Source organism: Centroberyx gerrardi, chromosome 1 (genome assembly GCF_048128805.1).
Source record: "Centroberyx gerrardi isolate f3 chromosome 1, fCenGer3.hap1.cur.20231027, whole genome shotgun sequence".
NCBI classification, from domain to species: Eukaryota; Metazoa; Chordata; class Actinopteri; order Beryciformes; family Berycidae; genus Centroberyx; species Centroberyx gerrardi.
Window position 1 is genome coordinate 12,867,438 of NC_135997.1, and position 72,089 is coordinate 12,939,526.

General features: G+C 42.3%; 3 protein-coding genes across 3 annotated transcripts; 1 reads left to right on the plus strand and 2 right to left on the minus strand.

The window, feature by feature from the left end:
* The first annotated feature begins 8,898 nt into the window (after nucleotides 1-8,898).
* On the plus strand, nucleotides 8,899-37,727 carry apba2b (amyloid beta (A4) precursor protein-binding, family A, member 2b). The gene is made up of 13 exons (XM_071905915.2): nucleotides 8,899-9,373; nucleotides 10,032-11,104; nucleotides 15,404-15,484; nucleotides 16,945-16,984; nucleotides 17,548-17,693; nucleotides 22,248-22,283; nucleotides 25,636-25,722; nucleotides 31,337-31,522; nucleotides 33,099-33,278; nucleotides 34,101-34,313; nucleotides 34,504-34,623; nucleotides 35,208-35,348; nucleotides 36,276-37,727. The coding sequence occupies exons 1-13, from the start codon at nucleotides 8,899-8,901 to the stop codon at nucleotides 36,345-36,347; spliced, it is 2,850 nt and encodes a 949-aa protein (XP_071762016.1). The 3' UTR covers nucleotides 36,348-37,727.
* Nucleotides 37,728-37,979: 252 nt separating this feature from the next.
* sord (sorbitol dehydrogenase) lies at nucleotides 37,980-42,396 on the minus strand. The gene is made up of 9 exons (XM_071905928.2): nucleotides 42,225-42,396; nucleotides 42,087-42,120; nucleotides 41,393-41,557; nucleotides 40,545-40,704; nucleotides 40,267-40,385; nucleotides 39,518-39,583; nucleotides 39,198-39,376; nucleotides 38,853-38,974; nucleotides 37,980-38,621 (listed from the first exon to the last, which is right to left on the minus strand). Exons 1-9 carry the CDS (start codon nucleotides 42,276-42,278, stop codon nucleotides 38,456-38,458), a joined length of 1,065 nt encoding a protein of 354 aa, XP_071762029.2. The 5' UTR covers nucleotides 42,279-42,396; the 3' UTR covers nucleotides 37,980-38,455.
* Nucleotides 42,397-43,600: 1,204 nt separating this feature from the next.
* On the minus strand, nucleotides 43,601-45,657 carry terb2 (telomere repeat binding bouquet formation protein 2). The gene is made up of 7 exons (XM_078285237.1): nucleotides 45,537-45,657; nucleotides 44,899-44,980; nucleotides 44,663-44,802; nucleotides 44,480-44,541; nucleotides 44,301-44,362; nucleotides 44,120-44,208; nucleotides 43,601-43,809 (listed from the first exon to the last, which is right to left on the minus strand). The coding sequence occupies exons 1-7, from the start codon at nucleotides 45,637-45,639 to the stop codon at nucleotides 43,658-43,660; spliced, it is 690 nt and encodes a 229-aa protein (XP_078141363.1). The 5' UTR covers nucleotides 45,640-45,657; the 3' UTR covers nucleotides 43,601-43,657.
* Between the last annotated feature and the right edge of the window lie 26,432 nt (nucleotides 45,658-72,089).

A 72,089-nucleotide genomic window follows, 5' to 3' on the forward strand; every position in this document is an offset into this window, starting at 1 on the left:
TACAACTACATTCAACTAATAGTGGAATTTATCAAGTTTGGGCAATAACTAAATTAGCTAAACATTTTGGCTAACAGGCTACTATGATACTGACAAACAGCAAACCTATATAGTATAGTAAAGTGGATCTATTCTTCTTGACAATACATTGGGTGAATGATGTGGTTATCCTGATTATTGCAGGACTGTAGTAACTTCAACTACAGCAGCAGCTGATGCTGCACACCTAGCTAGGCGCCGTGGGACTGTACAGCATCTGGACTTGTTTTCTTTAAAAGACATTGTGTAACTTAGATCAGTTTGATGCTAATACGATGTTTCCTATGAATTTATATCAGCCTAAAAAAGATGGGTAAACCGTAAAAATGTGGTTTAACTGAGTTTAGGTGAGTTTACCCTCCATTACCTCCCTGCAGATCCCCAAAGAGGAAAGAGGGACATCTGGTATGGGTGTGTGTTTATATGTGGGTGTTTGTGTGTATGATGGGGCTAAGAAGAAAAGAGGTTTTTAAGTGAAGAACAGTGAGTCCAGTGAAAGCCCAGATGGTGTACTCTGCAAGTGTGTGTGTGTGTGTGTGTGTGTGTGTGTGAGTGAGAGAGACAGAGAGAGACAGCTGAATTGAAACTTCAATTGAAACAGCAATTTCCTCTGTGCTGAGTAGCAGCAGGTAGCCAGGTCTCCATCTTTAAAAGAAATGAAATAGAGAAGATTCTTTCTCTCCATTGCACTTTGTTCTCTCTGGAAACTGTCTGTGGGCCCCTCCATATTTTGTCCCTGAAAAGATTATTTGCTTCTTTTCAAGACCAAAATTTAAATTCAGCAGAACTTAAACCAGGACTCTTTGCCTCTTTGGAGAGAAAATGAGATGCAGATAGAGATGAACCTTTACCCCAGACAAAGAGATAGTGTGGAAAATTTAAAATGTAATTATTCAGACCACAATGTGCGCACATATGCACACACATACAGAGCAGAACACACACACACACACACACACACACACACACACACACATACACACACACACACACACACACACACACACAAACACACACAGAGAAACAAGTTACTTACTTAATTGAAGTAGTAGTGTATTGATTGTATCTGAAATTCTACATGTAGGCTAGCTTCTATGTATATGATACTAATACCATGCGATAGGCTGACTACAATAGAATGACTTTAATTTAATCATGACTCGGCCATGCTTCACAAAGCAAGTCATTAAAAGGTGTTGGGAGGCACAAACGTCCTTGTGTTCATCAGAGAGAAAGAGGGAGAGTAATGTTTCTCCTAGGATTTTTTTCAGCAGCGGTGCAAGTGTGTTTTTCAGGGGTTCTCAGGCGTACCTGTGACCGGATTCTATGCGTGCACACAAACAAACAAACACACACACACACACACACACACACACACATACACACACACAAAGACCATGATTAAGATCCAAAACGTGAAGAAGCGACTACAAAAATGTTGTGCTGACAATCCAAATAAATAAATACATACATACATACATGCACTTCTTATGGAACAGAATATACTTCAATGAAATAGAATATAAAGAGTAAATGAGTCCCTTAGATCGGTGACAATAACCTAGCCAGACAATTAGAGAGCAGAGTTACCTCTGTCGTTGGCTGATCTCTTCCTCTCTAGCAGGTTGTTTGGGGCGAACTGCTTTGTAACATTACCTCAGCTGATGTCGCGCCCCAGCCAATTCCCTGCTGTTCACGTCAACCAAACAAGCTCCATCAAAGCGAGGAAACTAACAAACAGCTGAGATCAGAATCAGACGGGAGTAACAAACAATATAGCAAGAGATCCCGGCACCGCCCCCTGAAACATCTATTCAGTATATCCAAATCTGTATCCACCAAATGTTTGCTACGCCTTTGCAAAATTGATATGAAGCATAGAGATTGATGTGAACTCATTATCTCACCGCTGGTGCAGCGTAAGTTACAAGCGTATGTAGGCTGTGAACAACAGCACTGCGGTTTTCTCTGCTGTCCGATTATCCCTGATTGCATCAATTGAACACATAAAGCACAGTGCGCTATATTTGGCTGTATGCATCACAATAATCCTGTTGTTTGCTGTCTTTTTAAAACAAGAGAAATTGTTTCTTTTTTGTCTGCAGGAGTTGACGTTCAAAGAGAAAATAATGAAACTTGGGCAGCGTTAACTCAGCTGTCATTCAGTTTCATGTCCAGATATGAACAGTGGCTTTCAAAAGAACAATGTTCTGCTATTTCTAAGGTAGAGGAACTGTTTAAATGGGCCTACAAGTTAATGTGGGTTGGTAATAATGTAGGTTTCAAACAAACTTCTGTTAGCGATTAGGCCTTTTGCCTCTGAGTAGCTTATGTTTGCAAAACTCAGGGATCAAGCAAGGGGAAACATTGGAAAGAGTGTGTGTGATTGACTGTTGTTGCTACATGTTTTCACCACTCCATGTGCTTGAGTGTTGGAGACCTCCCAGCTAAATACCCCAGTGATTCTGACCATTACTTCCACACATCCTGAGAGGATTCATTCATATGGTAATGGATTCATTTGAGACTGGAATTGCAATGTTACAGGTTATTTTATAATCTTTTCTCTCTTGGTTTTCTTTCTCTTTCTCTCCTGATCTGTTCTGTCCTGCCTCCTCCCTCTTGAAGCCTGACTGTTTGCTTCACTGGTGTGAACAGCGGTCGTCACTTAGGATTCAAGGCCGAGGCATTAGTATTCCCGAGGCCCGCGCTCTAACCGAGCCATCTGCTGCTTTCGGACTGCTTCTCTGGCCCTCTGTCCTCTCCGCAGCCCCAGCCCTGCTTTCAGGCACACACACACACACACACACACACACACGCACACACGCACACACACACACACATTTGAGACATTTGTCAGCCAAACAAGGGGACTGTCTGAGAGTAATTTACAGCTGTAGCTCACTGTAGCTGTAGCTTACTCTAGCAGACATAAATAAGTCTGTCCATGGAGACCGCCTTGCAGAAGTGGTCCCCAGCTGCCGCTCAAAGCAGCCAATTGGGATGCTGCAGGCAGGGAGGCTGGTATGCTGCTGCTACTACTGCTGGTGTGTATGTGTGTGTATGTGTATGTGTGTTGACCCTGTTTAGCGATGAAGATAACTGCTTGAATCAGTACCTACATTTCAGCACTTTTATGTGAGAGACAGACTGTGTGTGTATATGTGTGTGTGTGTGTGTGTGCAGGTGGTACTGAGAGAAAGAGACATAGAAAGTAAAGTGATGTAGCCAGCAGGATTCAAATTTGTTTTTACACCATTCATTCATTCATTTTCTTTACCCACTTATTCTTATTCAGGGTCTTGCGGGGTTGGAGCCTATCCCAGCATACACTGGGCAGAAGGCAGGAAACAGTCCATCAGAGGGCTAACACAGATACACAGTCTCTCACACTCTGGATAATTTAGAGAAAATGTGGGAGGAAACCAGAAGAAACCCACATGAACACAGAAATAACCTATAAACTCCACACTGTCTCTGTTTTTGAGTACTAGAGCTGCCATGTGAAACGTGATCAGCTTGAGCTGGTGAGACGTAAGCGTGAAGGAATTATCCTCACAGAAACAGCAATGAGAATGACCTGCTCCTTTTTGACATTACATAATGAAATATTACTCCTCTACATTTTCCAGCGAGAGCACAAGAGAGCACGAACATTCAAATGCTACGAATAGGCTACAAATATAGCGTAAAGGCATTTTTAAAAATGGATTTTCTTAATAATGGCTTACTTTTACAATGTTGTTTTTGTTGTGGTACATCTTAATAATACAAAAAGCTCTATGCAGGTGTCTGTGTCATTGTTTCATCTCCACTTTAAGGTGGCAGTATAGAAGAAACAAAGTCTAGCTGCTGCCGAACACGCCGCTGTAAGCAAATGTATAATGCCTGTATACTTGCGAGCAAATGTCTGTATACTCGCTGCCACTTGCGGTCTGTTCATTTAATGACTCTCCACGCCAGATGGAGTCTTTATAGTCCCTGCTTGGTCATAGAAGTGCACATATCCTCTCACAACTTCAGCAAGTCTAGCCTCAGACTGTATCATCTTTCATCTATCATCTATCATCATCTATCATCATCAAGGAAATAAACCAGAAACACGCGGCCGAAAGGACACATGTACAAAATGCAACCAATCGTGTGACATTGTTGACCAATTGCGGGCGATGGCGTATTGGGGGTCAGCGAACGAAGCTGTGCAAATGTTTTGACTAGTTTGGCTGGCGAGCCTGTGCGAACACGCCAATTTTCGATTTTGTTTCTACTATACTGCCACCTTTACGGAGAGAAGTAAAGTTGCGAGAGGAAGTTTGCCGGTTTTAAAGGAGAATACCAGTGTCACATAGAGCCCATTTACTACTGTCTATGTCTAGTTTACATTTCCCCAGTCATTTTGCAGTGCATGCTGTGTTTAATTAGAATTTTTTACATTTACTTCTTTGTAAAACACAAACTTTATGGTGTCATAACCTAGCTTGTATTTACTGCTGTCCCGGCTAACAATGATGCCCCAAATACGAAGATGGATATAAGAAGAGGATGTGACAGTAAAGTTTGTAAGGGGAAATGTGAGGTGATTGACAGTAAGCAGAGTGTAATGTAACTCAACTCAACACTCAGGCACAATGAAATAACTAGAAAATAGAGAAACCTTGACAAAACCAAATTAAGGCTTCATGTTTCCCGTGATGGATTATCTAGCTCGGGCAATTTTCAAGTCTGTGGAAGTTGTTTTCATACTTTACAAGAATAAATGACAGCTATTGGCTTCTCCTGAAGGTAGGAAAACAAGCTCTGATATCTCCAGCTATGGTGACTGTGTGCAGACACCAGCAGGTATAATGTAAAGGAGAGGGGCGACCTCGACGATTGGCACAAACTTAAAAAAAAAACACCAGTGTTATCCCTCAATCTCCACATCTCCAAACCAACCGGGAAGATCTGGGTGTTGGAAGTAAAAGAGAAATCCCTCAACAACTGTCAAAGTGTCCTTGAGCAAGGCACTGAATTTCCAACCATTCCAGTTGCTCAAGTTGCTCAGTTGCCACCAACACATGACTGTGATTATACTAGGCAGCTCCCAGGTGTGGGTGGGATGTGTATAAACCTCCCTTCCCCTGCAACTAACTCCTACAGATAGTCGCTGTGAAAGGAATGTGCTTTCAATCAGCTGGCCGTTAAATGAAGGTTATTGTGTATATTGTGCAGTAAGGCTTACTTGTAACAATTCAGTTTCTGCATTTAGTGATAAATACAGTGGAGGCGTACATGTAGCCTGACAATGAAGTGTCACTCTTCTGACAGAATGCTCAACATAATAATGATAATGCTAATAGATAATACAGCCAACATTGTACGCTCCATTGTGTTAAAAGCCATGTACTAAAATTTCATTTCTCCTCACAATTTAATATCGCCCAGGCCTATCTCTATCAATTATTACAATTCCTACTTTTCTAAAGACCTAATGATTGATGGAGAGGGGATACAAGTTTGTGAAGGGAATGTATGAAGTGCAGAAAATAGAAAACATAATCAAAAAAATAACTTTGATATCAATATTCTTTTGAAAATGCTGAATGAATGATGAATGTTCACATTCTAAGCAAGAATAAAGTTAATCTAAATGTTATTTCAGCCTGCCTTTGAAATTAACCTATCACATAGAGACTTGGATTAGTTGTGGAGGGAAGCATTGTGCTCACGCAGCGGTAGTGCAGGTGAGATAAATAAGCAGACAAATAAATCAATGAATGCACAAATTCACAGACGGATGGATGGCTTGATGAATGGATAGATAGAAAAATAGATTGATAGATCGATGATAGACCTGGGCTTCTATTTCATGAAAGCATAGTCACAAACTAGTCCTAGGGATGTCTAGACACTAACACAATCCTCTGTGACAATTCATTCTAAATCAGTCAATACATCATGAAAGGAAATCCTAATGGCAATAAACAGGTGGGACAGACCCCCTGTGTGTTCTGTTGTGATAGTATTAACATTCATACACGACTGCATACAAATACAATAAACACTGTCAAATCTGAAAGAGGAACAAAACATTCCAGACAAAGCAGATTTGGAAAAAGCCACCTGGCTAGGGACTCATAGGATTTCCAAATTTACACTGCAGCTAGATTGGCGCTCAGGAAAGATAAAAAAAAAAACATGAAAAAAATCTACTGAAGTGAAATGAAATACAAATCCTGCAGCGTTCAGACAACACCGCATCGCAAAAGCAGGGCTCGTGAATCCAGGAGGCCAACAAAGAGGAGGTCAAAGGGTGTTGTTCCCCCCGGGGAAGCAGTTACCCATAGTTACCAATCCTTACCCTTGGTTACCTCTGGGGGATTGCACAAGGCGTGGCTGGGCCTCTGCTGGAGGATGCTGGGATATAATGATGGAGGAACAGGGAGGGTGGAGCGAGGGAGGTGCATGCTGTGTAGCAGCTGGTGGGGGAAGGGAGGAGCTAGGGGAGACAGGAGGGAGGATGGGACCGTTGTTGCACCAGATCCCAGTTCTATTTTACTCCTCATCACAGCTCAAGACTTGGACCTCAGGTAAGAGATTCTGTAGATAACACGGTCTCCTGGATCTGAATCTGAGTCAAATACTTATTGCATTGCCCGTTTTTAGCGATAAACAAAGCTGCTTGAGTGTAGTGTGCTTACATTTCATCAGGTGTACAGTATGTGTGTGTGTGTGTGTGTAGGTGTGTGTGTGTGGGTGCCTGTGTCTTTGTGTGTATCTGACTGTGCATATACAGTATATAAATATATATATATATGAGTCTCTTCAGTAACCTCTGTGCCAGTTCTGTTATGTAATCATGGCAGTTCTGTGCCATGCAGCAACAAGAGCCAGTCAGCCTGATAGATGTGCTGAAGACGGTGCTTTGTGCGCACCTTCAACTTATCCTAGTCCTCTCACTCTGTTACCTGAGGAACAACCAACTGTGTGTGATGTGTGTGTGTGTGTGTGTGTGTGTGTGCGTGTGTGTGTATCCATGTGTGTGGGAGGGGATGTGTTTTTGCCGGCTTGTGCAGGGGTAATTAACCATTGTAATCACTGGTGATGGAAAATGTAATTATGGGGAAGGAAACTGGGGGGAAGCAGCAGCAATACCCCTCTGAGGGCAGTTGTTCATGGCAACTGAAGAAGACGGCACAACAGAGTGGAGACAGTGACAAAATGGATGACAGGGCACAGAGGGATGAAAAAAAATACAGAACACATGCTCCAGTCTCTCAATCGATTGTTAAAATGCGGTACTTGCATCTAATAGTAATGCGCTCTCATGGCACTCATCCTGACATCTGTTTGTGTGTGTGTGTGTGTGTGTGTGTGTGTGTGTGGATGATTGCTTGCGTGTTTGTGTGTCTGAATGTGTGTATGTTTCCTTCTGCTGTCTGTAATGGGATTCTTTCATGATTTATAGCGCACCCCTCTCTTGTTTGGGTACCGTTTTAATGAGATCGTCATTTGTATCGGGGTTTGCATGCAGAGGCAATCCAAATACTTTCTATCTCTCTGCTCTCACTTCTCAGTCAAACTGCTGATGGTTGCTCCGTATGTGAATATTACTACTGCTGGAGTGCCTTCTTGTCTCTTAGAGAGGCCGTGAAATCATCTGTGACAGTTTAGTCACTGACATTTTAGAGCACCCGATGATTCTATTACACATAGTAAAATTAGGAATTTGTTTCCTCAAGTTCCCTGAGACGAATGCGTACAGTATTTGCATTTCGTCCGAGTGATCGGGCCACACCTGGAGCAGGTAGAGGTTCAGCCTCTCGAAGGTGAATGCTGGCTTTCACAGGGGATCAAACGTGTCCCTTGGGTTATGAAGGGTCTCATTCTTAGGCCACCCGGCTACTTTTTCATCTTAACAAGAAACATTCTGCTGTCTTCTCACTTTACTACTCAATCAGGTTTTGTATGGGAGTAGAGTTCACTCTCTCCCAGGTGGACCATTCTCTCCCAGCAAGCTACAGATAGATCAATACTAGTCTAGATTGACTGATCGCCTGCAAATCTATCCTGATGTTATCAGCGCATATGTGCAGCACCTATGTGTAGATGACCTTGATTTAGCTATCGATTCCTTGTCTGTCAATGTCTCATTAGCTATTTGTGAAGCCGGCGTGCTTAGAAACGCCCTACTCTTTGTGTCGTTTTTTTGTCAGAGTCTTTTGTGCCAGAAGCCTGAGCAATATATTGAGCCTGGTGTTGTGTAGTTGGAGCTGTAGTTGTGCTAAGTAAGCACATAAGTGCTGCCCTGGATGTGGGTAAAGTAAATGAGCGGCTGTCCTGCTCAATGGCTGCAATAGATCGGTCTGTCAGGCACCGAAAATATGTTGCAGCTGTATGCAAAGTGTAGAGAGAGAGAGCAAGAGAGAGTGTGTGTTTGTTTTTGTGTGTGTGTATGTGTGTGTTTCTGGGTTTGTGATTCATCAAGGGAATCTATGGGTAACAGCCATTTTAAAAAGTATGGATGGATTTGACAATGGATGTTAACCAGCAGTCTTTCTTGGCCTCACACACACACACACACACACACACACACACACACACACACACACACAGTTGTCTTTATATTCAAAGTAGCAAGCCTGCAGGCCTTAGGGTTGAACATTCTATTCTATTCTATTCTATTCTATTCTATTCTTATTTTTTTCCTTAGTGTGTGTCTTCCTTGCTTTACTATGCCTAAATGCCAAAATATTTCTGAATGTATGCACCTGTAAAGTTGGATTCACGACTATATTTGTTGTTTTTATGGTTGATTCTGTTCTAAAGCTGTGCCTCTGTGTCTCTGTTTGTCTTCCAGGATCAAACCAATAACAATGCATGGCCTGTAAGCAGCCAATCATGGCTCACAGGAAGAGGCCTGGGACCAGCGGGGGAAACAATATGGCCGCTCCAGTCCCCGCCCCCTGTCCCGCCCCTCATCCTACAGAACCACGTGACCTGAAAGCTCTCCCCCCTCGGTCACGCCCGGTCCGCTACCCCAAAGAGTCACATGATCAAAAACCCCTCCCCCGACCTTGTAAGGCACAATATTCTTCTCCCAAGTCCCAAGACTCGGGTCACAACCAACCAGAAGAGGATTTAGTGGCCGAGGTGGAAGAGACGCACTACTGCAGCCAACCAAACCCAGAGCTGGAAGACCAGCGGCCGGCAACACCCACTACGCCGGAACATGACCATGTCCAAGACGAGCACGAGCGGGCGGACTTCCACGGTGGAGCCGACAGCCTGGACGAAGACTCCAGCTCCGACTACATCAACAACACCTCAGAAGAGGAGGAAGACTACGATGATGGTGAGTGGGACGGTAAATTGTTTTGATTGTAACATACAGGAGTGGAAAGAGTACTAAAACATCCTGCTCAAGTAGAAGTACTGTTACCTTGCTGAAATTTTACTTAAGTAGAGGTAAAATTACCCGTGTAAAGTGTGAGTTCCTTTTTAGAAAAGACAGCATTGTTACATGTGATCTTGATTCTATTGTGATCTCAACTTTAATCGGATGAGAGGACAGAGTTCAAACTAGATTACAAAATAAAGTGCATAAACAAAGTAAAGCCAGATTTCTGTTCTCTTCTTTGCTGACTGTCACTGCGAATTTACGATGGTCCAGTTTCTGATGCTCATGGAGAGCCCACACACTTTATACTATGTAATGGATGTGATTTAAAATGTAGCTAAGTGCAATACTTAAGCAAAAACGTACTTAAATAAAAGTAAAATCACAGATTTAAAAAAAAAAGTACAAGTACACAAAAAAGCTACTCAATTACAGTAACAGGAGTAAATGTAACACAACTGTACACAGTGCAGTGGCAGATGAGCAGGAGCACAGAGTGACTCTCTAAATGAGCACCAGTGAGACACTGATAATTCTTTGCTTATTCGGATTTTGAATGAACAAACCTCAAATATTGAGCAATGTGTTTGTGTGTGATTATGAATCCCTCCAGGTCTGGCAGAGGAGGATGAGGGTGTGACTTACTACATCCGCTACTGTCCCGAGGACGACAGCTACCTGGAGGGGATGGACTGCAGCAGCCAGGGAGACTGCAACCACAGCCACAACCACAGCCACGGCCAGGGGGACTGCACCAGCACCACCCAGCCGGGTGGAGCCCACACCGACGAATGCCAGGAGGCCGTGGAGGAGTGGGTTGAGGAGGCAGAGGGAGACGTGGAGGCGAGGGAGGACGATTGGGTGGAAGACGAGGAGGGGGAAGGGGAGGTGAGGGAAGAGTGGAGAGAGGAGGAGGAGGTGAGGGAAGAGTGGAGAGAGGGAGAAGAGGAGACGAGGGAGGAGTGGAGAGAGGAGGGGCCAGTCAGAGAGGAGGAGTGGGCGGGGCGAGAGAGGCACAGGGTGGAGGAGTGGGGCGAGGGAGAAGGGGAGGTTCGCTGCGAGGTGGTGGAGCAAGATCCGGACGAACAGATATACAACGGACGGCCGGAACCCATCCTGGACCATCACCACCACCACCACCACCATCACCACCAGCCCAACCTACAGGACACTCTGCACCCCCGGCAGGTCGCTGGTGAGGAAGAGGAGGAGGCAGAGAGCGAGGAGTACTGCCCCAACGAGGAGGAAGATGAGGACGGCGAGGAGGAGGACCGACACGGAAGGGCCTACACTGGAGACTACTATGCCCCAGAGGACAATGGCAACTCAGTGCGGGTCTCTCCGTACCGCGGCCGCAAGGTGCTGGTGGTAGAGGGGGAGACGGGCGAGGAGGCGGAGGAGGACATTGACCAAATTGTTGCCGAGATCAAGATGAGTATGAGCATGGGAAGTCTAAGCAGCGGCACTGACCAGAGCCCAGAGGAGCTGGCACAGGACCCCGTGCCGGGAGACTACCCCCACACCAAGCCGGATGCGGCGCCCTACCCGCCGCCTCACCACCGCCACGACAGCAGGCCCAAGTCCCTCAACCTGCCCTCCACACGCCACAACAACCCCGACCTCCAGAGGGGCTTCAAGGTGCACCCACGCTCCCCCGAAGACAGGCAGAGATGGTCGCAGGAGCAGGTGAGCTATTTTTGGAAGAGGGAAAGGTTCAGTTGAGTTCAGCACTTTATTATCCCAGATGGGAAACTTGGCTTGCAGTCAGGAGTCAACACAAAATTTACAGTTCAACATCTACCAATACACCGCAGAGGGCATACAAAGAAATGAAACACAAAATCATCAGGTGTGATAACTGCTATAATAGTCACTTACTTTGTTTTTTCACTTGCTGTATTAGCATCCCTACTGGCTGTGACTTGCTCGGGTCAACAGAGAACATGAAACCAACACACTAAAAATCATTAAATGAGGAAACAAGAAAAAGATTTTACCCTGGTGTGTCTCAGAAAGACAGATTTGGTAGAATTTAAGATGGTGCATTCAATGCACAGAAAGGCCCGGATCTACCAAAGATTTGCGCCAGTGCAAATCGAATTGCGGGCGCACAAATCTTGTTATCTGTTATCTACTAAGACTTTGCACTTGAATCATTTGTGCTTGAAATCATCGGCTGATCTGGGTCTGCCGTTTTTTGCGCTTTGGACTAATTGCATAAGAATTTGTGGGTGTTCCAAGGCTGAGGCGCAAAATAAAGAGAGGGCTTTATGGAAACTGGCAGTGGACGTGATTTATCAAGAGCTGGTGGCCTTTATCATCTGATTGTGAATGGAATTTAAGACCTGGGAAAAGCATGTCGTATTACTTTGTGCACAGGATGGCTCCACAGAGGCTGGCTCTGACCCTGACTCTGTCTCTGGAACTGGCTCCCAAGATCAAAGGGGCACAGTCATCTACAAACATGCGATCATTAGATTGCATCACTATTACAATTCCCATTAGGTTTAAATGAGTATTTTGACTTACAAATGCACCATTTAAACCTCATTGTCAGAGTGGCAGAAAGCACACTCAATATGCAGACTACTACATAAATATACAAAGAGGAAAACTTGTGCGCTCTTCTCTCAATTTACCTGCATTATGAACCAGTGTCTCAGCGACATTGCCTTGATGAAAGCAATGCAGCTAAAACGTTTGTGTATAATAACTGTCATGACAATGGAGAGGTGTGTGCCGCTTCTCCAGCTATATTTAACCGTACACAAGGTATCCATCCCTCCCACACTGGCACCTACGTCTCAGTCAGGGTCTCCTGCAGTTGCTCCTCCAAGGGAGTTAGTGGCTCTTCTTCAGAGGAAACACCACTGGTAGCTCGCGTAGAGGCTTTATTGGTGGCAAGCGTTTTGGTTCACCTCCTCATACCATACCGGCACTACCTTTACCAAATTACACTTCTGGTGCCCAACTGTATTCACTTTATTTGTTATGCTGGTGATGAAACATAATTTCTTTGCAGCAGAGAACTCTTTGTATTCTCTGCCACCCACAATTCCAGAAATGTGCTCTTATTTTGCCCATCATTAAGTTGCCGCAAACGGGTGCAATGTTTGGCCCTTATATTCGCGTAGTCGCACTTCTACTTAATTATCTGCGCCTTCGCTCATTTGCATCCCCTACTTTAGTAAATACCTTGGTGGTACCAATTTCACCCACAATTACTTGCGCTGTGCCTGGAATTGCGACATGTTAGTAGATCTGGCCCAAAAACGTTTGGTCTTCCACATTAGACTGCTAGATCATGAGAAGGAGATCCAAGCATTTTTTCAGACTCTGATTCTCCCCTCCCTCCAAAAACGGCTCTCAATGATAAACATACTGCTGACTTTTAAAAGCCAAGATTGGTTGAATCCCCCACTTTAAGCCAGTGAATCAGGGAAGTACTGCACCGCTACTTTATATACAGAGAAAGGCACAAGGACGAAACGGAGGGAAAAGAAAAATGCTTAGGGACTTTAGGGAGTGAGCCTGCATGAAGAAAACAGTGCAGACAATACAGTCAGAGCCTATGCAGAAGATGTATAGCCAGAGTATTTTCAGGCTCCGGAGCAGACTCTTGCCATTGGACATGATTAAAGGGAGATTTGTGGCGAGGAGATAGAGATGAGTTACTGGTGACATGTTGCTTATTGCCATCCAGAGAATAGCTGGAGCCTTCCCCCTCCCCCATGCCACCTTGAGATCTCCCCCTCCTCATCTCTTCCTCTCACAGACCTAGAAACACACACACACACACACACAGACACACATACCCAGGTTCCCGATCTTCTAAAAGTCAGATGGTGAGAGGAGGAGAGAGAGTGTCTCCTGCGGGCAGCATGCTGACACACACCTGCTCCACAGTGTGCACATGTGCATGCACATTCTTTGTGTGTGGCACATTGGTAGCAGTGAAGTGGGTCAGACAACAAAATTAGATTAAACTGGAAGCACGTACAGTACGCCGTAGAGTCAGATGACTCACAGACTCAATCATTTAGTCCTCTGTTATCAGATGAAATGTTCTGTCGGGCTCTTAGTGCACCACTGTAACGTGACCCTTCAATGGACCAGGACAGCAGTGAATTTAATGAAAGCTTTACTGCTCAAAGATTGTCCTTACTTTGCTGCACACAGTGGACCTAAAAGATTGTTGATGTTAGAAGAGCTGCAAAATACAGGGAGCTCAGCACTGCACATGTCGTGTTGGTATGATGTGTTAGAGGAAAGCAGAGTACATTGCACTGTACACTGTACAAGTATTTTAAGTTTTAAAGGTGCTACGTGCAGCATTTTTACTCATCAGTTACATTCATTGTGATGCCTTGGTATAATCACTGTAAACAAATGAGCCCATGGCCACATTTCCCATAAACCCAATTTGGAGATGATTTATTGACGTAAAAATGTTATATGTAGCTAGGGCTCAGCGATACAGACAAAATTAATGTCAAGATAATTGAAAGAAATGATTTCAATATCTATTTATAACGATATCTTGCTAACATATACAAAATCATGCTAACTAATCAAATTGATGTTCATCGCATTGATTTGCATGGTATAAAGCTTGATAAAACTCTGCTTTTAAAATCATATTCTCTATTTGTATCTACTATTTGTTTCAGATGGAATTTTTTTGGCATTTGAGATTTTAATTAGTATTTGCTTTTTCTCATTCATTTAGAATTACAGAATTGTGTTTCACGATAACTCAATATCATTATTTCTTTATTGAAATATCATATATGATAATACTAAATTATTGGAGAAGAATAGATTCCAGCAACACTTGCAGTACTGGGAACAAACGTTTATTAATAAAATAAAAATAAATACTAAATTATTGCCCAGCCATTAAAAATGGCTTATTTGATAAAGGTGAAGGTGTGTGCAGAGGTTTAACTGGATTCACTGGAGAGACAAGGTCTTCCTCTACACGGATGCAGTTTTGTAGAGCGTAAAGGATTAGCATTCCATCCCGCCAAACAACAAAATGAATCTGATTAATTTAATGACTGTTTGCACAACTGAGTCAGGGAACATGCTGAATACTGATCCAGACTTTGGATTCAGCTCTCTATTTGGAAAGAGGGCCAATAATGTCATGTCTGTGGTAATTAATTTCAATTCCAGATGCACAACAGCATGGCCCATTTCTTTGAATTTCACCTTCGTACTACTCATTACTAACATGCCAAAGAGGAAGAAGTTTCATTACCAGGAGGATTTCATTTCAACTAGTAATACATTATACAATTTAATGTTGTAAGAGTTGTTACAAGAGGGGCTACAAGATGGCTGTCTAGGGGAATAACTCTAAATGCGTCCTCTCTAACAAAAGGTGTAGCCTTTGTGCTGCATGTGTATGGAGCCTACGTGTTTGTGATGAGAGACAAGAGAGAAAAGAAAGGGCTTGCTGGAGTATAAACGGCAGAGCTTACTACTTGTCGGCTTACGGCAGTACCAGCACAAGCACGCTCCACCATGAGCAACCAGCTCCTTCTGTTCTTCTAATGAACAATCCTCCGTTCAGAGTTTTGTTTTTTAGGTTAAGACATCAAACAAAACAAGTCTGGCATTCAACAAAACAGGCAGGCAGGGGCAATCAGTCCAGAAGATTTGCACATTTCAAGCACATATTCATAGCAGGCCAACTCACCTTTGAGTCACATGACTTTTCCACCAATTCAAACATCTACTACCCATTCCAATCAGCCAGCATCAGAAAAAGAAAGAAGAGAAATGTGCTGCTTGTGATTGACTTGTGTGCCTGTCAATCAATTTGTGCTGAATTACTCCTGTTCTATTGTATTTTATAGTATTGTATAGTATTCTGTTCTGTTCTGTTCTGTTCTGTTCTGTTCGGTCCTGTTCTGTTCTGTTCTGTTCTATTCTATTCTATTCTATTCTACTCACACCTGTCCTCTGTTGACTTCCCAGGTGAGCAACGGTGCAGAGCAACCCAGAAAACAGCAGCGCTCCGACCTCAACGTTCCCCTAGAGAACAACAATGTACCAGAGGTAAGATAATATTGGATTTTGTGTTGCAGTGTTCCTTCATTAGCCTTTAGATTTGCACAGCAAGGCCTAGATTTTACATTTTAGACAGATAATATTGTTTATTTGTGTGCGTGTGTGTGAGAGAGAGAAAGGGAGACTGTCTGAGTAAATGAGTAATTGTGTAATTACAACCTCAGCTCATGTCCTTCTGCTTACGGCGTGATAGCGTACTGGTAATTGAGCAGCGTGTCTCCTTACTGTTTTATGAGAGCCATTTTTCACCCAGATGTCTGCAGTGGATGTTTCCTGTTCAGGCTCCGCCCACACCTCCCTGCCCACAGGCGGAATAAACTCCGGCGAATGTGTCGACTGTGTAGTGAGAGGTCAGAGGATCCATTAGCAGAGAAGGCAGCAGGATGAGTGTTTGTATCTCAGCAGAACCCACTCAGCCTTCGCTTTCTCTGGTCACATGAGTCACTCCGACACGGCTGCAATTCACAGCTCTCTCTGCAGCCGTCTCCTCTAGCTTCCTCCTCCCTCCTCTGTATCCTTCCTCTTCATCAGTTCCACAGGAGTGCGATCTCTCTACACCTACTGTCGATGTGCCCTCGAGCAAGACACTTGAACCCAAGCGCTCCACTGAAGCTGCTCAGTGTGCGACAATAGAAGACGCGGGATGCTCATGAATGCCAAAATAAAATAAATTGTAAAAAATACAAATTTGAGGCAGCAGGGTTTAGGCCCCTTGAAGGCAAACATCCCCCCTGCTGAAGCATTCTGGAGCAAGACATTTAATCCCTACCAGCTTCAGGGTGGCTGTTCTGTTGCTGAACCTGCACTCTGACGTCTCTGGAGGGAGGGCCAGTGAAAAGAAGAACCCAATAAAGTGTCACATTATATGATTATTGATTTCTAATGGGGGATCACTTGTTTCCTGCCTTTTTTGTTCCTGACCACATCCCTGATTCTGCTCCCTTTCAAATTTACTCATCTCTGCCAGCGGTTCAGCCTTCCCTACATCCAGAGAGACATTAAAAGAAGATATGTAAATGTTAAAGTTATCTTGTGTATGGTGTCATTGATCTTCTAAGCCACGCGAAGGTGTTTGTTTTACATCTCAGCAGTCCAGAAGACTCACATTTTACCTGACAAACAAGCCCAAATTTCATTAGCTTGGATTAGTCGTGAAAACATAAAACCATGTTTCCGGTATCAGGGTGGTTTTCTGTCGAATATGTTAAGGAAAGCAGCAGTTCTTTGCCTAATGTCACAGCTTAAATTGACAATCATTGGAGTTTCAACTTTGACAAACCTCACAAGCAGAACGAAGCCTTGAGTTTCACCTGTGTCGTCATGTTTGTCATCTGTTGTATGTTCTTGATTGGTTTCTTTGTCAATGGGGAGTGTAGAGACATGCTGAGTTCACTGTAAGCCTGTTCTCAGAGCTTCATCCATCATCATAGCCTGTTTTTGTTTTCCAGCCAACAAAGAAGGCTGCGTCGTTCCCCAGCTTCGTTGATGGTAAGTTAATCCGTCTCTACACCTGTTTGGTGATGAAATCAAAACATCCTAATTGCATGGAATGATTCCAAGGATTTCTTTGCTCTCAGTCTGGCCCATTACAGCTTTGATATGAGTCTTCCAGCGCTTTCTCTCTCTCTGCCTGAGAGCTGTCTCTGGGCAGATGCTAGACCTAATGATGTGAGAGAACAGAGGCTTAGCTGCCTCTCTGTTCCTCAGATCATGACAGTGCATTGTGTCCCTGAGTGGGTGTCTTAGAGTCCACATCTACATATCACAGAAGCAGATTAATCTCAGCCCTCCCTCCCACCTGCACTGCACTTTCCTCAGCTCCCGGCTCTCACACACTACCAGCGGCCATCTTGCTGCTCAATCCCTCCCAACCTGTTCCCAGTGTCTTCCATGAAGCACGGTGTTCGGCTCTATTTATCCACACAGCACATTTACTGCGGTGATTACAATGCCCTCTCCACCCTGCACCCGTTCCCCTCAACCTAACAGCTCTCTGTTCTTCTCCCTTTCTCCCCATTAATCACCCTGTTTTCTTCCTCTCCCTGGCCCAGTCCCAGGCCCCTGTGAGCCGGAGGATCTGATTGATGGGATTATCTTTGCTGCTAACTACCTGGGCTCCACTCAGCTGCTGTCTGAGAGGAACCCCTCCAAGAACATACGCATGATGCAGGCCCAGGAGGCTGTCAGCAGGGTCAAGGTACTCAAAAACACTCCCACACGCAACTGCACTGACATACAGACACATACACACATGCCCACACACACATGTTGTGTGGTTTTTTTTTTGCCTGAAGATTTCTAAAGGAAGCCAGAATCATGCCTGGCAACGTACTGCTCTCTAGCTGTTCAAATTCGCAATGAAACTGCATTTTGAGAGCATCTTTTAATTTGATATATTTCCTGTTGAAACAGGATATCATGGTGGGACATAACGCAGGGAGGGATCATTCAAAAGTGTAAAGCAATGGGATATATAGGGATAGTTAGGGAGAGAGAGGCAGTTCTATTTGATGGGATGGGCAGAGGGGCGGGATTGTTCAAAAATCTGTGATGGTTTTATTGGTTGGAATTTCTATGTACACAAGTCACTGCTAAAGATTTTGCGTTTTCCAGGAAGTAAAAGTCATTAGATTTTGATATAACAATACAATAAAATATATATTTTTGTTATTTTTGGGGCATAAATTGTTAAATAGGCGTATCTGTGATAGTTAGTCTGTTAGTTAGAATTAGCTAAACAGGCAAAAAAGTCATTTTTCATATCAGTGTGACTAAAATGAATAAGCTGTCATTTTCCCATTCTGCTGTTATGTTTCTCTGGTAGAGTTACATACATTTAGATCAGGCTCTTTGGCAGCCCTTGGCGATATTCCCCTGTCTGATTCTCAGCTCGCCTTTAGAGGATTCTGAGTTCTTGTGCCACGTTGTGTTTGTTTACACCGCAGGAGACGGCGTCCAATCAGCACTGTCGGTTTGCTGTCCTGTTCTGTATGAATGCAAGAGCATTTTTATATGATGGCAGTTCCCTCTCTTCTCGCCAGAGGGCCAGTGTAATGCTACAGTCCCCTCGTTGTTGTTTAGGCCCCATTGGTAACGCTGTCATAACACATTGACACCCTGCAGAGGAAATATGTCCAGCAGCTTTACATGGCTAATATGTTTGATCGTTTTAGTCATACAGTATCTGAATACATTTCTCACATTACTGTACATATCCTGCAGGGAGAAATAGATGTCGCTGCCTTTAAGCCATTTGCACAGACTCAAGCGAACAAGTGAAACTGTAGAGAGTCTCTCTGTGATCACGAGGCGGTATGAAGCATCTGCTGTTTCACCAGACAGCAATACTGTCCCTATGATTACTGTTTTATCATTGCCGCTTAATAGTTATGAGGTATTTTTAGTTAAACTCAGGTCCAGATTGCTCCTTATTAAATGTTTATGGACATCAATGCTGTTTGTGTCTACAGCAAAGCAGTTACAGTTGTATATTAGGCATGAGTGGTCTGTCAGGACAGCTAAAGAACTTGGCCAGATGGGGCTGTGAGGCATGTGTTTGACACAGCCGGCTGGGTAATGGGACTGCTGGCATGCAGACCTTATATTTCCCTTGCTGACACTCGCTCCCTGCTGCTCACTAATACGGTTCTGACCATGATGTTCCAGCACGGTTTCAATGAAATCTCATGGATGGTACCAGTGCAGTGCAGTGGAGCTCAACACATATTACTTTTGATTAGCTTGATTGTTTTCGCTCATCACTGTTAACCACCTACAGCGCATGTGTTCAGCAGGGATATTCCAAACAGCCGTCCAGCATTTCCCTCTCTGCAGAAAAGCCAGGCTTTCAACTAGCTGGTGTCTGATTGCTTTTGACATTTGGCCATGGATACACCCAGTGTCCTCCTGCCAGCTAATCTTTTGTGATCACCAAACGTTATGCCATGTCATAAAATGTTGGACTTGTTGTGTGGTTGTGGTCATGAAAGTATATATCGCCACATGATGACATGATGAAATGGTGATGTGTTTTTTTTATCCAGACACAGTCTCTTTTATCTCCCTCTCATGTCAACACGAGCTTGGCTGCGTTTCTAAATATTAAATGACCTGCCCTGTAGTGGTCCACTGCTGCTCTAACACGAGTCTGCTTTTAGGAAGACACACGCTGTAATGAGGCTTGCTACTGAGGAGACGGATGCATGTGACTGTGGTCGCTCAGTGGGATAGGTCAGCAATTACAGAGATGCACAGAGAGAGTATGTATATGTGTAGCTCAAAACGCCAGGTCAGGTTCCTTTTCAGTTTTGTGCATTACACCGGCTCATAACAGTGTTGCAAATGAGCTGAAACAGCTGAAAAATTAAATAGCAGTCCATAGTTTCAGTGAATCAATCCACATTGACAGCCTGTGTCAGCAAATACTGTCGTTTTGGCCTCAAAAATTAGTTTTGTTGTCTTCAGTGACATTTGGCAGGTGCACCTCACCTCCAAACTGGACTAATACTTCCTGTATTCCTGTATTCCCTAACCCTACGATTAATAAACCTGTAGGCTAGCTACAGTTTGGTGGAGTGGTTAGTAGAATAACTTGCAGGTGGACCTATTCTACCAGATAATTTATGGTGTAAATTAAGTCAGAATTTATTAATAGTACTTTTTAGAGCATTACGCTGTATTATGATAAAGAATAAAGTCATAGTTTTTCTAATTATGATTTAGATACACATTTTCCTGAAAAAAGGGAAAAAGACTCAGGAAAAGATTGCTAAATCAAGTTAATGCCACACTGGAAGCTGACTGGTTTCTGTTTTGTACCTCAGTGACACAGTTCGGATCACGTCAAGACATTTTCCAGAGCGATGTCGTCAGCTGTTTCCTTGCACTATGTTAGGAGGCGGTGTTATGACACAGAGACACACTCCCTAGTCCCCTGTCCTTCTGTCTGCCTCAGCAGCCATAAGACTCAGGTGACTTGAAGTTGGCCTGTGGCCAGCCTTCACCCTCTGGCCTGCTGGCTTGTCTCAGTCTAAAAGCCCTCCTCCTCAGAATGTGGATGTTGGCTAGCACCGCTTCACACTTCTCCAATCTGTGTTTTTTCTCTCTCATGCACACTTTCCCTTCCTACAAAAAGTCTTATGAGTATGAAACCATGGCAACAGTTAGCTATCACCTTTTTGTGTTTTTTGTTCCTTGGTTTAGGTCCATGGAACAAGAAGTTGCTCATTCTGTCTTTGATTTGTCCCTCATGTGTGATTGAACAGATTGATCGTACGGCAATTGACATTTAATCTCTGACATTGAAATTGACACTTTAATCTTTGTCTGCACACAAAGCACACATGCAGTACTGTGCAATCGCGTCCTTATATTTGCTCCAAATCGACCCAGACAGACGCACACACACAGCCACGGGAAAGCAAAGATGTTGTCCTTGGCATTTAGACCCCGTAGTGCTGAACTGAGCGAAAGGGAACACAGTACGCCAGGTAAATCGTAACAAGCCTGTATGGTTTATTTATGCAGATCTTTTCGGCGTGATGCTCACTCCTATTGATGTAATATTTATGCAGCTTCATCGCCCACTCACTCTTTCCTCCTGTCTATCTCCCCTCTCGTCGGCTCCTCCTCGGCAGAGCACTAGATGCTGCTGAAAGGCTCAGATGTCTGCTGATCACGGAGGAGAAAACCCTCAAAAGACTCCTCGTCCCCTTGGGGCGTTTTTTCTCTGCTCTCCCACCCACATTGTCTCGCTGGTTACAACTCGGCACATCCAGTCTGACACTGGGAAATGTACCTTAGGTCAGGATCATTCTCCATAGAGACAGCTCAGTTTGAACCTGACACAGCGGGGCCACCCAGCCCAAGGTCTAAAGATTACCATTGTCAGTACAGAAGTTCAACAACTGTAGGACCCGCAACGAGACTGGAATTACTTATGAACTAAGCAAGCACGCTGCTTGTGTAAAACACCGCTCCCATCTTGATCCAGGTTGTTCAATTCTGAAAGTCGTGACTAGACCTTGTAATTTTTCGATGTTGCCCCAAGGACAAGCCCCGAGCGCACAGTCTAAATCCTCGCTCTGAGCTCCATCCCCTCCCCTGCCTCTCTGAGTTGTGTTGATTGTTTTCCACAGAAAGTCTTTTCTGGTAATAGCGTTTAGACTGTGACGCAAACATGGACGCTGATAAGAATAGTCTCCGATGGGACGTCTGTAATGCTTTTAGACGAGGGAGGCTTTTCATCTGTCCCCTTGTTAGTAAATGAAAACCTCTGCACATGTAACCAAAGACCCCTCAGATCAGGATGTTGAACTGATAAGAAGAAATAAACACCTACAGCTTTATTTAGATGTCAAGAACACAGGAACAATGTCAGTTCATCTTTGCACGCTTTTTGATTTGTTGTGTTTAAAGGAAAAAAGAGCAATTATTACCCTCTGTAATTGCTGTTTTGATTTGTATCTGACAACCAACACGGCTGTGCCATCGCTATCTCCGCAAACACACACACACACACACACCTGCTCTCTCACTCTCTCTCTTTCTGTCTCTCTCTTTCTCTCTCTTTCTGAGACCAACGATAGCACACCTGCTGTTTGGTTTGGGGTTTTACTGTCTTACTTTCTTTTCTTTACCTTCTTTATTTCCTCCTCCTCCTCTTCCTCCTCTACCTCCTGTTTTTGGTGCTCCTGTATCTGCTGACCCTGTCCCGTCCCAACGCCTGCCTGCCTGCCTGCCTGCCTGCCAGAGGGTTCAGAAGGCTGCCAAAATCAAGAAAAAGGCGGTGTGTAAAAATCAGATCGAAAGGAAGACCTATGGCCACCCGCACTCCACCCTCACTTTTCCTTTCTCATTTCACTTGTGTGTGTGTGTGTGTGTGTGTGTGTGTGTTTCTGTGTATCCCGTCCCGTCTTCCTCTCGCACACTAGTCACGTTCATACATCAGTTGAATGTGGAAATATAATTCTTGGTTGATTGACTTGGACAGTGTTTTAAGGCGTTGGCCGACTTTGAAGCCAAATTTATCTTAGTCCATACACAGAGCGCCATATCTTCACACTCAAAACCACATCGACATGAATTTATATGCGACCACTGTGACCATAAGGTGGCAGGAGAAGATTAGTCATCGGGACACCATGGGTGAATCTCTAGACTGTATTACAAAGCCTTGTAAAAGTATTCAGACCGCTTGACGTTTTGCACATTTTATTGTGCTATTAAGTTAATGCAAAAATGTATTTATTCAGGAGTTCCCTGTTCTATCAAAGTGAAAATAAATTGGTAGAAATGTATGTGAAAGTATAATTAAAATATCAGAGAAATCTATTTTTCATGAGTATTCCACCCCTTTGCTTTGTTTGGGAAAAACTGCCATACTAGCAAAAAAAATGCTCAGCATTTCAAATCATCAATTACTCAGATGTCATATTTACTGGTTGTGAACAATATTTTTCTTTCAAACATTTTTTAATTTGTCTTTCTTGCTAGCAAAGCTGAGGCCAGGTGCCTTCACTAGATCTTAATGGGACTGAATGGGATTTTAGGGTGCAGGGTGGACTCTCCATCAGAATTCTGAAGGACAGTATGGGATACATGGTTCATTTATGGATTACATTACAGTCCAGTCCTAATGATGTACTTATAAAGGTGTAACAACACAGTGTAAGTACAAAATGTAGAAAGGCTACGTACTAAAATAAGTAGTTCTAGTACATCAGTGTTGTGAGTGAGTGTAAAAGTGTTCTACTCTTTTCTCCTGTAATTGAGCGCTGGATTTATCTCTATTTGGAACAATCTTTTTCAAGAGAATATACTCACAAACCCACAAATACGCCATTTGTACGAGAGCCCATATTAACACTGTAAAGAAATGTTAATGTAAATTAAAAAGAGACACAACACTGTTTAAGTCAAGAACACAGCGGGAAATGTCAGCACATCACTCAACCCAATGCAAAATTTATGTCAGGTGCTAGAACTATTTTTGTAAACACTTATTTTTTGGACACTTTGCACTTATTGTTGCTACACCCTGGTGAGTTTAATTATGTATTGGGGAGATTTTCATTCAGTACAAGCACAGTATTTTTGGTTGATTACAACACTTCCATGGATTAATTTTTTTTTTTATTCCATCTTCGTATCTCACTTTTCTACACTCCACTGATGCTGAGATACAGTGTAGAGAAGGATCATCTGTAAAAAACTCAGCTCTGTCTGCATTTTGTGCTTGATAATATGAGTAAGGAGAGCTTAAAGAAAAAATCCACCCTAAACAGTTTAAAGAACAGATATTGGTGATGTAGCTTCCATTTCTGGTCCCATTTTGCTGTTTGGTGGTGTATTTTTCTTAGTCCTGTGGATAACTGGCCAAGTGTAGATAACGTGAAGTCGTGTTCGGATATTTCCAGCACAGCTACAGTGGAGTTTGGCAGGAAATATCAGTGGTGAACATCAGGTTTTGGTGTCAGTCCCTCAGAATTAAAGAGAAAGGGCTTCTTTCTAGACTCACCATTTTGCACCAATGTTCAACAATCATACAAGGAGAAATTCATCGTAGAAGAGGAAGAGATACTGATTTCTCCACTGACAGAAGCCTCAATAGACCAGAATGCAATGCAGCCATGACACATGTTGCATTTTGAGTAAGGGCCGTGGCCGCGATCATAGACAAGCCCCAGTGTTCACAAAATAGTTGGCTGGCTGGCTATATTTCTATGCCCATTTGCCCACATTTGATTAAAAACAAGTTCACATTCCTTCTTCGGGGGTTGTCGAAAGGCATTCTGGGAAACTTCTACTTCTGAAGTAGAAGTAGACTAGGCAAGTTGAGGGAAAGTGGGTCCACCAAAAAAGTAAATTACAACACTTCATCAGAAAATAACTCATGGAATGCTTTGAACATCATAAAAAGATAATATCTCGCAGTGTAAAAGTATCTGAGGGTGGATTTTTCCTTTAATGAGTTTCATCCCATGGCTGTCTACTCTGCAGCTCCTGTGTTGCGCTTGTAGAAACCCTCAGTGAAAAAAAACATGAAGACCATAGACTACACACAGGAGGGGAAAATGTTTTTATTTCTCACATCGTCATACGCTTCATAGGAGTAAAAAAGGAAGTACTAATGAATGTTATTAACCACATCCTAAAATAAACGGTGCACAATTCATTACATTAAATATTTCATTACAGCTATGCTTATGTGCTTTAATAATATTTTTAGGACTGCTGCCTCATTTTAAATGCATCAGGCATTTTTTAATTAAGCAAAATCAAACATAATTTCATTAGTCTGCAGTGCACAGCGATTAGAGGGAAATGTGTGCAGGCTTGTGCTGTGCTGAAGCTGCATGGCATTCGCTGGCGTAACAGCCAGCTGGTAAGGGTTTAGTGCTAAGCTGTTTCTTGTTGCAGCGCCAGCTCACCGTCCCCACGCCAGGCCAGCTGATGTGAACTAGCACCACTGCCAAACAACTGTCCCGCTCGCTTTTTATGCCTTTCCCTCCTCACCTTTAGGCTTAACCCTCTGTCCCATCCAACCTCCCAGCTATTACCTAACTGAACCCCAAATGCAATGTATGCATGCACCGTTGCGAACATGGCTGTTTTCATTTTGGATATTCTAAAATATCATTTACTTACACTACTAGTCAAATGTTTGGACACACCTGATTGAATGTACTATGTTTTTCATTCTCTTAAAGCCATTTTGATCCAAAGGCTTATGCTTAAATGCTTGAAATTTGTTTCTTAGACAAATATAAATAGTGAAGTTGATGCCTATGTATGAATTGTGGCTACTTTAAAGAATCTAAAATATAAGATAGTTTTGATTTGTTTAAAACTTTTTTGGTCACTGCATAATTCCATTTGTGTTATTTCATAGTTTTGATGTCTTTACTATTATTCTAAAATGTGGAAAATAGTCTAAATAAAGAAAAATGTGGTTCGTCCAAATTTTTGACTGGTAGTGTAGATCGAATAAAGACATTAGATAGTTGAGAATTGTTATATATCAGAAGGGGCAGCCTTGATACAAGGATCTTTGTACAGTCAAAGCACTTGAAGTCTATGTAGAGCAAGGAGGCGATCTGACCAACCCACTCTGCTGTTTGTGTCTCGGTTTACTGCAGAGCCCAGACGGAGATGCTCAGACGCTCACTGAGGTCGACCTGTTCATCTCCACCCAGAGGATCAAAGTTCTCAATGCAGACTCACAGGTGAGTGCCAGCAAGCACAGAAGACATTACATATTCTATTTGGTGGACGTGTTTATCCAAAGTGTCTTACATCACCTGTGGGAATCAAGCCCTTAAAGCAGTATTCCACTTAGTTTTAACATGGGGGTTATTTGGCACTTGACCGCCATGAAAACCAGAATATAAACTACTAACCAAGATGGGATGCAGCTGGGATGAGTTTGTAGCATTTGTAGTGTTTCAATGAGGCCACGAAAATAGCCTGAAAACTTACATTTAACATGTTTGTGAACAGATTCAACAACATATCCCGCTTTTAAGACAATAAAGCAGTAATTGTTCGGTCGTCATTTTGCATTTCTATTCTTGGTGTACACTAAAATTGGTATTCAAAAATAAAAGTAGATCTGGTCTCCCAAACAGGAACTATCTCTCCTAAATGGTATCCCTTCGCTATGTTCTCTTCTATCAATAAAAATGCTATTTGGCAAAATTATGTTCTAAAACGTTTGACCAACAGTCAATTGAAAATTACAGTAGCGGGATCTGTTGTTGAATATGTTCACAAACATATTAAATGTCAGTTTTCAGGCTATTTTTGTTATGCTAGGCTATTCAAATTAATGGGAAGTAAAAATCTGAACGCTACAAACTTCCAAACGTCCAGCTGCATCCGATCTTGGTGAGTAGTTTATATTCTGGTTTTCATGCCGGTCAAGTGCCAAATAACCTCCATGTTAAAACTAAATGGAATATCACTGTAACCGACAGTGTCAGTGCCATACTTTAACTATTGATCTACACAAGGCCCTATACAGAAGGAGAGTGGGTTTTCGAGTGTGTGTTGGTGTCTGCTGACTATCGACAAATGCTCCTGTCATGACTTCACCATTGACGCACATTCCTTCTCCTGACGTTCCATCACAGATTGTAGTATTTGTTTGTTTAATCTGATGATGTATTTATCAGAATTCCCTTTGAGCGAGGATAAGAATAGATTTTGTAAAGCCAAAAAGCTGCGTGAACATCTGTCCATGGAGGGTGACTCAGAGAGAATGTAGACTGCAAGCTGTTTGATCGCAGAGCTACAGTAAAGAAGCAGATATCTTGTGTTCAGTATGAGAGTATTTAATAGTTGAACATTTGTATGAATATCCCAACAATGACTACGGATGGGACGATATTAGGGCTGCAGCTATCGATTATTTTAATAATCGAGTATTCTATCGATTATTCCATCGATTAATCGAGTAATCGGATAAGAAATACTTTTGCTTTATTAAAGAGCAATAGTAAATATACAAAAGAGAAAAGCTGTCCGCACGAAGCTGTCCATACGACACTGTGATTTACTGAAAACGAGGTGAAATAATAATTATTATTGATATTTATTACTAGGCCTAAATATCATACAAGTTCATAAGACTGGCTAATGTACATTTATTTGCTATGTTGAAGGGTTGCCCTACACCTGCTGACCCTACTCACTGCAATCAAACTAAACTGAATATACCTGCTGTATTGGACTGGTGCATTTTAGGCTCCAATTGCTACTTACACCACCTGATATTTTGCTTTCTGGGGTATTTTATGCATCACTGTGAGGGGAGTAGGTGTGTGTGTGTGTGTGGGGTGTGTGTGTGTGTGTGTGTGTGTGTGTGTGTATGTGTGTGTGACTATCATAATAATAACATGAATGAAACTCAGGCTTTCACAAATTGACTGCAGCATTTTATTTTCTGTGGTTATTTTCTTCAGCAAAACTTAGCTAACTTAGGGACATCATAACTAGCCACCATATTGATTTACGTTCTTAACTAGCCATTACATATAGCCATAATTAACGTGCATTCTTTACTAGCCTCATCTCATCCCGTTTTAATATTAAGTGCTGACTCCGCCCACCCGGGCCAGTTTCGGCGTACGCCGGTAGCAATTACAAGTGGACCCTATCCTACAGTCCCTGCTCTCAGCGGAGGGAGGGAGCTACGCTGTGTGTGGGAAGCGCTGTGACCGTCAGACCTCTCTGGATTAGACAAGCAAGTAGAGAAAACCGGCATCAGCCGAACCAATTTATTGCCAAATGCTTTGGGATTCAACACATTAACATTGCTTCCCATGGTCAGAAAAAGTCGGCAGATTTGTCGCTAGTCGCTTTTGAGAAATAAAGTCGCCAGGGGGGTCTGAAAAGTCGCTAAGTCTAGCGACAAAGTCGCCAAGTTGGCAACACTGGATCCGAAACTTTGGACACTTTCTGTCGTTTTCTCTGGCCTGTCTCTTCTCTTCGCCCCTCGCTATTTTCTCTCTCTTTCTCCAGCGTGTTGTGCAACAGTAATAATCATCCGTGCGAAACACTGAGCGTGTATATAGTTATATGGATTAAACGAAGCTTCGATGCAAAGAATTTGCATCGATGATTTTTAGTAATCGAGTTACTCGAGGAATCGTTTCAGCCCTTGACGATATGCTTATTTCACGATGCGATTCGATACGCAATATGGGGTTTCATGGTTCGATACAACCACGATACGACGTAATATATAAAAGTTCAATGACAAAAAAGTGTGACTGTGCAAAATTATGTTTATTTTTGAGCCACAAACCTTTCTAGCAATGGCACTGGCTTACTAGAATGTAAATAACAATTTATACATGTCATTACAAAGTGCAAATAATATAATTTGGATGGAGAGCTTGTGAAATTGTGATGGTCAAGCCATCTCATTTGTGATTACTACAGCAGAATAAAATATTGCGATTCATTTTTCTGCCCCACAAAGCATATTGTCACTTTTTTGCAATGTATTGAATTTCTATATATTGTCCCATACCTAACAATGACACCACCTGCAATCAATTCCTCATTTGTTAAAAAAGCTGTACACATGGTTACCATAGACTACATAATGTTGTTCTCATTGATTTTAATAGGAAGTGTATTACAGTAACATGCCTGACACACCCTGGAACTCAAAAGACAGGCTGAACTTGTCCGGTTGAAGGTCTTATCTGATGGATTTTCTCTTATTCAAGTTTTTTAACAAACCCTCTCTCCACTCTTGGATCACAGTGTAACATATGATGAATCTCTCTTGCTTTAGTTCTATAACAACCAGCTGTGTGAAGTAGTGGTAAAAGTAGTCACACAGGTGGAGTCTTTGATTGAGGCACAAATGCTTCTGGGAGTGTTGAAGTTCTTGGGATCGTGAAAAGAGCTTTGTGCTCACAGTAACACTTAAATATATATGGGATAGGTGATTCATTTGCAGTCTTTCAATCTGAGCTGCTGTCTGGCTGACTGAGCAGCAGCAGAGTGTCAGGGCGAGTGTGTGTGTGTGTGTGTGTGTGTGTGTGTGTGTGCGTGAGTGTGTGTGTGTGTGTGTGTGTGTGTGAGTGGGCAGCCGCCTGGCAGAAACTAACGTGCTGCAATGCAGTGTCTCTCTTCTTCCCTCTTCCATCTGTTTGCCACTGGTACTGGCACCCTTGAGAGAGATTCAGAGTTTTGACAAGCCTTTATTGTGCAATTGAAAAGCATGCTACAGCTTGCATGGGGTTTTGGGCATTGATGCACAATAAGAACAACTCTAGGCAGGCTGTAATGTGAAATGAAATGAATCAAAGTTAAATTAAACTAAACATACTACCATAAAACATCAACAAATACAAATCCCCCTCAACAACCCCACAGATTACACCCTTAAAGATTTATATCATTTCCAAATCTTTGATAGTATTGATAGCTTGTATTGTAAATGTAGTTTGAGGCTTGCACTCAAAATGAAAACTTCCCCTATAAAAGCAAACAATGCTTCAAAAATAACAATTACTTAATATTAGTAATTGAAGATAGCGGCCTTTTACAACACAGAGAGAGAGGGAGAGGGAGAGACAGGGATGCAAGTAAATGTAGATCATATTTGTAGGTATAGGTAGATTTAAGTAAATATTCAAGTACGTATATATGAATATATACGTACTTAGCAAACATATCTGCTGTAAGTACAATAGCTTATATGTGTTGGCAGTTGGGGACATGGCAAAAATGCTGAAGTCTACTGAAAACAAAGTGATCAAAATACATGAAATTCCATCTAAGATGCATTGTTTTGTGTTGATATGGTAAAAGTTAGATTTTTCCTCATATTGATGCATCAATAACAAATGTGATGATACTCTATTTATTGTTTATCAAACCCAAAACTTATCATTTACATTTTAACACCTTGATAAAGGCCCTGGCATCCTCTCTGTGGCAGCATCCAGCGGTGTGACAGGACCTGGATATTAGGCTATAGCTCTGGACACTTTGAGTCAGTCACCACAATATTGCAAAACGTTGGTGGCCGTTTTACAAAAAGTTGGTTAGAAAGGCTAATATTACTACAGTTCCTAGTTCATGGTGCCTTAAGTTAAGCAGCTGGGCTAGGTAATTGCATATTTTCCATTGAACCTGCGTGTAAGTTACACACACCTGTGTTGTTTGTCATGTCTTTATTGTTGTTAAAAGGCAAACTCAAAAAAGCAAACAGTGAGTTTAACCTTTTATTACACTGAGCTAACCATTTATGGAGCCGCTGAAACAAATGGTAGGGACGATGTACTGCAGGTCTTCAAAAACATTCCTCAGAAAATCTACACCCATGACCTAAGATAATTATTAGTCTGGGTAAACAAACATCAAATCACATGCTGAAAATAACTGAAGCTACATGCAACCTTTTCTTTCATCAACAAAACCACCCTGATATCAAAACCCTTCTGAGTTTTCTATGCACCTGTTCATGTTATTTGGATGAACTTGTCATGCACTCAAGATCAACTTTACATTGGTGTTATTTGACTATAATCAAACTATAGTTGTATATGCAATCAAAAATTAGGCCTATATGCTTTCTACCAAGAACATTTGCATCTTACTCTGTTCCCTAACATTATCATGAAAGCAGGTACGACATTAAAAGGGACCCAATATGACTTCATTTCAGTACATTACTGATGAAAAGAAACTGACCAGTGGCACAACCTGGATAATTACCAGTCAGTTCAATTGAGCCAATTTTGTATTCACAGTGATCTCCAAAGATCAATATTCGAAAGCACATCTTTGATCTCACTTAAAACAGCATGACTTTTTCCACAAAGATAACCTTGGTCGTTTCATTTTTATGCTTTTCCCTAGAATGTTTTTCAGTGATGTAGTCTCTGAAGTTGCACCTGATTGATGGATTTAGCCACTGAAAATCTAAAATTTTCCCCTGGGGCAGTATATCCACCGGACCCCATGCGAGGGATATGTCACTGGGCTAAGTCCCTGATATTGTACAAAGCTAGGTAGGGCCCTGCAACAAAATGATCCTCAAAGACACGTAGCCATGTTAGTAGATGACATTGTATACAGCGGGACACAGATAAACATGTATGGAAGCTGGGTGTGATATAGCCAAGCTGAAATATGGTGTAGTATTATCGTATAATTTTATATGTTAAAATGTCTGATTCGGATGTAGTAATTTCTCTATTATATGGCTCCACGAATAGAGCCGCCAGCATGTTAGACTTTGGCTTGAATTTGAATTTGAATTTTTGTTGTTGTACATATGTTCATACAATGTGATTTTGGTTGGTGTGCCTACAGGAAACGATGATGGACAACGCGCTCCGCACTATATCCTACATTGCTGATATTGGGAACATTGTGGTTCTGATGGCAAGACGCCGGATGCCCCGCACAGCCTCCCAGGACTGTATTGAAACCACGCCTGGGGCGCCCGAGGCCAAGAAGCAGTACAAGATGATCTGCCATGTCTTCGAGTCTGAGGACGTAAGTGCTTCTTGATTTGTGATTTGTGTGTTTGCAGGCTCATGGACCAGCTGCGTCAGTTGTTTATGTGTTTATTTTAGTATCAGGTGAGAGGTTATATGGATGACAGGTTTCTAAAGGAAGTGAGATTGTTGTCTTTCTGTCATGCCCTGGACCCTGAGTCTGAAATAAAGTTTGAAGTTTGAATTGAATTGTCATAATGAATGGTGACTCATTTGGCGGATGAATCACTCCGACCTCACAACATGCAAACTAATGACAATCTTTAGAGACGAGATGGCAAAAGAAAGATGACACTCGTCATTGCCTTATCAATTAGCTAATTGTCAGATGTTATCCCAGCTTGCCAGTTATTCTTCATATTCATTCTTCCACTAGCCTACAAGGCATCATTTTACTTGTTTATCCTGAACAGTTTTCTACTGTTTGCTCCTTATTAAGCCTGAAAGTGCCAAGTTTTAAATCATTTTAAATTATGCCAATATATGTATAGGGAAATGATAAAAATAATTCAATAACTGATTAGAGAAACTTAGTGGAACAGTCTGAGAGCATGATGCAGGTGGGCGAGCCCAACCCACTGTTTAGTGAAATGATGTAAATTGGCAATATTGTTTTTTTTTTTTTTTACCACAGGGCCGCTGCTTTCTTGTTGAACCAGATTCAGCAAGACTTGGCTACATGAATAACAGTTCATGGAGTAGACAGTAATTCAGGGTCCGTGCCAGGCAGTATGAATCTCTGTCTAATTTTGCTGCAAGGTTTCAGAGGCCAGCCAGCTTCATAAAACAGACATTTAGACACTCATATATCAACTTCTAAAGTATTTCTATCCTGCTTCTGTTATTGTAGCTACAGTGGCGGTTTAAAGTGTTTATTATCATCTTTCCATCACTATAGGAAACACAGATTAACTTTTCTGTATTTTTTTTTCTTCATTGACTTCCATAGTGAAACTAGAGAAAATGTTCTGAAAGTGCACCTGTGTTTTCTAGTCTATTCTAGTCTATTCTATTCTGGGATTCCCATGTCTATGCCCAGTGATTTTGATGCCAGCAAACCAACCCTGTGTACACTCTGCCTTTGTAAGCCACACTGCTTCCTAATAAAAGAAGACAGAAACATAAAAGAAGACAGAAACATCACATATTGTCTGCCATTAGATTCTTTCTCTGCACATGCTGGCGATTGTCATGTACAAATTTCTACAAATTTCAAATTTCTATTTCAATGTAAGAATAGACCCAATCAGTAATTCACAACACAACACCGGTTTCATTATTCCTTGTTCTATTTGTCTTGGTTTATGGTTTACCTTTTGCGGCACTGGCAGGAGAGGTGCTAGCTGCCTGTAACTGGATGAAAACAAATAGCCTTTGACAATGAAAATCAATTTATATTGTCCTTTGATGCCACATAATCATTTCTACACTATCTTTATTTCTATGTATCTTCATTTCTCACTTTCTCAGTGAAGAGTAGCTTCTGTAGATCTAACACTTGACACAAGATCACAAACATACGTTAACTTCTGTTTTCCACTTCCTGTATCTCTCACCTTGTTTCCCGTCATCAGGCTCAGCTCATAGCTCAGTCCATCGGCCAGGCGTTCAGCGTAGCTTATCAGGAGTTCCTGAGAGCCAATGGCATTAACCCCGAGGACCTGAGCCAGAAAGAGTACAGTGACATCATCAACACCCAGGAGATGTACAACGATGACCTCATTCACTTCTCCAACTCTGAAAACTGCAAAGAGGTTGGTTCACATCTAGCGCCTTGTAATGTGTTTTTTTATTTAGGCTGGAGACTTGGAGACAGAAAAGATAAGACAAAACAAATAATACTGACGGATCATAGTGTACATCCGTGTGAGGACTGCATGTATTCCAACAGAATACAGACATGCATGCCTTGCAACTTCAAGGTAGTGTTTGTATTTGTTTTGCTGCAGATGTATGTTTGTGGGTGAGTGCATGAGAAGGAGAGACAGACACAGTGAGAGTTTGCATGTGTGTTTGTGGCAGAAATCAGACTCATATTGCAGTAGAGGAAGATACCACAAGCATACTGTAGCTGTTAACTAATTAGACAGATTATGAGGCAGATGGTACAGTAAAATCTACTCAAAGCATAGCAACTCTAGCTTTTCCTGCCGGGGCTTTTCCCCTTTAGCCAGAAGCTTTTGGAGAATCGTGAAACCATGAAACAGTTTCTGCTGTATGAACAGAGACGCGCTGCATGGGCACCAGGACACATGACTGCTATATTGGAGAAACATGACTAATTTGTAACAAGACAGATTTTCATACATTTTTCCCATCTGGGACCATCTGGGCAAAATGGATAGGGGTGGTATGGTGGTTAGAGAAACCACCATGAATCCAGCCTGCTGAAGCTTCCATGAGCAAGACACTGAATCCCTACCGGCTCCAGGAGAGAGAAAGAGAATTTCCCTCAGGAATCAATAAAGTATCACATTATTTGGCAAGCCAGTACATGACAAAATTGTAAAACCGACCAGTAAAACTGCTCCCTCTCTCTGCTCCCCCCCCACCCCTCCTTCACTTCCCGCCCACAGCTGCAGCTGGAGAAGAGTAAAGGTGAGATCCTGGGTGTGGTGATCGTGGAGTCCGGCTGGGGCTCCATCCTGCCCACAGTTATCTTAGCCAACATGATGAACGGTGGACCAGCGGCACGCTCCGGCAAGCTCAGCATCGGAGACCAGATCATGTCCATCAACAACACCAGCCTAGTGGGGCTGCCGCTCGCCACCTGTCAGGGAATCATCAAGGTATGAGGGACTGGAAGAGGCAGTTTGAACCACAGAACAGCCTAGATGAATATAAAACAGTATGCTTAAAAACTAAACCACAGCATTTCTTCCTCATCCACTGTTATAAGCATGGAGAAAGAAGCAGAAACGAAAGGAGAACTTTCTAACTTGTTAGCCTTGTGTGTGTGTGTGTGTGTGTGTGTTAAAGGGCTTGAAGAACCAGGTTCAGGTGAAACTGAACATTGTCAGCTGCCCTCCCGTCACCACTGTCCTCATCAAGAGACCAGATCTTAAGTATCAGCTGGGCTTCAGTGTCCAGAACGGCATTGTAAGTCCTTTCTCCCAACCTTCAGCATAAAGGTTCACTTTGAGATTCAGCACTTTGAGATTATTTAAATAACATAAGATCTGATTTTTCAAAATAGTGTCAAGTATACTGCCATGTTGTGCTTTTCCCATGGAAAAAATTGTTATGTATGTTATGTTTGTTACTGTATGTGTATGTTTTACATCCCTGTCTCAACCTAGATTCATCTATTCATTACTTTATTTTCAGTATATCTAATGCACTAAACAAACACTGTGCCAGCTGCAGTATTGTGATAAATTACTCTTGTTGACTCAGACAATATTTATACACCATATACAGGCCCTCCTAAGGAATCCCATTATCTTTAGCAAGGGTTTAATGTGATATCACTTTATCATTGTCTTTTTATGTAGTTATACGTCCTCCAGCATCCTCTGCTCTCCTTTATAGCCTCAGTTGCCTCCTCTCCGTTTCAAACGCCATCACCTTGCCATTGCAGAGATGACCTTTTCCAATGGTGTTCACTGAGCATATTACTGTCTTCTTGAGACATGCTAAGTACTTTTCTGTTTTGTTTTGTTTTTGTATGTGTTACCCCACAGATATGCAGTCTGATGCGGGGAGGCATCGCAGAGCGAGGCGGGGTCCGTGTCGGCCACAGGATCATAGAGATCAACGGGCAGAGTGTGGTGGCCACAGCACATGAGAAGATTGTCCAGGCCCTCTCTAACTCTGTTGGCGAGGTTAGACATACATACAAACACACATGTACACATAAATATGTGTCTGCATACTTCCGCACACACACGTACACATGCAGATGGACAAAGACACATAAAATACACACACTCGTGCAAATACCTTACTTGCCAACCCTCCTGATTTTTCCAGCCAATGGACCGACTTGTTAAAAATAGTAACACAAAAAATCTTGGCCTTATACTATCACTGCTGTTTCCAAATGCTCAACAAAAAGTTGCACCAAAAATGTAGTCTCTGTGGTTCTGCTATTAGTTCAGCGGAGGTTGGAGCCAAACACACGTATGCCGCAAAAAAGAAATAAAGAGTTTGAAGAAAAAGAAATACACCTGCAAGTTTCAGTTGTCACGCAAGGTCGAATTCACCTTTCTCACTGACAATTTTTAAGGGAAAGGGTTTGCCTTCTGCAAGGTTTGTCGAGTTGTTTTGTGTGTGGAGCAGACGGGAGTCAAAATGATGTCTGTCACCACAAAGAAACAGATAAGCATAAGAGGGCGGTGGCAGTGCATCAGAAGCAGCTCGGGCATGCTAGGATCTGTACTATATTTTCATTGTTATTTTATACATAAAAAGTCACCAGAATGGACTCTCAAAGTTGGCAACACATACTCACACACAAAACATACATGAACATGCTATTGTGTGTCTTGTGCTTTGTTCTGCTTCCTTGTTTGTGTTACATCTCTGTTCTACAATTGATTTTTGTTCAGTTAGATGTAGTCAGGCTCATGCTCTGTAAAATCCTTTGAGACGTGCTTGTGATAAAGGGCTATAGAACTAAATGAACCTGAACGAACCTGCACACACACACACACAATCTCTTACAGTATGAGTTTCCTCTTTTAGAGAAAAACAAATACTGAAGTTTGCCAGTTTTATTGAGATTCCGATGTCATTTCTTTCATTGGCAGATTCACATGAAGACGATGCCAGCAGCCATGTTCAGACTCCTAACAGGACAGGAGACACCTATGTACATATAAATGATGGACAGGGACCATTCCACCTGGATGAGCTGTCAGCTGGGATTCAGATCAGCATCTTGAAGGGCAAACCGAGCTGACCAATGACTGGGGGAGGACGGCTTCTCCCTGCGCTCAGACAGTCATTTATCTTTCTTTTTATTTTTTTTTTCCTGCTGATGATTCAAATGTTTATCATCTCCCCTCTTTCCTGTGCTTAACATGCAACGGCCATTTCATTGACACTTGAGATGCTTTTGCCCATCTGACCAGCTGAAGAGTCGGTGTGTGTGTGTGTGCGCGTGTGGATATTGTTTATGTTATTTATTTGTCTCGTCTGTGCTTTCGTGTGTCAGTTCAGTGAGACTGTATGGACTGATCGAGTGAATGCATCACAATTTATTTTTTATATTCATATAATGTAATATGGTACTTCTACTGTACTTCTTGTATACAGTTTCATTTTCTTCTCTGTTGTTTATTTATTTCTCATGTAAATACATATTTTGCTAATATTGTGACTGAAGGAGATGGGGAAAGGGCCACGGTCGCTTTGTATATATTTACTGAATCTCCCTGCTGATGCGATAGCAGACAGTGATAATGGCAAAGACACAATTTAATGCCAGTTGTCATAGTAATTGCCTGTGAAAAGGGAGTCTTGGGGAATGATTTTGGTGTTTAAAATGTTTGGTTTGAGTATGCTAAGTTGATGATGTGATGTACCTGTTAATCAAAGCAATGCTTGCAGCAGGGGTTTTAAGGGAGAAAATGCCATATCCTTCTGATTTATTTCATTTTAGGGCAATACAAAAGTTCAACCTCTGAATGGCAAGTCATTTCAAGAGATGTGCAACTCTTTTCTAAATCCCATGTACAAACATGCAACACTCTCACACACATTTGAATAACAAGCAACTCAACAGAACTATTAACATGCATTGATTATGCTTTTGAAATCAAAGTCATGTGTATGAAAAACGAAGTTGCATTTTCTTTTGTGTGCTATTCTACTGTATGTTCATCTTTAGTGTTCCTGACTGAAACTCATGCATACTATGAGTGGATTGTGAATGTACTGTGTTGTGTGAGCTGTTCCATTGCCATAAGCAGTATTAGAATGTCTGTACATAAAAAGAAACTTGTCTAGTATTGTGCTCATGTTAAAAAAAAAAAAAAAAAAAAATCACATGGTTTAGTCACTGCAAAAACATCTTCCCTCCTGTATGTCGGCTTTCAGCCTCGAGAGTGAAAGAGAGAACTGTGAATCACACACTGTGACAGAAAAAGCCTTACCACTGAGTAACGGTTTTACAATGCATTGTACTAAAAATCTAACCATATGAACATTATCTGTGTGCATGCCTCTTAAAATAGTATCAAGTCATTGTGGCAAGATAATAAAATCTAAGCTAAACCTGGCTGTTTTTTGTTTGACTGGATCAACCTACAAACTGTATGAGATCTAAAAAAGCTCAAATTGCAGTGTGAAAGGACGGCCTGACCACTGACTGAAGGCTTTCTGTACTACAAATGAACTTGTATGATAAGACTTCTCTGCCATGTACTTCCATTCTGAGCCTCTGGTTCCCCCTGATGCCTGAAACTGGCTAGTGCGGGTTATGTCAAAAAAAATTAAGAACTGCATTATACTGTATTTCGTACCACTTTATTTTAGTGATTCAGTTTCAGCATTTCAGTATTTTTGTATTAAAACATTTCTGTACCGTTAAAAGTATTTGACATTTTTGAGCCTTTAAAAATTACAAATTCTATAAAAATGATACACATAAAATAATTAAACCTGTTGGTGACAGAATGAAGTTTTTCATGGTACAACATAAAATGTGGGCAAAATAACCTGCATGCCAGCTCAAAATGCGACATTGACACAATGACTTACAGCAGAACTGATGGCCTAAAACTTGGATGGAAATGCTGCATCTGATGCTTAACTTCGTCTCTGATCTGAAGGCATTAAGGCAGTTGTTTGTCTAACTCATTCACACCGTTGTTGTTAGTCTGGCTCTTTGTACTAGCGTCGTTATCTTTCTTAAGGTCAATGTCCTATTTGTGAATGTCTGCCTGTCACGCTGTGCCGCAGTTTTGCTTCACTGCAGCGGGTCAGATCAAGGGTTCTGGTCGTTCTGGTCACACTTTAACATGACCTTTATCCCCTGGCCCTGACGCGTAGTCTCAAAGGCCTGGGCCGCCTGCTCCAGAGGGAAGCGGTGGGTCACCAGCGGCTTCACATTCACTTTCTTCGACGCCAACATGGCTATGGCCATCGGCCAGCTGCAACACAGTCAGACAAGTATTTTACTGATGGGTCCTTTTTCTCTGACATCTACTACTTATTTTACAAATAGGGCTTGTGCTAAGGCGGTAGCTGATGTCAAGATGGCGCACTTGACTATAAGACAAACTTTTGACTGTGAAATGTGAAGGAACTGCAGTACAACTGGCTCTAACTTGATTCTAAAGATCTACTTGGAATAAGAAAGGCAAAACAGGATATTTACTTACGTATTGCAATAGCGGAAAACCCCTCTGATGTCCACCTCTCTGACGGCAGCGTTGAGCAGAGGAACAGTGGCCATCTCCGAGCCGAGACCCACCAGCACCACCACGCCTCCAGAGCGTGTTGCCTGGTAGGGAACAACTCAGAAATCACTTGGTTTATTTGACTGAATGAGATTGTTTTATGACAGAAAGCAAGGGTCTGTGGTAACACATATTGAGGCACACCGTCCAGTAATAACAGTACTTGGACAAAGTTATCTTAATTCTTATGTCTACAGTTTGTACAGAGTTACTTGGGATACTCTGCATACAAATTTCAACGGTCTTTAATGGTAGGTAGTCACGTACATAGATGGCAGTTTGGATGCTGCTCTCAACACCAGTACATTCAATCGTAATGTCAGGCTGAGCTCCCAGCATGCCCTCTACACTCTTGGCCAGATCCTGGGGTCCGTCCCCTCTCTTCACTGTCAGCGGGAAGTCAGCGCCCAACTCCTTGGCCATCGCCAAACGCTCCGGGAACAGATCTGAGGACGGCAACGGTGGTTTACGACAGTACAATGGATTACAGCAAAGGAAAATACTGCAAAGAAGATGCCATCAGAATCAGTTTAACATGCTACTGGCCATTTGAGATGAAGTAAGTGTATATTAATTGTATGTCTTACCAGTAATGACCACTTGTGAGGCCCCCATTGCCTTGGCAACGAGCAGACAGACCAACCCAATAGGTCCTGTGGCAAGAGAGGAAATAACCTAGAAATTTACTGTAAAGATTGCGCAAGAAATGTCCAACAACCTAAGATTACAATAATTACACGAATAATGTGCATGCATGATTAAAAACACCTTTTATTTTGAGCTTGGGGCTAATATTGCGATAATGACATTTTATGGTTCAGACACAAGGCAGGGAGTGTCAATGGCATGAAGATCTGTGTGCAGCATAGGCAACATTTATCATTGGTCCTATACTGTATAACATATTCCTTTATTTTAGAAAGTTCACCTATTACTTACTTTACTAGGCACTGCTTAGGATAGATGTGTCAATTGTTCATAAGCTTGTTTTCTCTAACATAAAGCATATGTTAAATATTAAGTCTGTTACCAGAGGTGTTTGGGTTCATTGGTTTTTCCCTCACTTGAGTTTTGTTGAGTCAGTATGATTCTCACTTTTGTGACTACACCCACTGTGTGTTGATTTAAATTCCTTACTTGCACGGGCGTGTTTCTGAAATGTAATCATGCTTATTGTATTCGTTTGCAGCGTGCCCTGAAATGCCCTTGCTGTAAGCTGTAAGTCGTCTACAGTCTGAACCTTATAGGTGGGAGGTTTATATAAAAGTCTGTGGTTGGGGTTTACTGCTGTCATTGTTGATGTTGAGAGTATAGAGAAATGACAGCGCAGTCTTACCTGCACCACAGATGAGCACAGTGCTGCCAAGAGATACGCCGGCTCTGCGACAGGCGTGTATCCCCACAGACAGAGGTTCAATTAGAGCTCCCTCCTCAAACGTCACATTATCAGGCAACCTAAACAGGTGAGAAGAGACACAGAGAGAGCGGCGAGAGAAAGAGAGGAGAGGGATTATGCAAAGGAAAGCAAGAGAGAGAGAGAGAGAGATCGTCAGTCGTTCCGCAACCTCCTGTGAACAACAATGGAATCAGGCTCCACTGGAAGTTTTTATTCACTTGTAGCAGAAGTTGGCACTGTGCTTGTAGTATCGGCACAGGTTTCCATCATCAGGGGGCGTGGCGCAGAAGAAGATGGTGGGAGACAGGTTGTAGTGTCCGGATTTGAAGAACTCGTCCATCTCACGGGGCACGCCTGGCTCGACTGCCACTCTGTCGCCTAGAAAATACAAGCTCAAGATTACAGCGCTGTACGAATGTATGCAATTACTTTGTGCGTATGTGGGGGGTTGAGTGAGATCTTGTCAAAATGATGTATTGTGCATGCCATTGGGTGGATGTCTTTATCCAAAGTGCCTTTCAGTACCATGAATGCATAGATTTAAATGTCATATCACAGTGGGTATGCTTTATAAAATAACCAGAGTGGAAGTAGATAATAGAACCTATTTACATGATGATTATTGTTCTTTGAAGCATAAAGGCTTGTCATCTTCCTTTGAGCAGAATGGCACTTTTATGCCGTGCACATTGTAGGAGACTCTGCCTTTTGTTCGTTTACACGTTTCTGACGCGCACCACCCACTAGAGCTAAACAATGAATAGACAAAAAAAAAAAAAAATTCGAAATCGCAATATATACTTCTGCAATTTCCAAATCGCAGAGGCTGCAATTAGTTGCTTAAGAGAGAGTTGCGTCCAAAATGGATTTCTAAACAAGGTGTGTTAGAGCTGCTGGTAATTTCTGGTCCATGAATCAAGTGCAATATCATCATACTCAAAACTCAGTAAATCCTGCACACTGACATCTATTTTTTTTTTTTTTTATCTTATTTTTATATCTATTTTTTCACTTTAAACATTTTTTTTGTCAATGACTTTCAGCCCTACCTCACACACCCACCTACCTGCTTTGAGGTGCTTGACTGCCGAGCCCACCTTCACCACGCGCCCAGCTGCCTCGTGCCCCAGCACCATGGGCTTTGTGACCACGAAGTCCCCGATGCGGCCGTGCTGCCAGTAGTGCACGTCTGACCCACAGATGCCAACAGAGTGCATCTGCAGCAAAACCTCTGGGCGCGAGACAAGGACACGATGAGGATGGATCCGTAATGAGGACGGTTCAGTATAGTCGGATAAAGCAGTGGTTCTCAACGTGGGGTCCGGGGACCACCAGGGGTCCTTGAGGGAGCTCCAGGGGGTCCCCAGTAAACTGATGAATTGTTAAACTTCACCGTTGTATAATTTACAAGAACTTCACATAATCAGAGAATGTAGAAGAATGACTGTTTTGGTCATAGTTTCACTGTTATTTCTCTACCTACAATACAGAGAGTCATGGAGTTCTGGACAAAATCATATCTAACAATAAGAATATTCTCAGATTTGGCTCGAGAGACAAAATCTCATCAAATGGGGGTCCGTGGCCCTAATGTGGACTACATTGGGGGTCCTTGATATGAAAAAGGTCGAGAATCACTGGGATAAAGGACGTGCATTTTGTCACCATGTTAATATTAGGGCGAGACATGGACACAGCTGTTCAAGATTGCAATACATTATGTTCCATAATTTGAAGTTGAACTAATGCTTGTCTCATACCATTAGGTCCTGGCTCCGGGATGGCGCGATGCTCCTGTGGGAAATTGGCAATGCAAACGATGCATAATGTCAGTTAAGCAACACACAGAGCTGCAACTAACTGTAATAGGAATCGTTCGTGCAAGATCTGTCCTATACCAGCCTGAGGTCTCCTTGCGCGTGCAGCACCACGGACAGGTTTCCCGTCTCCATGTCACACGCAGAGCAGCGCCGCTGGTCGGGACGGTAAAAGGTGGGACAGGACGAAACACAGTCCGGAATCCAAAGAGAAGTTTTTAGATTCGCGGTCTGTCTTGTTATTCTTCTTCTGTCTGCGGGCTGAGACTCAAAGTGCACCTTCCTGATGCGGTGGGCAGGTGCCAAAACAAAGCCTGTGATTGGCCAAACACCCGAGGGATAGTCCATTTCAAAAGGGGTGGAGGGAAGTGTGCACAAAAAATTAAAATCGACCCATTAACTGATTTCTCACCACTAATACCATAAAATTCTAGTTCATTACACTTTTACAGTATGTGCGCTTAGTATATTTCTTTGCTATAGCGCCCGTGTCCACGATACACCGCCGTGCCATCTGCACAGAAACCCCTTCAGACTTCAAGCACACGATCACATGGCCCATATGGTTGGCCAATTGAAAGCAGGCGCTACATATTCAGGAAGTGTTTCTATAGAGATATATTGTAAACAGAGAGGAATTTCATATAGGGTCTACACCTAGTTTAATACATCCATGGGCTACACAGAATGTTCAAAATATTAAGGGACATCTTGCTGATATTGAATTGCAGCCCATTTTGCACAGTATGTCTCAATTTTCTCAAAGCTTAAAACCCTTCTCTAACTTGTCTGCTTCTCTTTATCTACATCTTGATTGGTATAGATTTGATAAGGGAAATCAATAAGGGGTAATGGCTTCTACCAGGATTCACCTCATCAGTGTAGGCACTGAATGAGTGTCCCTAAAGTGTCCCTATTCATTCAGTGTACTTTGCTATTCATCGTACAATATTAGATGTCTAGCTATTGATTTAAAACGAGATACATGTCAACCTCTTGAAGCGGGTTAATAATGGACATTGAGAACATTCTTGGTGAATGTGCCTGTAATCCCTTTAGTTGAATAGTTGAATATTAGTCACGGGGGTTTAGTTGTATTCCACCTTCAGTGGCAGAACCAACAAACTTAAAAAAAGAAGAAGCTATTTTTAAATAACTGCCTTCTCTTTCCTCCCAACCAGGTAATAGTTGTGAAGAGCACAGAGCATTAATTGCACTTCATAAACTAACTCATTGAACAGTCATTGGGACATCAGCCTGTTGAACAAAGAACTTGGCTGTGTATTCATATGCTAAATCTAGCAGACTTGACATGAACTTCATGTTTGACAAATAAAATGACAAAAAGACAAAAGTGGTTATCAGCGTTATACCGATTTATTTTATTTCAATGTATACATCCACACTGCACACAAATAGACAATGAAAATGGAAAACGAACATACTATATATCATTTGCCAATACAATAGCATATCTTCAGCTTGCAATTGTAAATAGCCGCTACTTGTTCTTCTCAAATGCATGTTTTTGTCTCAGTAAATGATCTGTGCAGCTGAACACCTCGTCTGTTGCTCTGGGCCTTACAGACAGAGCATCTCAAATACCCGGGACGGAAATCACACAGGTGACCTGAATACTTCTGCAGGTTATCAATGCTGACATACCCTAAAGTGAACAAGTCAACAAGAAAAAATGCCTAATGTTAAACATTAACATCAGTAAAACCTTATTCCAACTGCCACTCAGACGAGGGCATTTTGGAAACATGTATGATTGTTTCATAATTTCAGTACAAATTGCTCCAGAGTTTCAATGTATTTCAGTAAAGTGAATATTTCTCTGGCTTGAATGACCTCCATTCCTGATGGGTCTGGATTAGCAAGGTTGTAATGTAAGTACAGACATTTTCTAAAACCAAATGAATGCAGCATCAACACACCCAGATAGTAACATAACACAGAGTGGATGATTTTACCTGTAAGCATGTTATTAACTGGATAATCCCGTACTTCACAGCACAGAGAGGCTTCATGTTGTGACGGGTCTGTGTCAGATTGTTCAGAACTGTCAAGAGAATAATAATAATTCAAACAGTGTACTGCAAAGTTAACTATGTATTGAGTTTTATTCCTGATTAGGATTTAAGGAAAACATACTCGCTGCTCCTGACTTCACTGGAGTCTTCATCTGTCTGATAACTTTGACTCTTATATGAGCCCTGTAGAAACATGAAACGATCCAATATATTTGATTACAACCATTGAAATTCTCTGCTTTTGTATCTACACTGGCACTACATGAGGATATATTATATTGTTATCCTTTTTGTACCTACCTGAGCTATTGATTGCCCATCATCACATTCCCAAATCAACCTCCCAACCACACTTCTCACCTCTAAAATGATAAGATAATAATAATTCATAAAACCTCCTGATTTTGTTGTTTTGAAATGCACAAATTCATTTTGTATAATAAACAAAAAAGATTAAAATATATATATATATATATCCCTCACCGTCCTGCACACAGGCTGGAGGCAGCACATAGTGTCCGATACTCAGAGACTTCACACTCTGACGCTTCTCACAGGCAGACAGATACAAGCTGTGAAAAACTGTCACCTTGTTCCACAGGTAATCTTTACTCTCAAATATCCTGGAATACAGAATCGAAGATATAGGAGGGATGAAAAACAATTGATTTGTTGGGTGATCAGTGTCTCAGGTAGCTTAGCTTTGTCATCCTGCTCACCTTTGAGTATCAGGACAGGCAGCATCTTCACTGAACAGGTAGTCCGCTGTCCTCCAGCTAGCAACGGTCCCACCTTCAGATGCTAGGAGGAAATATATAACCACAAAAACTACTCCAACCCAGCTCAAACTATAGGAAGAAAATATGGGTGCGAAAGTGCCAATCTAAACCCAACTTGAACTATGTTAAGTTATACTGCCCTACAAAGCTAAATGGCAGTAACTGCATTAGAGCAAGACAGAGTGAAACAGAGAAAAATTAGCCTACTTCATTATCTTAATCGTCATATTATGTTTTTTGGTAGCACCTATGGGTCAATTTTTTGTTATAATGAAATCTAACCTTTGAAAAACACAAAAAATAGTTACTGCTGTTTACTTTTGCAAGGCAGTATAGATCACTAGACCTTATTTGTGGTATTATGTAGGCCGATTACTCTTTTAAAAGAGAAAACAGCACATAAGGACTGTTTATCTGTAAGGGCTAACGTTACTGTAGTTTAGTTTGGTGGCTGCAGCTCTGTCACCACAAGGATTCAACATTTGTTTCACCAGTACTAGCTAAATTAACATACAGGTAACATTAGCAGGTGATTAATTTAGCTTACATCAACCTGAACAGTAGAGTAGCCCACTTACTCCAGAAGTCGTGACATGCCTGCCTCACGCTGTTTGAAAACCATGCAGTTCGGTTGTGAAACATGGTCTCTCTGGAAGAAGGTTGTTTTGAGTTATTGATCATGTTGGTTAGTCCTCTGGCTCCCTAACTACTTTGTTTCCTGTATAACGGTGGCTGTTCTGCTATGTATCATTTGGCGCTAAAATGTCCCTGCTGCCTTCACATACTGTTGTAAATATGGTGACGAAAAGTGTCAACGTACGCCACCTGCTGGCTGCATTCAAAGACAAAAAAAAAACCAAAAAAACATCACGATTCATTTCTCCATAGGGGAATTTCTAGTAATTGATTACAAATTAGTTATAGCTTGAGCTTTCATATGTCACACATTTTGCGACACTAAGGCACATCAGCTATGATGAATGAGATGAAACAACATATTTTTTTTATTGCAATTACGAGTTTAGCTCACATGGACAACCAACAAATTGAGAACCTAGGATTTGGACTATTATGTGACACTAAAACTCTCCACCGCACATTTTCAGTGCCCCTGGGACACACTTGGCCTTTAAAAGAAGGATTAATTTACATAAAACAATTAAATGAAAACATAAAATCTGCAAAGAGTCTGTTTTTATGAAGGTGGGGTCAGGGAGGAAACTCCATCAGATCGGCAGTAGACGACATGACTGGCCGATAGCTAATATTTAATAAAAGGCCAATATCAGACCAATCGACAAACCGATATATTGGTCTAACCCCAGTGTAGCCTACATATTACATTTCAGGAGTCGAGTCTAGGCATGGGATGGGCGAGTCCCTCGACCAGGTATAGTGTGTGTAGTACTACTTATCGCCACCAGATGGTAATATTACTTAACAATTGACCACTAAATTTTGGTCCATTTAGTATGGTTCCTAACAGCTGAATTGAACAATGTGTTTTGTAATACAAAATCCCACTTTGATCAAAGAGTCACGACTTCAGCTTCTTCCATTAGGCTCAGTGCAGCAGCTATTGAACAACTGTGGGTCTCTAGAAAGTGTGTTTCCATAAGCCTATCTTATAAATGCAGTAACCTTCAGAGGGCAAAGCCATACTGACTCTCATATTGAGCTGGTGGCTGATTGATTAGGTCTTAATGTGCAGCATGTAGTCGATGCAATGTCATGAGGGGTTAAAGGTGATGTGCCACAGCTTTTTTATTTATCCACATTGGTGAATAGAATTTAAAAATGGCATTATATTACCATATTATGAGGTATTTTTCAGTCTTGTACAGTTATTATATCTTATATTCAGTATGCAAAGGTGTTTCTGGAAGGTTAATTGATTATTTTAGATGGAAAAACTCCACATAAATATTTTATTTTTAGCTGACGTTATATTGTCAAACCTCATGAGCTGTGCACAGGCTTCTGGATACTCTACTGGACAGCAGTGAGTATAAGTCAGAGCCTGTGGGCAATATCTATGACCACCTAGGGAGGGTTGGATGCAGGTCAGGTACTCATAGCTGACACACACACACACACACACACACACACACAGACACAAACAAATGGGTTCCTGTTTATTAAGCCCAATAATGTCATGTAACCTTGTGTTTTATAACAGCAGGAGTCTATTAAGGAAGCTATTGCTGGCCACTGTGTTGTTGGTGTAATTGATGGACTCTGCTTGTTTGAACTCTTGAAACTGGAGAGGCTATCACTGTCACTGGCTGTGGAATAGGCTGTAGCCCAAGATATTATGGGGCTCTGCTTAGAAATTGCTTATATAGCGACTGAGCAAACGTATACTGCATGTTCTCAGCCCAGACACGGTATGTTCTCTCTGTTGGTGTGACAAAAGCAGAGACTCCATTTAGATTGCTGCATGTTTCTTCTTAATTATCTTGCTTGCATACTGTTATCATATTACTGAGTTCCTCTACACGGTGCCTGGTTTGGTTCATATCACTGGTAACTCCATTGCCATGACAACAGCGAGGCCACACCATGTACGTTTCTTGCCCAACCCCCAACACGCTCCTTTCAGAACATAGCACCGGAATGATGGGCCGGTTGGCAGCTAATACATTTAAATATAACATGAGAAGAAAAGCACAAAGAGGATTTAATTCTCAAGCTGCTGTTGCCTGACCTCACTAGTCCACAGCACCTTGCTCATTGTAATTACGTGATAAATATATATATATATATATATATATATATATATATATATGTATTTTTGGTTGCCCCTGTATTTTTCTCTTGCACAAAAACTGGAACACACTGTAGAGATCAGCGTCACACTGCAATATCTCTGAAATATGGATTTTACATGGAAATTATTTGTGCTCACTTACCTCATTACTGATGCTGTATTTCATGATTTATAACCAGAATACGAATCTCTTTAGGGGATAAATGAGTGTTATATTTGTGATATTGTAAATATAAAATGTTGTTCATGGCTTCAATATTACATTTAAAAGGCTTGGTCTTCTATTTGCCTATTTTGTGTTTGTGTGTAGGTCTTGCACTGCCCAGGACCAATGCAGATAATCTCAAATTATATAAAAATGATAGCATGGACTCTCGCTCTCTCCATTGTTTGCTGTTGTTTTGCAGAAAAAGCACTACTGATATTCTCCTTTCGGCTTCCCCCCATCTGGTTGTGCAGGACCGGCCCATCCATCTCCCTATTCCCCGTCTTGTATTGTTCCGTTGTGTTGTAGAGTATTGAATGGTCATCGCCTTTGTATTGTTGTTGTTGGTGTGTGTTGCCATGTTGTCTTTGTAATATGACATTATGAAAAACTATCAATCTAAAACAATATATATATAGATTTGTCACTGTTTTGGTATGAAATGAGACTCAACCTCAATCTTGATTTAGAGCCAGGCCCAGGATTTGGTTTGGATCTTGATTCAGCCTCTCTTTGGCTTGGTTTAGGTTTGTCTTGGACTCCTCGGGTCTTCGCTATACCCCTGCTGTGGTTATAATTCTGCTGGGATGAGACACTGACAGGAATTGCACTACAGCTCTTATGATTGGATGGTTTTGGTCAAGCATTAGGCCATATCCAGAGGAGAATTCAAGCGGTTAAACTGGTTCATTGGTGTAGTCTTTAATGGATAAAAGGATAAATAATAAGCGGCATAATGAAAAGTCAGGGAGAAACAATGGCAGACAGCACTGTGGAACTGTGCAGATTAATGAATTTGGTGTTCATATGTGTGTGTGTGTGTGTGTGTGTGTGTGTGTGTGTACAGAACAGGGAGGACTTCAGTCACGCTGGGTTTGAATCAAAGTGAGGGACATTTATGGAAATAAATCCCAAGCTCCAGGACAAGAACATTTGTCTTAATGAGTTGCTGCTGGCTTTGAATGACATATATTAACTTATTTAAGACAGCCAGTCAACGTTCTCTTATTTTGCCTTGTCAGTGTGTTGGAACAGTTAACCTGACTGCAGTTATATTGTTGGCTACTATATGAAGAGTAGACTTGAACTGCAACTACCTGCACCCATATGCTGCATTCAGTTCAGCTATTTGCTAAATGAGTAATCTGTGACAGAGGATATCTGAGTGTGTTTCCAGTTAAGAATTAAAAATCAGCCCTCTCTCTCTGTCTTTCTCTCTTTCTCCACCTCTCTCTCTCTCTCTCTCTCTCTCTCTCTCTCTCTCTCTGAAATCTATCAAGTCTCTTTCTCCCCAGCTGAACCAACAACATCAAAGGAGTGTGCTTCAAATCGCAGGTGTTGAAGGATTAAGGCCACCGCAGGATGGGGTTTTATTCTCAGCCACATCTTTGATGTAGTGTCGCTTTCACTCACTTGTATCTGTAACCTGTAACACGGCTTGGCAGCAAAGAGCTGCCCATCAAGCCAAACAGGTCCTAATTTTACTTAACTGAAAATACAGAATATTCTCATGTAGGCTACACATTAAGTGGGTGTAAGAGGCTCCACTCATGTGTCCCAAAACAACTTCATGTCAGTAGTTGCACAGAATTGAAGAGTATATAATAACATAATGAGGGATCTCATTATGGAAAATAGTGCTAATAATCTCATAAGTGTAGCATAGCTATTTTGGTTAATTCCGGTTGTGTGTTATAGCCGGGGTTGAGTCGATTTGAATTAACACAACCAAACTGTCTAGCCGTGTTGTTAATATATTGTTGCTTTTTGCCCTACTTAAATTGTTTGGACAGAAAGTAAGATGTAGGAAGGCAGCTGCCCTACAGTGTTAACTACAGAGAGGTGTTGGAGGCTGAGTGGATTCTCTCTCCATGGGAGGTGGAGTGGAAGGTGATAGTTAGGCTGGGACACAGGACAACGTCTCGACTAGGGAAATGTACATTTTAACACTAGAATGGCCTGCCACCACCAACTGACTGCTGGTTTGAATTCCTTTCTGTTTAATCCAGTGGTGTTAGGCTTTCAAGATCATGTAAGGAAATAATATATTCACCTCCTTCAGCTTGCTGGCTAACCTAAAATAGAGACACTGAACTACAAATAGAGTTCTTGTGTATTTTTACTGAAATGGTGCTGTTGAACTTGACAGTATGGATTTCTGCTTGGACTCTCTGGTCAATATCCTCCTTCATAGCTTTCATTTACAGTGCTGTACACAGGGTGCACTTTTTAGTATTTTTTTTTTTCTGTTCAGTTTCTTTATTGACTTCCATAGTAAAATTAGAAAAGATAAAGTGACCCCAGCAGCAGGAATCAAAAAACATTCATAAGTGGCACGGGTATTCCACACTGCTCTGGCATTCTGATACCAACGGTCCTCCGCAAATCCGGCCCTTGGGGTCCAGAGTGCTACTGGTTTTCTCATCTAACAGCTAGTTAATTACATTCACCTGTCAGGTGTAAAGCAGTCCCTGATTAGACAGCCAGAATGAAAACCACCTGGCAGAATAGATAACCAGCAGTAGCCTACTCTGGACCCCAAGGATTTGAGGACCACTGCCTTATACTCTAACACAGGGAGAGGCAACCATGTGCCGTGGAGCGCTGAAAGTCTGCAGGTGATTTCACTGATTAGTTCCTCCTCTCTGGTTGAAGGTGTTAATTAATTAATTAATTAATTAATTAATCTAATTAGTGAAATCACCTGATGTCGTCTGTGGTTGGAATGAAAACCTGCAGACTCTCGGCCCTCCGTGGCACATGGTTGCCTATCTCTGCTCTAAAATCCTATCAAGATGTAGAATCAAAGGAACCAAGTGTATGTAGAACAACTTCACGCTGATGGGAAGGGCCAGAGTTTGTCAGATTTCTATGGGGCAGGCTTGCCCAAACCAGGCCTGACTGGTTACCAATGGATGCAAACACCTGGCCCTAATTGGGCTGAGGATTACTTTTCACACCTGGAGATGTTTGATTACCTTTCACAGCAAACAAATGAGAGAAGCACAAAACTTTAATGTTGTTTTTTCTCTCAGACTCCCTCCATTAGGTTTCGACTGATATGGTTGGTTTTTGAAGGTCGATGCCAAAACCAGTATTCTTAGACTGAAGCTGCCGATAGCCGATAGTTTGTGCCTATATTCAATTACAAATTACAGTGTTTCCTGCTGAATTTTCTTCTTTGCAGGGTGGAAAAGCCTCTGAAACAGCATTCAGACCATCACATGACACAATAACTCTCAATTGAAACCCAGGATAATATCAATAATGTCAAAATGTCGCATGAGAATCAGTTCAGAAAGAAAGTTCAGTGTTCAATGTGTGTATTGATGAGTTATTCAATAATTATGTAATCAAACAAACTGCAATATATCCATCATATTGGAGGTGGATGACACTAACTGGCCAATATCTGAAAAAGGCAAATATCAGCCTGATATATCGGCACACCTATATCTGTCTAACCCTCTGTAACCTACTAAATCCCATAAAATGATACCAAATTCAGTATGAAACAATGTGAAAAAATGCAGAATAAAACAGTGGCAAATACATTTTTCACAGCACTGTATGCTCAGGCTTGCATCACAGTGAATTTGAAGGAGAGGAGACAAGGAAACTTTTCCAGAGTGGCCCTGCTGGTGCTGCTGGCTGTGGGCTATGTTGGGACCTTTAACCCCGGTTGGGTCAACAGGGTGTGTTGGTGTGCTGAGGAGGGACAGGAGGGCACATTGCTCCCCAGACCGTTAAGAAGCCATGTAGGGAACAGCTGAGCAGCGTCTGACAGTGGGGTCAGAGGAAACGTCACGGGCTCCACAGGCTTACCTTGAGGGGAACAGGCTGACTCTAAGGACAGGAGTAGGAGGACGCAAAGCATATAGACTCATACATGCGTCACATTCGCAGTGCAAGCACAAACGTGCACACGCATGCACGTGTTTATACATATGCAGGGCCAGACAGAAGTATTGGGAAGACAACAGAACGGGCAAAAGAAGTATTTCAACATTGGACACTTGAGAGAGACAGAAACTTTGTCAACAGAGTGAAAGTTTTGACCACTAATTTCAGCTAAATTTGCATCTCACAGAGGACTGTCATGCTGATATACCAGACCATGTGTGAATGCTATTTGCCCTCTTAGTTAATTGGCTCCACAATGACTCATCGCTTTGAGTAGGAAGATGGCATCACTAAGGAATGGCCACTTCCTGGGGTTAACGCCCTGCTGAGCAGCAGCCATTTAGATTAATGGACTGACTGCTGCAGCCCACTTTTCAGTTTCCCTCCCTCGTCTTCTCAAACTGTTTCAGTTCTCTCTCTCTGTTTACATTTTGCCACCTCAGTTTATTGAATGGAATAAAACTGAGCTTACTTTTAATCGTGTTTTTCATGTTTTTTTTTTTATCAAGGTCACAACTGAGGGCATGTGAAAATTATCTTTATCTTTTTATTATGTTTAAGATGACAGTCTAACATTCAGATCTTCATATCAGTCACTCTGGTTCTGACTTTTACCCTTTAAGCGTAATTGCATCCGGTGGGTTATGAGCAAGAGACCAGACACCATTATCCATGACTGATAGCCTTTTAAAGGCTTGAAAAGTGCTCTTCTTAACTTAACATAGGCTACACACAACATGACTGAAACGGAGACTTCGTATGGAGTGTCAGGTTTTTCCATTTATTATGGACTGATGTAAACAGAAGACATGGCTGAAGAATTTACAGAATATTATTTGATGTCTGGCTTCTCTCTTACTCTCCTGTGTTGCTGTGTTCCTGAGGCCTGTTCCTCTTCGTTTCACCAGCACAGGATGCCCCTGTCTAAACACAGGCCACGTTCTCTTCTCATAACACACACACACACACACACACACACACACGCACACACAATTTGTGTTTTGGCGTTGGCTCTCAAACTTATACTACATCTCTGTTTTCTGTAACTTGCTGTCACAGACAGAACAAACTTAAACTGTGTCAAACTTAAAGTCACTGAAATGAAAAATGATGTTTTCGCCTTTTTAGCTCATTCTAGCCATCATACAAAAATGAGAGTTAAAGCACAGGTGCGGTCTTGAAATCACTTCTAGTGCTCAGTGGGAAAAGTTAAATTATACAAAGTTAACATGAACAATAAGCTTAAACTTATATTCTAGTTCGTCTTTATATAAGGTTACATAGTTTGTGAGTTTTCTCTTGCTTGCTGAGGCCAAATAGGGGGAGGGCCGAGTCTATGATTATTGTGGCAAATTCTAAACTGTTAAGACTAAACTGCCAGTTCGCGTTACTGTTGTAGCTCTCCCCCAAGAGGTAACAAGAGGAGGGAACAGGCTGACTGGAGTTTTACACAGAGGAGCTCCATTCGGCTAAAGTGTTCCTGACTGTTGCTGTGTGCTCTGTGTGCTTCCGTAGGGCAGGAGCATGCAATGTGAGTCAGACCGCAGTCAAAAACCCGGACAGAAATGGCCCACAAATTTACCTAGGGTCATTTATGATTGCATCAGCAACCTGTCACTCAAAAACTTTAACTTTCTGCTCATGACCTTGGTGGTGATAAAGAAGCTAGTGCCCTCCAGTAAGGTCCTGGTGTCTCCAACTCCTCCAACTGTGACGGCTCTACTGTGGAGAAACTTAAACTAGTATAAGGCCTAAATGGTTCTAAATGGGACAGTAGAAACATGGATAGAGCTACAGTTCGAAGCACCCCACTGACTTAATTTGCCATTTTGTCTTCTCTGTTTTATTTGAACCGTTGCAGTTTATAGGAATCTGAGGTCTGAATCTGAGTTTTGTTTAAATACCAAGCGTTGGTGGCTCAGTTGGCTACCATATATCACAACGTTCTGGGGCTAAATCTGACCTGGGACCCTTGTTGTATGTCACCCCCCTCTCTCTCCATATGTTCCCTGTCTCTCTCCACTGTGACTATTACATAAAGGCAAAAATGCTTCCACCCCCCCAAAAAAAAAATCCTAATGTAGAAACTTGGAGCTAGTAGTAATGTGGTTGATAAGATGAACTTTTTCGATCCTTGTTGTGACAATCACTTCTGGACACAAACTCAGTGTAAATTTAAATTATTTGCCGACATTTACCAACCAACTAGTCATATCATTTGAGCATGGAGTCATATCATTTGAGCATGATTGGTGGAGCAAGAGCTTAAAACCCTCCTTGCTAGACAGACATGTTACAGTTCGCTGAAAGGAAGCTCTTGCTGAGCCACGTCCAACATCGCAAAAGATGTTTGGGTCAGTGCTTCACTCTCTGCTTCCACACATGCTGTCTCCCTTCTGTTGGCTCCTCAAAGCTCTCTTGGATCCTTTCACTGTAATAACAACACTTAATAGAGCCAGTTCATCAAAGTGTGCTGTCAGCCATGTTACTTGTAGCCTCAGCTTATAGATGTTAACTTGTAACTGTACCAGATAAAAGCACATAAATCTGACTCTTTGATGACAGCAGAGCCTGACAGTAATATGCTCCGCAGGATACTCCGCCCTGAATGATGCTATTACTTTACACACAGGTAATGCTATTAAGTTATCTAATAGGCTTAGTTCTGTGCGGGGTAAATGGATAGGTGTGAGAGATTTAGAAAGCCTTAAAAGCTGTTACACTGCAATAATGAAAGCAAAAAAAAACAAAAAACAGGGACAGAGCCACAGCAAATCTACGAAGCCAATACCTGCAGGGCCACTTCAGCACCAGGGACAGCTCCTCAGGTTTGGGCTGGGTGAGGCGGTTGAAGCGAGGTGCGATCCGGTCCAAGTGCTGCAGCCAGTTGGCACGTGGACCTGGACACACCTGAGGTCAATCAACTAATCAGTGCAGCCTTAAATCATCCAGCTTGCTGACAGGACAGTTGGTCAGTTGGGAAAGAGAAAGCCAAGCAGACAACAGCTCTAACACACACGAAGGGACTGGTAAAGGATTGCTGAGAGTGCAGTTGAACCTTTTGTGTTGTTGGGATGTTGTTGGTCCTCCTGGTGTTTTGTGGCTCACCTGGTCTTTCTCTCTCTCTCTCCTCCACCTAGGGCAGGACAAGACCAGCAACCAGGGCTGGTGGGGGACAAGCCAGGCCCCTACGTGTATATGAAGGCTCACCACTCTCTCTGCTGTCCTCTGCAGGCAGACAGGAGCCTGTCAAATCAATGCTCCAGGATGGTTGGAGCGACGGACATTTTTGTGTATCATTGGGCTAGCTTCCATATAAACCGACTTACGGCAAGTCGAGAGGCAAGAGGCTTTGCAGCAAGAACCAAAGGACCTTCTCCGTTGCCTTGCTGCCATGGATTGCCAATATGCTAATGTTGACTAGAAGAGTTAGTGAGAGAAGTACAATCTTTGATAATGCTATGTTAACCTTGTGGCTAATGTTAGCTTTCAGTTGAGTTTTGCTAAGCACTCGTGCAACGGACACATCTGCACAGTTCTCAAGCAAATGTGACACACTTTATGGCCTTAATGCCCAGACGTGTGTTACCATAGCAACTAACCCTTAAAATTCCATATTTGCCATTTTATGCTGTACTAGCCAAATTACCATAGCAAACAGTGGAAGGACCATTCTATCATTCATGTTCTGTGGTTTTAGCCCATCCCCCCCCTACTTCCCTACAACCCTTATTCGCTGTCAACCATCTCTGTGGCTTCTTGTTTTATTGTGAATCTTGCCTCCAAGTCCCCTGGGGTGTGTGTGTACAGGTTCTTGTAAATTACCTCATAAGTTGGACACTGTACAGTACTGAAATAAAGAGCTTTATGATATTGATGCTTCACGAGGAGCCTGTAAAATGACAATTATCAATGGGTTTTATTATTATCTCACCTGTGAGTTAATTAACATGGTAATTAATTACAATGGGAAGAAGGCACCATTTTGCACAAATGCAAATACAGGACACATGAATTTAACCCTGCAACATGGAAAGTATGAGAAGCTGAAGGCAAATTAATCATCTCAAACACAAAGAAAACAAACCACTGCATCATTAAGACAGTCCAACCTCATTTCACATCCTTAGTATCTGCAATAAAACCATTATCTGTGGATAGAATGCTGTTGAAAAATTATCGTTCTTGTAAAAACCTGCATGTGTTTTCTCAGATATCTATTCACACCAGCACAAGCGCACAGATTTTTCATTTCACACGCAGGCTGGAGAGTGTGAGAGCTCTCTTCCGTTGCAGTTGTTGGTTCAGGTTACCTCTGCCTCTGGCGGGAAGTAAGCCTGCTGTGACCTTGACCTTGGCCCTGCAGATCTGCTCAGTGCAGCAGAATCCCACTCCTCCTCCCTGCATCACTCCCTCTCTCTCTCTCTCTCTCTGACACACACACACAAACACACACAAACACACTAAGTCACCCACTCCTTCACTCCCTCCCTCATTGTGGGTGTCAATATTTTAGCATATCATAACACTTCTTTAGTGTCCCTCACGCAATGAGAAACAGGGGGAAGGGGTGAACCTTTTCTGCATGTTTGATGTACGTCATTGTGGACACAAGGACGGACCCCGGATTGGTGCACAGTCGCAACAGAGTCCAAAGGAGTAAAAAAAAACAGCAAATGGACGACAAAAGCCTCATTGTTACCATCTCTGGCCATCCATGTCTCTATCAAAACCAAGATGCAATAGTAAACATTTTGGAGGCACGATAACCAAGTGGTTAAAAAAAGCAAAAGAATTCTCCCTCATGTAATCCAATTCTAAGGGGAACTAAAGTAAATGGCATGTTTAAGCGTGAAAATACATATGTTGGAAAAAATATTAACATTTGTTTAGCCCACAAAATACAACTTCTGGCCAAGCTTAGGGATGATGGAGCAGTTGAAGATTTGCACTCATCCGAGTGCATGCAACTTCGTTATTGCGTTAATCTCTCCGTCAAATTTGTCGCCCATAGAAATGAATGACTTGCCGTATCGTAAGCTAACGTTGCGAAAAGATGTGAACGAGGCGTCAGGCTGTGTCCATCCGTCTGACAGCAAATATTATAGTATCTCAGTTGACATCTCAGACAACACTGGTCTAATTTTGACAAAACTTGGAGGGATGAAGCATCTTCGCACTGTGTTACAGCATTTAAAAAATTATACTGACTGGCCTAATAAAGCTATAATTAAAGGTCACAATGCCTTAACTGAATGGCCCATGAGTTGCCTGCATCATTTGTGCGGGCTTGTTTCACTTGTTTTCTTATTATTAAGATCAAGACTTGGTTGCCAAAGACTCCACATCCACCGTTATCCACCTACAGCTGTAGCGAAGTAATAAGACTTTCTGACATCCCAGTGTCGCTGATATAATAGGCGAGCTACTGTACATGTTTGTTCGCCTGCTGCCTTGTTGCATGTCATGGCCTGAGAAGCTTCTTGCTAGAGGTGTGTGTTGCTCTCTAATGCACACCAGGAAGTGCGGGCAGCTGTGCGCATGGGGGAGTAAGGTTGAAACGCACTCGCTGAAGTGTATGTGTTGTTATATAAGAATTGCTCCACACAGTTCAGTCACAGCAATAGGAGGTAATAGACTCCATGATGCACACACATAGAGACGTATACACAGTAAGGCTTGCACGCTCCCGTCCAACAGACTTTCATAGGACTGTCTCATCTCTCCCTCTTTGTGTTTCTTTTTTGACATGCAGTCTGACTTGCTTAGCTGCAGCTTCATAAGATTTGGCCGTTCACTCCATTAATTAGCTGGCTAACCACAAAACATCACAACTTGAAAATATCAAGCACATCTAGGGTACCTAGAATCAAGTCAACATTAAGTTTCAGCACTGGAGCAAGACAACAACAAAACAAACTTTTTATTTGTCCCCCAATTGCTTATTTTTCTAAACAGCTAACTATTAAAACAATGTATTTTTTTGGCAATATACAGGAAATATTCATTTGAGAAGAAAATAACCTTTATGCATTTATGTTGTAGATAATGGCCAGTTTTGGCCGGGTGAAACACGGCTTGCTGAGCTTCAGTCCAGCCAAGTAGGGACAGGCTCTAAAATCAGAGATATTTACTGTGAGCCAGCCAAGCCACAGCAACAACTAAACATTGGCCAGTAGAGACAAATCATTATTCATTGAGCCTATTACAGTAGTTAATGCTAATGAACAACCAACTAACCCTGCTATATAATTGCAGAAAGTGGATTGGTATGATCATGTTTGCAGCTCGCTCTCTGACCAATATAGGGCCTAATGATTCATCAGCAGACCATCTTAGTGAGGGACAAGCTTCATTTGTGTGTGTGTGTGTGTGTGTGTGCGTAGTGATTATGTTGGCTCACGTATCTCAGTGTCGATAGGAGGGCTCCTGCTTTGTGACCCTACAGTATGTCCAAGCATCTTATTCAGACTCTTCCCCACTATAAACCTGCTCTGCCCACATTCTGTATGCTCTTTGCACACTCATAACTGGTCTTTATTGTTAACGTTTCAAAATTTCATTTGAACTATGCTGTTCAGGGATACAGTGCTGTAGCCTAACTGTATTTTAAACAAAATTGGAAAGTAACTAAATACTCTTAATTAAGCATTCTACTCAATATTTCCTTTGTAGGGAAATTAAGGGGCAGCAGAGTACAGAGTAGAGAGACTGTCAGCAGTCTGAAATAGTTTTTACTCTGCTACATTTAAGCTATCTAAATATAAATAATGCAATTTTGACTATGAGCCAGCCATATTTAAGAGGGAGCAATCAATGTGTGCGAATAGACTTTAATGTTTTGAAGATGGAAAGCTTCATAGCACTGAAGTACAATAATGTTATATTGAATACTTGCTTTGGCATTTGATACCCAAGTGCATGTTATATCAATGTACAGTAATATCAAAATCAATACTTTTGCTCATGGATACTCTTTTACCAGATTGGTATTACACCATAGTATTTCTACTTTTACTTAAGCAACCAAATTGTATCGTAAAATTGGGAAATAATCTGTGTAACCAGTAGTTTTGTTACACCGGTTAAATTTGGCACGTTTCAAATTCGCACAGTATGACACAAAGTAGAGCAATGACACTTCCACAGTAGCATAAGGTCACCACCATTGAGTTCAAAGATGAACTAGAAGTAGAGATGACTATTCACTTACAGTTGAAGCAGTACAGCACATTGAGCAGATTGCCCCTCTATACGTGCCTTGTGCCATACATAGATGTGGGCACACACAGATGGTGTAATATTCTGTCTTCACTCTTCACTGAGATGGGCTGATGAGATGCAGAGTGACAGCCTACACGGCACACGCATGTAAAGCCACATGGCACATACAGCACTGTACTGTAAGGCAAACACAGCCAACTGCATGCATGATGTGTGGAAGAAAAAAAAATCTAAATTCATTTTCGTTTGAGGATTTAAATTTGAGTCAGTTAATTTTTGCCTGTGCACGAAAGAAAAAGGTGAATGACTGAAACAATATGAATATAATGGGGATGATTGAAAATGCAATGCGTAACGTTTTTTCCCAACAAACCTCTCAAAGAAGGAGTGGTGATCTGAGATTGCCTTATTCCCTCTAGGATGAAATGGAAGATTTATGCTACAAGAGCTCTCTTACTCTGAGACGCCTGATACATCCCAGCCCCCATGTAGAAAAACTGTATCTGACTACAGTCTGTGTCTGGAGACTGTGGTTTTACTGGGCAACTCCCAGGTGTCAAGGTCTGCAGCTGTGTGAATGTCAAGCAGGGCGGCGGTGGAAAAGGGCATGCATGCTCAGTCAACCTTCGCTGAATGAATAAAAAAAACAAAAGATTAAAAAGTCTCGTATGCCAGTCATTCAGCAGATTCCTCAGGAGTTTTATATTTGAATGTACAGCTGAAGGGGTTTTTGACCGAAGACTGGGGAGCTTAACCGATAACTTATTCCATAACCTGTCCTCGTCTTTCTTCAGGTCTTTTCCCACTGGTGCTGCCTAGATCTTCCGGCTGCGGCTCCCCAGAGCGCCACACAGATTTCTAAATGAGGAGCTTTCACCAGCCCGGGCTTTCATGGACTTTACCCCAGCCGTACCCTCTAGGTCAGGGATTGATTTCTCTCCCTTTGTGATTCTACTTCCTATGGGAGCTGCAGAGCATCCTCACATTTTTGTATCCTTTCACAAGGTATTAGGATCTAAATTGGCAGGAAGCAATGAGAAAATGTAATCTTTTCAAATTTAATTAGGCTAGCTTGGTCTTAACCAATTATGTCACCCTCTGATCCCATAGCTGTGCATTTATTTGCTGCTAGAACATTTACAGAAAACTGTGTCTAACCTTTGGATGGCAAACTTAAAGCAATATTCCACTTTGAACATGGAGGTTATTTGGCACTTGACCGCCATGAAAACCAGCATATAAACTACTAACCAAGATCAGATGCAGCTGGGGCGAGTTTGTAGCATTCAAAGTTTTACTCCCCATTCATTTGAATGAGGCCACGAAAATAGCCTGAAAACGTACATTTAACACGTTCATGAACAGATTCAACAACAGATCCTGCTTTTAAGACAACAAAGCAGTCCTGGGTCCGTCTTCATTTTGTTGGACCCACAATCAGCTGAAAATCTGGGATCTGGGATCTGTTTTTGAATCTGTTCACCAATGTGTTAAATGTCAGTTTTCAGGCTATTTTCATCGCCTCATTCAAATGAATGGGAAGTAAAAATCTGAATGTTACAAACTCGTCCAGCTGCATCCGATCTTGGTGAGTTTTTTATATTCTGGTTTTCATGGCGTTCAAGTGCCATGTCAAAACTAAGTGGAATATTGCTTTAAAGACAGCCATGTTGTATCACGTCAGTCATGGACGACGACAACAGAGCAGCCCTCCTTACACTCCAGTACATGGTAGTGTGTGCAGTGTGGTGGGCAGGCTACACTGCTACTGTGTGTTACCTATAAAGAGGGTTTTTGACAGCAGGGAGAACTGCTCCCTCCCACAGGCTCTTAGTGCCTCTGTTCATCACTACCTCAGCAGATCTGTAGCTACAGTGGGACACTTAGGGGAGAAAGTCTCCACCTGGCAGGCTGTTAATAAAGGTGACAGTGGGAGCAGAGGAGAGGAGGAGGCTGCTGGTGTTGAGACCCGCTGACTGGAGGCAGAGGAGCACAAAGCTTTGCCTTCTGTCCAGTGACACTCTCTGCCTACTGTAAAAAGACACACACGCATTTATATAGATAGCATGTATACTCTTGTCTTTCTGTCTGACTATAACTGTCAGTCCGTGCGTCACAGTATATCGATCTACCTGTACATTCCTCGTCATACAGAACCGCCCTTGTTTTCCTTCCCTACACCCCCTGTTCTCCCCTGTAGCTGAGCCATAAATCACTGTCCAAGCAGCAACAGCAGTCATTTTGTATCCAGGACTGCTGCCGTTTATTTCTCTCTCTCTCTCTCTCTCTCTCTCTCCCTCCCTCCCTCTCTCTCTCTATTTGTCTTCCCCAACCCCCCACCCCACGATGCTAGTGCCATTGCCCTATAACTATAAGATGCTCAGTATTTTAAAAGTCTGCTGGCTCACCTGTTTCTTAGCAACAGCCATGGAGAATGACTCTGGAGCTAACATGGCTGCCACTGAAAACTGCATGGATCCATCTGTTTTCATCAGCAGCTCTGCCCCCCTCTCAGTGGCTTTGACCTGAGGTAAAGCCCAGGCTCCCAGAGTGGAGAGAGTAGGAGGAGAGGTGGGGTTAGTGAAAAATAGTGCAGTGTCTAGTGTATTTGTTTTCAGGGAGTCGTTTTTCGTGTGTGTTTCACATGCGTTTTTTTGTAGAAACAACAGCAGACACATTCACTCAACCACTGTTTCATTTACATATTGCATTACCCTTGGTTGGATTCATATGCTTCGTGTATCCTCTGCAGCTTCCATGTCTGGCGGTCCATGTGTGCCTTCTTATCACATCATTGCTCTCTGGCAAGTCTCACACACGTCACAAACGGGTTTTATCATGCACATACTATTGTGGGTTATTGCTCTTTTCCACTGCACAGTGCAGCGCAGACCTGGACTCCACCTACGGCATCCTAGCATCAACAATTCCTTTTTTACATTTGCCATTCTCACATAGATATAAAGGTTAACCATTACTGCTAGAATTATCCATTTTACTGGCACAGCATACCTAAATTATATTATAAGATGGTCTTGAATTTCAAATCAACTTGCAATTGCAGCCAATCTCATCTTGGCTCTAATTTTAGGTTGCCATATAAAATCCAAAGTAAAAATGCATGCAATCCATTTTAACTTGCTGCTGTCATCTTATATTATTTAATTCATATGATGTTGCTATTTTAAGAGTGCTTCCATGTACATGTAATGCTGTTGCATCTTCCAAGTTATGCTAAATCAAATGCAAGCTAAATTTAGAAGTTCTAACCTGATTATAAACACCATTTGATTTCAATTAAATTGAGCATTTTACATTCAAACTGGCACTCACACTTGTGCCCCTACATTTTTTTTCCCCAAGCCACATGTTTTCAATTTTGAGGAGTGTGTGAAAGCAAAATGCTCACATTGTTGAACCTGTTCAGCTCTTTTCAGTGCTGTTTTGCTCTTGAGTGTGAAAACATATCTTGTATCAGCGCCATTCCAGCCAAGCCCAGAGCCAATGTTGCCGTGGAGATGCAAGGTCTGGCAGTGTGAAATCAAAGCGCTGCAGTAGAGTGTTGAGTTACAGGATGTACAGCAACCATGTTGCACTGAGATGGAGAGCTGTGCAGACCATGAACACCGCAACCACACCATGGGTTGTGACGACTGTACTAGTGACAGATAACAGGTGGACACTGACACACGCTGGAAACTCAGTGACTAATTTTTATGCTGACACACAGATAGGTGTGATTTGTGTGTGTGTGTGTGTTACCTTATGCTGATGTTGTGAATGTGTCTGCTTTTGCTCTATGCTTCTTGATTATTTGTATGCCTTATGCATGATTGAGAGTGAGCGAGCAAGAGAGAGAGAGAGGGAGAGGGAGAGAGAGAGGGGAGAACAGTCCAAGGCTACAGATTTAATCTGGCTGCTGTGGTCATGTGATTAATCGTGGCCAGGGGCCAGTGGATAGTGTAATTTATGGTAGGGGGGATCAACACATTTGGATGGTTGCTGCTCCTCAGGGAAATCTCACTCTTAAACCAATCCAGTATTCTTCTCCCTCTCTCCGTGACCCGCCATAATATGACAACTGTGACAATTGTGTTCTGGGCAAGCTAGCCAGTTGTTATGAGTCTGACTGGAGCAGCTATATAGGTGTTGAAATATGGTGCCAATGTAGCTCTATTAAGAAGATGAGGTAAAGATACTATAGGACATTTTCTGAGACATTTGCCCATGGCTGCTATACTTATATAATGAATGCAAATGAAGGATCAAACCACTCAGTGATTCTTATGTTTGAGGGCAGGCAAGGGACACAGATTTGAATAGTGAAAGAAGTGGGCACCTTAAACACTTTTAATATTATTGTTTTTAATGTTATTTCATTGCCTTGGGGAATCTATTTGGCCTACAGTATGATGGAAGTTGGAGTAGTATGTGGTTGTTGAGGTATGAGGACTGAGCAGAGTTTAGAGAGGATGTAGCCAGTGTAATTCTCCTTTCCACATCAGAATCAGTATCACCAAGTCCCAGTAAATTACATTGACCGAGATGTGGTGGTGTCATATTGAGAGCCTGCTGAGGACTGTGCGTCATTCACAGTGTCCACTGTCCTTTTGGCGAAAGACCATTTCACTCCTGCTGTGGTGACCTCGCCATCCTCGGTCTCCTTCAGGCCACTGGTGTGTGGGTGTTTGTGTGCGTGTATGTGTGTGTTTTTGTGTATCTTTGTGTGTGTGTGTGTTTGTTTAATCCTCTTTCCAACCCAAGAACTGTAAATAAACTTGAGAGAGTCAGAGGAAGGAGAGGTCGGAGGTGTTGGAGATTTTTGGTGAATTTTCTGTTGTTGTCATAGCCGCCAATATCAAGCGGTGCTGATAACAGCAGTTTCCCACTGACCTTCCCCACCAGCTGCTCACCAGCTTGCCCCATCCAGCAGGAGTTACCTGGCTTCTGCACTGGCTGTCTGCCTTTCTCCTTGGCAATTTAGTGGTGTTATTCGTTCCTGATAGAGTTTATGTCTAGATTTACTTTCCAGTAGATGGGCCGTCTCAACAGCTCCGTGGTTTATATGCTGCAGTTCTCACTTGTTTGGTTTTGTTTATTAATCTTACCAAATATGTAAATATCACGACAGTGATGTGCTGTCTCATCTCATGTTTTGCATAGCTGCATGGTACAAAATGGTGGATGCTCTGCAGCTCCCACTCTAACTGCAAATACGTGTCGCGATGTTGCTGTCTTGCTGTTATGTTTATTGTATTGAGATGAATTAGACAGAGACTTGGTTAATGTTTAAGGGTTGATGCCCATTTGGGTTCACAGGAGTCTGTGAACAGTCCTCATGGTTAGATTATTAAACACAAGCAGAATGCAGGAGGCATTTGAACGCCGATCTTGTGCTCCTCTGATATCCTCTCTGCCCTTGAGGACTCAGTAAAGACTCATGTTTACTGGGGCTTTAAATTTGACACTGAATCAATAATTGAATTGATTGGCATCTTCACAGAGATTCTGTGACCTGTCAATCCCTGACAATCCAATAAAAGTAACCTGACTCTGTGGGGTATCAGTAAGAGATAGATCGAAAAGACTGAAAAGACATATCAATGAAAGATATATTTTCATCGTACAGAATATAGTGTTTTCTCTTTCCACTAAGATAGAGTGGAAAGAATATTAAAAAATGTGTGGAGAGGTGCAGTAAGCCTAGTAATCTCTCAATCCACTTTAAAATTCCTAATCATGCATAATCTGGTTGTAGCCTGTAATTAACCAGCCAGTGAACTTGCTCATGTATTGATGGTGCTGTGCATAATTAGCAAATATAAATCACAGCAATGAGATAACTGAACGACACAATTAAGATTTTATTTTAAGTCACTTTTGTCTTTTTTCAGAGCCGTTTCTCCATTAGCTTTGTGGTTTAGCTCAGTTTCACTGAGCCACTGAAGGGATCACGTTGACTGGCCTGGTCGATCAGTCAAACCTGCAGAGCAGAGCTGCGTGGCTGCTTAAGGAGATTGAGATTAAAGCAACAAGGTCAGTAGGTATATCAGATGAAAACAAGCCCTGTTGTTCTTATTCCCTGGAGTGATGTGTTATTTCTCTGGCTTTAGACTCTCCGGTCAGGGCTTCTGTTTGGAGCATACATACTAAATTGTGTGCAAACCTGACCAGTCTCATTTGGCTTGCTGAGAGTGTAGACAATCACAGCAATGCTATTAACAAATGGTGCATACATAAAGATTACTGTTATGCTGATGATGGATTGATATCTGTCACTATGAAAAATTGTTAACATACAGTCCTTGGCTTGACATCTTTAACTCTGCCTGACCTTAGAATTGGTATATCCATTTTAAACACTTTCCTTAATGAAGTTGTATATTATTTTTCCATTTGTGCTGGCTGTTTATTATTAAACACCAATGTGGTTTCTGTCCTCCTTTCCATCCTACTTCCCCCTCCCCCTTTCCTCTTCTCATGAGGTCTACACTCCAGCCTTATCACATTATCTATGTTCTCATAATACCCTGGTGCTTTTTATTATGCCTCACGTGTCAGTGCCGAGAAGAGACACAAAAACAATTTCTTTGCTTCCAATTTGCGCTACTGAGATTTATTCAGCAGACAAGTAGGCTACCCCCTCTCAGGCCATTACAGTACATCGCTCCCTCTTCCTCCTCCTCCTCCTCTCCCTCCACCCCCTGTCACTCCCCTGCTCTCTTGCTCTCTCTCTCCCTCTCTCTCTCTCTCGTTCAACACACGCACCCTCTCCTTCCTACCTCACAGACGTTTGGGTGCCGCCGCCGCTGCCGCCGCCGCCGCTGCTGCTCCTGCAGCCTCTCTGACTGGGTTTTTTTCCTCTCTCTCTTTCTCTCTCTGTCTGCCTCTTTCCTCCACAGAAAAGTACCACTATAGGCCGAACCAAAACAATGACCCGGTCCTGACTAAAATTGAATGGATTAGCCAATCTATTCTGAGCTCTAATGAGATTAGAGAGTCAGTGCAGACATGGGTTGCGGCGGCGTGGTACCTTTTGTTGAGCTCCTTGGGGAACGTTTTCCCTGTCAGTCCTCCAGACGTGGAAATGGCGTTTTGATGCTGAAGCGGGAGCTGCCGGCAGTGGATGCCAGGGGACAATAACAGACATTTGAATGCATGCTCACCTATGCCGCTTTTGTGGCGCGCGGATTCCTACAAGTAGAAGTAGTGGTGGACAAAATGAAGTACCAGAAATATATAACGGTGATGCAGATGGCCATGGGAGTGACAGCCTCCAACAAAGACTGCCTCCCTACTAAGAGACAGCTGTGGTGAGTAGGAGGAGGAAACGTGCAGCGTGTCTCTGCGTGTGAGCGCGCGCGCGCGTGTGTGAGTGAGTGGCTTTAGAATGGAAAGGTAGTGTGTGTTTTTTTTTTTTTTTTTTTTTGCTGTTTCAGTTTACTGCCTAATGTCAGGACAAAGAGAGAGGGACAGGGAAGAACCGTGTAGCCATTGTGTTTGGTCAATAAAAATAGCTTAAAAATAGCTTGTTAGCTTTGTTGTCATGGAAAGGGATCTCTCTCTCTTTCTCTCTCTCTCTCTCTCTCTCTCTCTCTCTCTCTCTCTCTCGTGTTGAGTTAGGCTGAGCAGCTGTTTGCGGAAGTCGGCTCCCTCCATCTCTGTTTCCTTTAGCAACTGTCTAATTTCAGACTGGTGGTACCCACGGCAATTGGGCAGGGAGGAGGGTTGTACAGTGTTGTGTATCCGCGCGCGCGCGCGCGTGCGTGCGTGTGTGTGTAGCGTGTAGTGTGTGCATGTGTGCGTGCGCTGATACAAAGCTTTTATCCCCCCCTCCTGTTTTCGCTTTGTGGACTGTGTTATGGTCCGTTAGTGAGGGTGAGTTTCAGATGGAGAGGTAGGCTGAGCAAACAATCACGGAGCAGATGTGTATTCACAACAATGCAAAGCATCTGTAACACAATACTGAAGCTTTTCATTGTCATCTGATGACGGGCTGATTTTAAATTATTCCGTTTTCACCTGGCGTAGCACTCAGTGCATCTGGGTTTGCGTCTATTCTTTTAATTCCACTACATTTGCCTTCCACACAGTCCATTTATTCCTTCTCATACCAGTTATGATTTATTAACACCCTGTGTTTGAAATGTTAACAGCAACGTGGAAAACACAATATTCTTTTATGGGACAAGTCTAATTTTGGTGATTTGTAGTGGTATTTTGTCAGTAGCTCCCACTATTCTCAGATCTATTTTTGAGATCTCATGTATTGAAAAATGCTGGCTGATGTCTCCACTCTCATCACTTATTCAGTAGCTTCATGCTGCAAGCATTTAGACCACAATGTGTAGGAGTAATGCTAAGTGGTTGACTCATTGGTAGCCTACAGCTCTTATTGCATCTGTGTGTGTGTGTGTGTGTGTGTGTGTGTGTGTGTGTGTGTGTGTGTGTGTGTGTGTTTACATATCAAGCTTTCCACCTAATTTCATCTATACTGAAGTCTGATCTCATTAACCATCCATACATTTTTCACCAGGCACCCAGCTGCATCCACCAAACTTACCACCTGCTCCCTATTTTCTTCATAGCCTGCCACCATTATTTCAGTTTCACTGTTTACGTCAAATACCATCAATTAGTCTTTACTGTAGCCTGCACTTTACTGTGCTATTATCTGGTTATGTTTTTGTGTGTGTATATATTTTGTAAATGAGTTGGTTGATAACACAGAATTACAGATAATATGTCCATACTTGGCTCTTGTTAACATGATAGAGATTGTTACCTTACATCTTTCCATTCTGATTACACTACAGATTATAAAGTAAACTGGGGTTTTTCTCTAATTAGCTGATTGACAACATGACCTTTTAAAAAGGGACAATAAAAAAAAATAGATGACAGTGCAGATTAGCATTCAATCCAAGGATAGGTTGTCATCATACAATGGGCACATGCAATGCTTCCTCTTCTATAATCCACATAGATAACATTAAGCATGTGGCATAATCCTCCCAGATTGGCATTACTTTACTGCTAGAAAACAAACATCGGTTTATTGGTTTATTGTAATGAATGGCCAAGCTGATTTCTGTGAATATATATATATTGGACCGACTTTCTGTATGAGTTTATATGCAGAGTAAGTCAAATCCTCAGACAGAGAAAAGGAATGAATTTTGCTCTTCTCAGCATGTGTGAATGCTGTCAATTGTGTTGCGTGGGACATAACGGCGACTTGGTTTTGACACTTCTCCCTTAAGAGAGGCGCGGCGGTGTGTCCGGGGTCATCACATCACGGTGGGGGAAGGGGCACGGCCATTAAAACAAGATTACTGTATCGCCTCTGACAGACACGTTAACGAAAGGAAGCTGAGCCAGGGCGTGCGTGCATGTGCGTGTCACGGAGTCACCCCATGCTGTGTCTATCTCTATTCTTATGGAGTCAGCTCTAAGTGTAAAAAGGCTTCTGACCCTGTATTTCAAGTTGTCTCCGAATGCTTTTATCGAGAGGCTTAGGTGTGTACAGTCCTAGTGTTTAGAAACAAACACCAGGATCCCATTCAGAAGCACAAAACAAGGAAAACGTACTGAAATTATACACAATATGCAGTGTGTCGTTTATAACTAATGCACTGTAATTAGCTGGAGACTGTCCATAAATAATAAGTTAGCCTGATGGTGTGTGTTTAAACCGGTCGGAGCTCTTCCTGCAGTGTGTGGGTGTATCGTCCTGTATTGTGTTGCCAGATGTCTGGTCTGCTCCGCTCTGCACAGTGACAGCTCCGCCTGGTGTTCTCAATCCACCTGGTTAATGATGCATAAAGTCAGCGTCCCTCTGTCCCAACTACACCCCCACCACCCACCACCACCACCCCACCCACCCCACACACACATCTACCCCGACAAACACACACACACACACACACACACACACAAACAGACCCCCGGCCCTGACTCTAACTGCCCTTCTGCCCCCTGATTTTGCCTTTCCACACATCCTCCCTCCCAGCTCTTCGGACAAACACACACACAAACACACACACACACACACACACACACACAGAAACACACACTCACTCAGAAACTCTTGTCCCACGCCCTCCACCCTTCCAGTTGCACTCATGGAGCCATGATGCGTAATCTCACCCAAACTGACAATGCCGCACATTAGTTACCTCAGCAGGAGCCAGAGACCAGGGCTGAGCCTGTCATGATAATCAGTACTCCTCTGAAAAACATGCAGGAATACTCTCTCTCTCTCTCTCTCTCTCTCTCTCTCTCTCTCTCTCTCTCTCTCTCTCTCTCTCTCTCTCTATCTCTCTCTCACTCTCTGTCTGTCTCTTTCTGTCTCTCTCTCCCTAAAGTCAAAAGCCTATTTGTATTAAAGTCAAGAAGTCTGATCTTGAAACACGAGTTATGAGTTGACAATCTTGGAACACACAACACTTACTTCATAGTTCTCTGTAGATTGTCTGCGTATCTGTATGTGTGCGCACGCGTTTGTGTGTGTGTGTGTGTGTGTGTGTTTATATTCGGTGTTTCTGTCCATTAGGAACTTGCATGTTCTTACTTTGGCAGAACGGTTGTAATCTCCTCTCAGATGGTTTATGCCACTAAAGGGAACAGATTACACAGGGTTTATTGACTCGTGGCTCACCCCCTTACCCCACCCGCCCCCCGCGCATCCTGTGTGTGTGTGTGTGTGTGTGTGTGTCAGTGTGGATGTGTGGGGTGTCTATGCCAGTGTGGGTGTGTCTGTGTGTGAATATTAGAGTCCAATATCATTGCCAATAATTGGCAAGGAAAATTAACAATATCCAATATCTTTCAGTAAAGATTTTCTTCGGTTATTGTGTGACAGGTAGATGTCTCCTTGGAATATAATATGGATGGTAATCAATAGAGACCTCACAATTCAATTCAGTTTCTATTCAAAGGGCTGCCGTTCAATTCTAAAACAATTTGCATGGCAGTTTTTGGACCAATTCAATACTTTGCTGTTCTCGTTGTTTTGTACAATTTGACCTTGTTAGGCTAAGAGTATATTTGTTACACTTCACTACAGTTTTATAGTTTAGACTAGGGACTTACTGGGCTGTTGTTGTTTGTAAAACATTTTGTAACATTTCCCTTGAAAAATATACAGTTTATTTACATATACAGTTTATTATCATGTTTTTGCCATGATAGCAATACAGCATAGAAGGATGCAGCTAAGAAGGATGTAAACAGGTTTGATGCTTTCGTTCAGTCAGAAGTTTGTTGTTATCATTGCATTAAGTGAGTGTATACTGCATGTGTGGGTGTAGAAAGGAGCACTTGAATCAGGCACCATGAAATTACAGTCCCTTCTGGGGTATAGACGGGTAAGGCCTGATGTGAAGCGAGTACTGCTTTATCAACTGATTGAGCAGGATTGGACACTCATACGGCTTTAATTGATTGATTGATGATTGCTGCTTGTCTGTTCTCTGAATCAAAGCGTCCATGAAACATTCAGACAAGCCGCATTTACAACACTTGGCAGATCAGGCCTCCAAGATGTGTTTCTTCTTCAGGGCCTTCCACTTCCATGACACCCCCCCCTCCCTTTTTACTCTCTCAGTAGTCAAGTAACACCAGTGTTATAAAACTTTGACACTCGAGCGGAGTCCTCGCTTAGTCTCACTGCTGTTCCCACACAATGTAGGTCTGGATTCGTGTAGCGCTGAGTCTAACTAAGGGCCGGGTAATGGCTGCTGCTTAAAGAGCTTGTTGGCGGCCCTGATGGTAACAGAGGCCTATCAGACACTCATCCCCGCCAGTCAGAGCCAGACGCGGAGCAGCAATGACTTTTAGAATCTGTGAGTCACACGCTCTCGGCCCCCGGTGACTCACGACTGTCACGATGGCTCACAGGGGGCTGACAAGAAGGAATCCATCACCACCGCCCCGCAAATAGAGGAGGACACGGCAGACGGGATCCACTTTTGTCTCACAGATAACCCGATTCATCCTTTTCTTTTCCTCCGCACGGCGATTCTCTATCCATCTGAGATCATTCATGTTTTTTGAATCATTTATAGTTGAGGCTATTCACTTCTTTTCTCAAATACGACAAGCCATATTTTATAGCATTATAGTGTAGCAGAAAGTGACAGAAAATGGGAAAGAGATTGACTGATACTGAACGTGACATAGATCGAAAGTCGGATCCAGACTCACAGCTTTGCATTTATGTGGTGTGTGCCTTAACCCACTGGAGCAACACAGTGATTTTGCCTTTTTTATTAAAGGTCCCATATTTTACTAGCAATTTAACACCTTTCCCCCAAGAGGCGAAACTCTTGCCAGGCCGTCCATGTAAATAACAATTTGTTCTTAAGTGACCTGCCTGGTAAAATAAAGGTTAAATTGAATAAAAAAGCAGTTCCCTGTGGTCTTTAAAACACCTTTGTGAAGTGTACAGCAAAACACATCCAGCTTTAGTCTGTTCCAGCCTCTTAGTGTCTCCATAGTAAAGAACAGGCTGTTTTCTGTGGGCGTTGACTTTATGCTAATGAAGCACTGCTCTGATTGGCCACCTCATCGGAGGGTTGGGCTTTTGGCTCTGAGGAGAAAAGCTAGAAATTGAGACTCGGTGAGTGGGAGTGGCTATTCACCTTGGGGCGGTCGAATGCATGTTTGTTTTTTGTTTTGGTGCGTGCAAAACGGGAGGAGTTTCTGATTTGCTTACATATGGAAAGGCAAGAAACAGCTTTGTACAATATGGGACCTTTAAGTCCAACATGTCAATGTGATGGAAACTGACTGACCAATGAAATGGAGTAGACCACACTGTAAACATTGTCATACTGGAATAGGTTAAAATCCAAGCCCATGCTGTTCACCACAATGGCTTCTGCATCTATAGTCTCATCCTTTGGCTTCCTTTGAGAGAAAATAAGGACAAATAGAGATAACAGAAGTCTGGTGCTTGTAGTTAATGTTCCCATTCAATGAAATTGCCTGGCAGCTCTTCTCCACATTTGGGTTAGAGTAAGGCGT

Excerpts from the sequence above, each read along its gene's own strand:
- apba2b (XM_071905915.2), top strand. The coding sequence starts at position 8,899 with ATGGCCTGTAAGCAGCCAATCATGGCTCACAGGAAGAGGCCTGGGACC. Across the intron at positions 16,985-17,547 it reads GTTCCCCAGCTTCGTTGATG|TCCCAGGCCCCTGTGAGCCG; the intron begins GTAAGTTAATCC and ends TCCCTGGCCCAG. Across the intron at positions 17,694-22,247 it reads AGGCTGTCAGCAGGGTCAAG|AGGGTTCAGAAGGCTGCCAA; the intron begins GTACTCAAAAAC and ends CCTGCCTGCCAG.
- sord (XM_071905928.2), bottom strand. The coding sequence starts at position 42,278 with ATGGAGACGGGAAACCTGTCCGTGGTGCTGCACGCGCAAGGAGACCTC. Across the intron at positions 39,584-40,266 it reads TGTGCTCATCTGTGGTGCAG|GACCTATTGGGTTGGTCTGT; the intron begins GTAAGACTGCGC and ends CTCTTGCCACAG. Across the intron at positions 39,377-39,517 it reads CTCACAAGTGGTCATTACTG|ATCTGTTCCCGGAGCGTTTG; the intron begins GTAAGACATACA and ends TGCCGTCCTCAG.
- terb2 (XM_078285237.1), bottom strand. The coding sequence starts at position 45,639 with ATGATCAATAACTCAAAACAACCTTCTTCCAGAGAGACCATGTTTCAC. Across the intron at positions 44,363-44,479 it reads ATGGGCAATCAATAGCTCAG|GGCTCATATAAGAGTCAAAG; the intron begins GTAGGTACAAAA and ends ATGTTTCTACAG. Across the intron at positions 43,810-44,119 it reads AGTTAATAACATGCTTACAG|GGTATGTCAGCATTGATAAC; the intron begins GTAAAATCATCC and ends TGTTCACTTTAG.